This window comes from Lineus longissimus, chromosome 14, assembly GCF_910592395.1.
Source record: "Lineus longissimus chromosome 14, tnLinLong1.2, whole genome shotgun sequence".
Lineage (NCBI taxonomy): Eukaryota > Metazoa > Nemertea > Pilidiophora > Heteronemertea > Lineidae > Lineus > Lineus longissimus.
Genome location: NC_088321.1, coordinates 5,806,034 through 5,864,521, shown reverse-complemented (window position 1 = coordinate 5,864,521; position 58,488 = coordinate 5,806,034). Strand labels below are relative to the sequence as shown.

The 58,488-nt window shown below is 40.1% G+C and overlaps 1 protein-coding gene and 2 long non-coding RNA genes across 3 annotated transcripts; all 3 read left to right on the top strand.

Moving 5' to 3' along the window:
- Positions 1 to 4,110: 4,110 nt before the first annotated feature.
- Positions 4,111 to 15,644, top strand: LOC135498757 (uncharacterized). Its single transcript, XR_010449129.1, has 3 exons — positions 4,111 to 4,192; positions 4,543 to 4,814; positions 15,584 to 15,644. It is a non-coding gene; the product is annotated as an uncharacterized LOC135498757 (long non-coding RNA).
- Positions 15,643 to 58,007, top strand: LOC135498756 (uncharacterized). The gene is made up of 8 exons (XM_064789160.1): positions 15,643 to 15,747; positions 16,217 to 16,347; positions 17,444 to 17,601; positions 20,877 to 21,017; positions 21,260 to 21,386; positions 25,007 to 25,202; positions 36,837 to 37,051; positions 47,961 to 58,007. Exons 2-8 carry the CDS (start codon positions 16,257 to 16,259, stop codon positions 48,005 to 48,007), a joined length of 975 nt encoding a protein of 324 aa, XP_064645230.1. The 5' UTR covers positions 15,643 to 15,747; positions 16,217 to 16,256; the 3' UTR covers positions 48,008 to 58,007.
- Positions 44,022 to 45,490, top strand: LOC135499145 (uncharacterized). Its single transcript, XR_010449263.1, has 3 exons — positions 44,022 to 44,124; positions 44,794 to 44,948; positions 45,209 to 45,490. It is a non-coding gene; the product is annotated as an uncharacterized LOC135499145 (long non-coding RNA).
- Positions 58,008 to 58,488: the final 481 nt, after the last annotated feature.

The window sequence follows — 58,488 nt, the reverse complement described above, 5'->3', positions numbered from 1 at the left end:
AGATATATCGATGCATTGCCTGAAATTATGCGTTCCGACAAGGAGCGCCTGTCGGCAAACTTGCCAAATACTTATAAAATGTTTTTTTACAAGTTATAAATGCGGCGCGTGTCACCGCAGAGGTTAAGAGACATACATGTGTAAGCTTTATTTTCGGCGCCCGTATTTTCCTTCAGATCATACACGGCTCCGGTAAAATCCACTCCAGTGGTTATGAATGGAAGCGCTTTTAGTAACTTGTTGGCTTGAAGTGGCGCTGGGGTCGGAGCGTCAAACAGTTTACCACTGACTAACCCTCTTGCTTTTGACGCATTTATGTAAATCAGACTTGCCAGTTTGGCAAAGTTTTGGTATCCGGAAACGCTTGCGAATGTCGGTAATCGTTGATCGAATGAAGACCGGCATGAGCTAGCCAGGCCTAAGCGTCAATCATAAGAAGAACAGTGAAAGTATCCTGCGTCAGGCAAGAGTCAGCATCCAATCAACCACATGAAACCTTCCTGTACCTCTTCAAATCAAATCGAGTATAGACTAAACTTAAACTATCAAAATCAGCACTACTTGCCTTGGTCGGACCAATGTTATGTTATCCACTAATTAATACAAACATTTTGTAAATGATCACAACAAGTCTCAGTAATGCATTTGATATGAACATTACCCGTCATCAAGAGAGGTTGTGAGCTTGTCGTCGTCGTCGTCGTCCGTTAGCAAGGCACGCGTTGTAGCTACTGGATTTATCAACTTGAAACTTCGTGCATATGTTCCACTATAAAATGACACCTTGCAGACTAAATTTCGGTCCGATTCGATGCCCGAAAAGACAAAAATTACCATGTCCCTAAGGGCCAGATCATCTCCAAATTGTTATCATAGGTTCATATAATGACGGTACATGGCATTTTATTACACATGTTCACTTTTCAAATTCACAGGGGTTGACTAGCGTTCATTGGCCGATGGTGGCACGTTCCGTAACTACTGGAGCTATTGACATGGAAGTTGGTTATATATTATACATATATATATATGTAGCCCTAGCTATTATTAAACCTCGCAGGCTGAATTTCGGTCTGGTTGCCAGGTAGCTAAAATTGTGTAATCGGTATTTTCTATCATATCTAATAAATCGCCTGTGAGGGAGGTGAGCACAGTGGCCTTGGTCATTTCATCTAAACGCAACCCCAGTGCATTGAGTCGCAATAAATATATCGTCCGATATATAAATTGGTGCAATCAGTAACACCAGTTCAGTTGAGATTGATAAACAAATACCAACAAGTGCCAAACCAAGTCTTATTTCATAAAACATAAAAGATCGGTAGAGTAGCAAAGTCGTAAAAGGATGAATCTCTCGGGATCAGTAACAGCAAACTATAAAATGTATACATAGGTCCTTTGAAGGACCTCCACGTGTACAGATTTTAAACCCACAATAAACACACCAACTCCCACCCTCCAGAGGGCTTAGTGAGATCTCGGGAAGTTGCCAATACAAAAGCAGGTAATCAGTGATCAAGTTCCCGTTTTGCGAGTTGTCACCAATTCGCATCGGGAGTGGTCGCCAATTCAGGCGAAAACCCCCTCGGAACTCAACGATTCGACTATGTCATGGAGATGCCACGGCGTCCGACACTCAGTACAGCTTTTTATGAATTAAAAAATGTGCGATATCATGCTAGGTCTTTATACCGATTGTTAAGGTGTTTGGCTATATAGGTTTCCTTTAAGGATCTCGTAAAAAAATTGACATTTAGCGACTAGTCACTCTTGCTGCCTAAAGCCGAAGGCGGGTATGAGCTTCCAATTATAACTTTTAGCACTTTTGAGTTCCCCTCAGGTAGTTGATTAGAATCTAGGTAAAAAAGCAATGGAAAAAAAGCCCGTTGCCTATATTACTTGTTGCCTTTTTTAACGGGCTTTTTTTCCTTGTCATTTTTCCGTTGCTTTTTTTACCGTATACCAGTTGATTATGTAGCCAATGAGCTGCATAAGAAGTAATCACCAATTTAGCTATTTTTTACCACATTCAGCTAGTCTTAATAAAGACTTCTGTCACGACTGGATCTCTTTAATCCCCAAAAGCGACCGAACAGGTTTTTTCTTACACATAAGAAGGCGGACGAGCTTTTTGTACCACCTTATCGTTAGATCCTTATTGACGTACATACATGTACATGTTGAGGCGTTTCCCCTGAGCTTCTTGCTCTTAATTAAAGAACATCACTCTGGTAGTACAATTGCTGAACTAAACGATGAGCTGCTGCTTCCATTTTGAACCAACCGGATGAGCACGCAAATTGCAATATTTTTCACTGTACGACTGGCAACACTTTTTTCCATGATTAATAAAAAAAAATGGAACAATCAGTTTGTGCCAACTTTCCCGAAGTCACCTGCTCATCATTTTCTGGAACGATTCCAATCTCTAGCACTGCAGCTTAAACTCACGATGTCAGGAACATTTTCATTCTCAAGTACTGCTATTTAACTCACATACACCCGTACATATAGACGTTGTTATGACGCGATCAATAGAGAGTGAAAGTATTTTTGATCAACCGATAAGACAGTGGATAAGATGGTAGGAGCACTAATCCCCCCGGCCAGCCCGCCTCTGAACGACTCGATCAAACCACTCTTGACTCCAAGTTTTTCTTGCCTGGTTATGTGCATGGCCATTCATGACCAGAAATATCAGAGGGTTGTAATGCTTTTTCAACAGAATTATACTATATATTTGTAAAAGTGACGGCAAATTATAATCGACTGCACACCTTTGTCGATCACCATAGTATTCAAATTAAATGTGCGAAATGAGTCGGAAAATAATAAAGCCGATTTTTGTGAATGCTGTTAATGATGGAAAACTAGTAAGCTTGTAACTGTCTTTGTCGGATCGCAACAAGTTTTTTTAAGTCGACCTGGAAGAAAATGTTCAGGTTTTTGAGTGTTTGTATCGAAGAACAAGAAATGTGCCGTCCATGAAAACCAATGAGAACGAGTTAAAGTGTTCGATTCACTTAATCACTGCCCGATCTTCTGAAGAATAAAGCAGTGAAAATGAAAACTTTTAGAAAGGCCTATCCTACATATCCTAAGTGTAATAGACCTATACAAGTAAGCTTGTAACTGTCTTTGTCGGATCGCAACAAGTTTTTTTAAGTCGACCTGGAAGAAAATGTTCTGTCAATTTCAAAGACTTGGTTCAGCTCTCAGAAATGAAAAGCCATCTGTCTTTCCAGAATTTTTATTTAATCGTGGGTTTTCAAGTTCTCGTGCAGCATGTGGTGAAAATGAGCCATATAATAATTAAACAGAGTCTTCACGCATGCAATATCAGGAAATGGATTGTTCGTTTACAGCGTCGTCATTGACCTCCATTGGTTTGCGCTAATTTCAGTTGTTCATTCTCAAATTAGTGGATAACTGTAAGATTCGAAAATCATCTTCAGAAATAGCAGAAGTCCACGACCATAACGACTTGTAGTAGGCGAAGTAAGATATGCGATCGATCAGATGTGCCCCACACTTTTAGTGAGTTAAGTTAGGGATAATAAAACGAGTTAGGAAGGGGCAGTCGGTGAATCGCGAGTCAAAGGGAGGGATACAACCAAGTTGATATGGAAGTACTTGTCATTCATATCACTGCAATATTGCAGATTGCTGATGACGTCTAAACAATTAAATTGAATGGTATAATGAAGATATAGTTATAACGCCAAAGACAGTCTACATGTTCGTTCGGTTTATAGTGCACCAACGCGTCTGTCGAAACGTTGAAGCCGTGCCCTGGATATGCCAGCAAAGAATAGCAAACCACTTTGATCCAATCACGATATTAATATCAGCTAAACAATAACAGTAAAAACAAAACAAGTCAATTTATTTGAACTGACATTGTCATCATAAGTACTTTATGTAATCAAATGTGCTTGACTGATAAACATTCGGTTGCCAACAGACTTTGTTTGCTGTTGCTGAAATAGGAATATTAATAATGGGTTATATTATCGGACCGCACCTGAATTTTTAATCATATTCACATCCTTATTCTGAATAGTTGCCGTTATCATCACTAACTTCAATTTCAATTTCAATCAACCAATATAAACATGTTAAATATACTGCGTGTCGAATATCTGTTTTCAGAACAGTCCTGATGGCATCCGACGGGAGCGATTGCGGACAGGTAAGAACATGAGTGGGTGGGGATGACACCGCCGAATATGATACTACGTGGCAATTACAAAATGCCTACGTTTGCTTCTTGGTATGGGCCCTCGATCGGCTCGTGTGGATTAAATACGGTTGTTCAGCATGAAATATTTCTTGTTTCCATCTACTGAAGGTACCAAGCACACATGATGTATACCCAGTAACAAAATATGGGTTATCCAGCACGCCACCTAACTAACCCCCCCCCCTCACATGCAGCGACAATTTGGCCCTGCTCTCAGAAAAATCCCCAATAATAAATGGCCAAAACCACAACACATAATCGAAGAATGGAGAAATAGAGAAATAATATTTTTATTTCAGTCCGTAAAGAAAAAATATCCAACGATGAAACAAAGTTAGAGTGTCTTAAAGAGCAGCAATCGAAGGAAAACGTCATTAAGAAAAAGCTTGAGGAAGCTAATGAGCTTTCTACTCGCTTTCGAGCGCTTAAAGCAAAAGGGCAGCAAACCCCAAAAGACGATGAAGTAGAACAAAACCGTATCGACCAGAAAGAACTTTCAGATGAGCTAAAAAAACAGTCCGATGTCGTTGCTAAGAAATTGGATGACAAGAACAGAATAGAGAAGCGTTTGGTGAGTGTACAACGTATGTTTCAGGAGGGGAAGCCATTTCCAAGATTGCCGAAAATCTTACCAGGCCTTCCAAATAACCTGGCAGCTTGTGCTCGATAGTGCTGCTTGGACTGAGAGAATAACTGTCTCACAAAAAAAACACCAAAATGTGCAATCAATTTTTTGAAATTAACTGTGTCCATCTGGTAGCATCGACAGTATGACAATTTCGAGGTACTTGTGCCATCCTGCCTAGAAATGAATGAATGAATGAATGAATGAATGAATGAATGAATGAATGAATGAATTTTATTACTCAGACCATAATAAAAGGTACAAGAGTACCAAAACATAACTATAATAACATATATACAAGTGAGAAATAAAGGAGGAAAGCACCTATCCTCTATTAACATTATAATTTCTAAAAATTTTCAAAATCTTGCTGCAAAGTATAGCTAATTTCTTAAGTTTTTGTTCTGATGTTTGGTTTAAAGTATGATTCTGATGTTTGGTTTAATGTACTAAATTTGAGCATATTTGGATGGTGGCAAAAATACTGACCAAGGTACCTGTATCTGTCCATTTCAAAATGTGGACAATCAAGTAGGTAATGGAATTCATCTCCAACATCATTTTTATCACAAAGTTGACAAGTATTATTTAACTCTTGGTTATTGCCATTGTAGTTTCGACTTCTAACACCTGGAAGCTTGTTGTTTCCTAGTCGGAATGAAATTTGTGCTTTTACCATAAAATCAGGAAGATCAATCAAGTATTTCTGGATTTCAAACTTGTAGTCCTCATTACACAACAACCTGTACACAGAGCACTTGGGGTGATCAAATATATCTTATACAACGTTGCTTAGATTGATCTGTGAGAAATTGATTAATTTTACATTTTAACCATGAAGGATTGACTGGGTTTCTTTCAACCCATAAATAACCAATTCCACAATTGTTCAAACTGGATTTGTCAAAGGCGCACCATTTGGAGGTCAAGTATCCATGATCATGTTGATCTTTTACAATGTTATACAACAAACTACACCACTTGTCTTTGCTTTTTGGAGATTCCAGTTTTGCCCAATAATTAACCATTCTCTCAATAATTGATACACTGATTGGGTGGCGTCCAAGTTCGTGATAAATCATACAGCTTGGTGTGTATTTGGATACATTTAGAATATACTTACAAAATCTCAAATGGACTCTTTCAAGTACACTGATGTCCTCAAAACCCCAAATTTCGCATCCATATAGAAGTATTGGCAATATGGTTCGATCAAAAAGTTCAAGAGATACATCAATCGGAAGATCTAACTTTTTACAATGCCTTAAAAGGCCGAACATAGCTCTTGAAGCTTGGTCAAACCGTCTTTTTCTGGCTTTGAGATAAGAACCATTATAACTGAAAATAACTCCCAAATAGGTATAATCATCAACGATTTCTAAAACAGTACCCTTGTATACAAATACATGTTTGGCTTTACGCCCTTTGCCTCTGGCAAAAATAACAACCTTAGTTTTAGAACCATTTACTGACAATTTCCATTCATCAATATACTTTCCCAGCAAATTTAAACCCTGCTGTAAATCATTTGCCGTATCAGCTAGGAGAATAGTGTCATCAGCGTACAAAAGAACATATAGTTTAATCCTGTAACCTAGATTTCTGACAAACTCACATGTGCTATAATGATGCAAATGTCTCATGCCTTCAGCTCCATTTTCTTCAAATGAAATGGCCAGGGCCATTGTGCTCACCTCTAACGTGCCGTCATTGTAAAATGGCGGTGCCATAGGAAAACTTTGACCTCTGTGACCTTGAGAAGTAGGTCAAATCAAAAACCCACATTTATGAAATGTATCCTTGCTAGGAGTACCTACCATAAAAATGTTATGAAAATCAGACCACTATTAAACGAGCAATCAAACATTTTAACTTTGGACATTAAATTTGGCCCCCGGGTGGCCAAACTAAGAATTTTTCAAGATGCCCGCCTGGCACCCATATTGGCTATCACATTTGATAAAAAATCAAGGATTTAGTAGAGAGTACATAGATATACATCCAGATCAAATTTGGTTGCAATCCGATCATAAGTTTCGGAGTAATAGTACTGTGTTTATTTTTCAAGATGGCTGCCTGGCGGCCATATTTGATGTCCGAACGGCCGAAATTTTAGGGGTGGAATAGAGAATCCCCAGATACATGTCCACACTGGTTTAAAACCTTCTAGCTAAAATAGATAGGAAACATGCTACTGTTCAGTGAATCAGCAAACTTTGACCTCTGTGACCTTGAAAAGGAGGTCAAATCAAAAACCCGGAGGATATATGATGCACCTTTGCTAGAAGTACCTACCATATTTTTTTCAAAATTCCCCGACTACTATTAAGGAAGATATTGCATATGTTGACTTTTAACGTTTGGCCCCCTGGTGGCCAAACCATGAAACGAATCGGACCGAAACTTGGTCTCCAAGGTGTCATTACATAAAGGTACATGTGTACTAAGTTTCAACTCAATAGCTCTAACAGTTACGAAACGTGCCCTGCTAACGGACGACGGACGACGACGACGTCGACGACGACGACGACGACGACGACGGACGACGGACGCCACGGTATGGGATAAGCTCACCTCTGCTAAGAGGTGAGCTAAAAAGGAAGACAGGTCATTGAGGTAGATAGCAAATAGAAAAGGTGATAAATTTTCACCTTGACGAACACCAATATTACAATCAAAGTTTTCAGTCAAGCCAGTTGGACCTTTGACACATGATTTTGCATTTTCATATAGCTTCATTATTACTCTGATAATTCGACCCTTAATATCGGAACTCAACACTTTCTCCCATAGGCCAGCTCTCCAAACTTAGTCAAATGCTTTAGCATAGTCGACAAAACCACAGTAAATCTTCATACCTTTTGACAGATAGATGTCTAGCAGACAATTTAGAGCAAACATATGATCAATTGTAGAATAACCTGGTCTAAAACCTGCTTTCTCTTTATTTATGAGGTCAATTGATTCGGCAAATTCACCAAGACGGTTGTTGATTACAGCAGTAAACAACTTTCCCAGACAACTTAAAATAGTAATACCCCTATAGTTGCCAGGGTCCTGTTTGTCACCTTTGTTTTTATATAGCCCTTGTACAACACCAACAGTCCAAGCTGAGGGAATAACACCAGTTTTTAGGACCAGGTTGAAAAGTCTACAAAAAATTCCAATCATATTACCCTCCGAGGCTTTGATGTGCTCGTTTGAAATGTAATCAAGGCCCTGAGCTTTACCATTTTTAAGCTTCTTAATAGCTTTTCTGATTTCCTCAATAGTAAATGGCTTGTTCAAGATTTCATTTTCATTCCCGAGTTCTATGTTGATGTTTCCATCGACTGCATGATCTGGCGGAGCCTGATTTAGATTTTTGAAATGGTCATGCAATACTTCTACGGATATCTAGAAAAACGCCGTGACTCCGTGGTGCCCTCTGTCGGACGTCGGGGACTTTAGCGAGTCACGGTGCATGTAAAAATTCGTTTTTCTATTTTAAATCTCGAGAGTGCAATAAACGCAAAGATTATTGATTCAACAATCCTAATTTGATATGTCAAGCCACACACGCGCAAATTCCAAGGACAACTTTTTCCTTTCAGTGTGATGCAAGTCATCCTTGAAAATAAATCTTATTACCAGATGAACACAACACTATTTCGCTGGAGGAATCCAACAACACAATTCTCCTGCCTTACTAAATAACGTTATCTTAGCTCATCAAGCGGGAATTGAAGGCCTGCCAGATTCTTGGCAATCATGGAATTGATTCTCCAGCGGGGTGATGATTCTCGATTTGTTGTATTTGTAATGCTATCTATCAGGTTTAGCTTTTTAGTTCAGTCTGTATGTATTTGACACGGTTCTAGTGTGCCAGTTTTTTTTATAAGTATGTACAATGTACATGCTTGCTTTACCTAGCGTGGATCTAGCTAGCGGGAGGTTTTTTTCTACAGGATGGTTGCTACAATGACGTCACAAATCTCAGGACTTGCATTTTCTAGCAGAAAATATACAAAGTAGAAAGAACAGCTTTAAAAAAAATATGTCGCCCAGGGTGGGATTCGAGCCAGTGATCTACGGCGTGGTAGGCAAACGCTTTACCCATCACTAGGTTAGCTCCCTTAATCGATTTTCTTTGTCTAATAGATACACATATGCTGTTAATATATACACAGTGCTAACCCTACCCCCAGTCCTAACCCTTACCCTAACCTTCCCGGGAGGGGGACACACATCTTTTGCTATGATAATTACTAGTTATAGGCCTACTGTGTTTTAACTCTACTTCACGGGGACAAAAACTGTGAGTCTGAGTGAAGGACCTGGGAGAATGACCAGTCAGGTGCCATTTGATATTCAAAATTTGAAATATTATGTTATTTGCTCCAAACTTGAATATGTTTTTGCATAACTTCAGCCTTGTACGAAACTTATCAAGAGGAAAATAACGACTAAGTACAAGTATCCCCGACCTTTGACTTGTCTTTTAATATTTCCATTTAAATAAAAAAGAAATGAACATATCAAACACTGACGTTAAAACCTTCCTAATCAGGCCAACTCATTGTGTAGTCAGTGTGGGGATTCGGACAGTGTCAGCAAATCACTGTCCGCTACAGTTACCGAAGCGGCTAGCAGACGACACCAAATAAATTGGAAGCAGATGCGGATTCAACCGCAATTAATTTGGCATAGAGCTACAAAAACACCGGTTTTCTTCTTATTCTGGACAGCTTCATCAATAAAAACCTATTGGCAGGTGTGTTTAATCTGTCATCTAGAAATACCAATCAGCAAATCTTGTCGAGTGCCATAGGACAGGAAATATTTGCAGTTGAATCTGCATGTGCTTTGAATTTATTTTGTGTCGTCTGCTGGCCGCTTCGGTAACCATAGGGACAGTGATTTGGTGATACTGTCCGAATCCCTACACTGGTCAAGAGCATGTGCATGGATATTTAAACCGCACATTGCTCATGCATAATGCATAATGCACCAGGCCTATAATAGGCCAATTCACAAACAAGAACTCTTCATGGCTTAATAGATATGGCATTGGCCTGTTAAACATATTGCCCAGGTTCGATTCCCACAACACAACTTTTAAATATGTCGTTTCTACTGTTTTTGGCGATTAAATGTATTTCTGTCAATACTAAAAAAATGCCTTTACTTGAAAATAACTTCAATACCATTCATCTTTCTTTATCCCGAAGAGATATTCTTAAGATTTCTCTCCCATATATTATTAGTCTCGTCACACACACGTGCAATGTGTGGTGATAAAAACCTGAAAAGACGAATGGGTTAAATTTTGGCATGCCGCGTCTGCGCTACCCGGGCTGCTATATAACAATAGTAATAATAACTGTTTGCTGTGGCTGCAGTAGTTATAGTGACAACCTGCAGCTACAATTAGTCCTTCACTTGAGTCTCGGCCAGTTGGCCTCGTTATGGGCACGTTGCCGTAGGCAATGGAGTTGTCTCGCAGTGCGCCGTTGGCCCAGTCCGGCTTGTTTCAGGTCTGTGCGTGTGGTACGCAGTAGGTTTGTGCAATGTGGTCCTTGGCAGAGTTTATAGGTCTTTGAACCTGTGACAGCAAAGTCAAGTGCCCTTTGGGCAGGTGTGTCGGGATCCATGGGAAGAACATGGCACAGCATCGACCATCTTTGTTTTGCAACCTTGGCAGAGAGAGATTCAGTTCGTACAGTGCCTTGGTGCTGATGATGCTTTTCGGCCAGCAGTGACATGTGTCTGCGGTGGCAAGCATCCAGCGTATCTAGCATGGCTTTAGGTATTTATACGGCCCCAGCTATTGCATTTGTAGAGTATGATGGATACGCAATTGGCTTTGTAGAGGTGGAGTCTTGTCTTCAGTGGGATCTTAGTTCGTCTGTTCCACAGTTTCCGCAGGGTATGGAATGCAGTGAAGCCATGTATGCAGCGGGATGTGGTTTTTGCTGTGCCACACAGTAAGGAGCCCAGGGTCTTGTTCCTGCGCCAGCTCTCATTGTCGCGGAGAATCTTCCCGTGTGGATCTTGTTCAGTGGGTTCTGCAAGGTATACATGGCTGAACTCCGTCTTTGTCTCGATCATGAACAAGTTGTTGTAGTTCAGTCTCTCTGCTGCTACTGACTTGAGTTGGTGCAGGGGTTCCTTTTCTTTGTCCAGGAAGTCAACATCATCTGCAATCTCCATTTCGAGTGGCATACCCAGAATGGAGACCGGAGGGTTAGGTCTGGTGAAATTTTCTCGGATGAGAGAGCAGCAGCAGCAAGGTAGCAGGTGAAAAGGACAGATGATAGGCTGACGCCTTGAGGGGAGCCAATTGTGGTCTCGAATGAGTCAAACAGCACGGTACCCGTACCCTGAGCTTTGTCCCTGCTAGTAGTGATCACGCAAGTCCCAGTTCGTCATCGTTGCAGCCTGTTAGTACCAGGACATCTAGGACGCGTTTTCGTCTGATGGTGTCGATAGATCGTGACATGTCGATGCCCATCTCATGGAAGTCCCGTGTCCTTGTCATCACCACTGATGTCAGTATGCGTTGGGCCCATACGATGTCTACGCAGCTCCTGCCTCTTTTGAAACCACTCTAGTAGGGTCCGGTGATTAAGCAGTCGACCTTGTCTCTGATGCGACGCAGCGTCTGTGATGATGGACATGATCTTACGTATGCTGTTTAATAGGGCAATTGGCTGGTCAGCTGGTGGTCCGGGGGGGGGGGCTTTTTTGGCTTGGGCAGTGAGATAAGTGTACCTTCTCCTAGTGTCGCGATTGAAATGTGGTGTTCAAAGAATGAATTGATGGTCTTGGCCAGTGGGTGGGAGACGATGTTCTTCGAGTGTTTGGATAGCTCGCTGTTAATACCGCCTGGGCCGGCAGCACGATTGTTTTGAAGAGCAATGATTGCAGCCTTGACTTCCTCTTAGATAGAATAGAATAGAAAACTAGCGTCCATTATATTCTTGTTAATTTCTTACCAATTAATTTCTTACCAATATTAATCATTGTAAGATCTTGTGAGATTTTTAAAAGTAATTACTTTCTTGGCAATTTTTTTCTTATAATTTCTTGCTAAGAAAAATATTAATCGCTGTTTTTTTTGGACCTGGTAAAGGTACTAAATAACTAAACTACTTTACCTGCTCCAACTCGACTTGACGGTTCTTGAAGTTTCTGCTGCTAGAAAACTCCATAAAACGGTAGCTGGAAACCTCCTCATATAATTAATTTCGTCGTTATCAAAAATGCGTGGTCTCTGTGGTCACGTAGGCTGATCATGTCCTTGATGACATTGGCTGTGTCAGTCAGATTGACATTTGCGTGTCTAAGAAAATCATGTTTGTTTAAATATATGTTCATGATATCATATTAAGGGGTGCCTGCCTTTGCACACACGGCATTGATGTTATTGGCCACATGTGAGTTGCTTCCGCTAAAGGCAAGCTTACCGCTCATTCTTAGCAAAGGATTAGTGCTCCTTGCTATAACAACAAGAGGTCCAAGGGCCTGGCGCTCAGCTGAGTTAATATCATTAATATCTTCCCGGTGTTTAGTTCATTATGCATGAAAATGGCATGCTCCATGGTATTTGATATCCTTTTGCGTTCACTACGGTACCAATGTTTTTGGTTGACATAATTATGCCACTGTTCATTCCTCAATCCTGATCATAATTCGGGTGAAATCATCGTATGAAAATATTTACCGTAACATGAAGTTAATGCCCTGAATGAGCATACTCATTGTCATAGCCTCGTTTACAAGTACGAAGTATTTTCCCGCAAATATTCAAAACTGCTTGGCTCCTTGCCAGTTAAATAACATGTGACTGTACACAAAATAGAAAACTTTGATGGAAATTGTAAATCATTTTTTTATCTATCAGGGGAAAACAAGCTGATGATGATCAAGTAAATCATTCATGAGAAATCGTTTTGTTGCTGAAGCTTGCATGACGAAGTTAATGCTAAACCTTTTCTTGCGCTCTACTGCGCCACCGTAGTTTTCTATTTAGACCAGCGATGACGTCATTTCTGGTAATTCCCTACGTTGTCCAATGAGCGCTTTTTAAAATGTGCCATTTGGTATTGTACAGTATGCAATGTATTTTTTTCAGCGCTGCCAGTTGCCGAACAGAATGCCGTACTCCCTCAATTTCCAATCAATTTTTATGGGAGTGACATTATTGTATTGCTTAGAATGTCTACTTTTTACTCATGAAAGAATTGTAGAACTGTTGGACCTCTGGTTCTCTAGTAAACGAGCGGAATGCGAAAATCTAAGATGGCGGCTGGCGGCCATATTGGATTTTGGAACGCGCCAAAAAACAATAGGGACCCTTTGACACACTAGGCCTACACCCCCTAAAAATTTCAAGTCCGCCAAGCAAGGGGTTCTTGAGTTATAGTCTGGAATTCAGTGCGGCAGATGCGGCGGACGCGGCGGACGCGGCGGCGGCCGGAAACCACCTAAGAACATAATGCCCCCACTTTAGCGGGGGCATAATTATGCGATCGCCTGGAATCAGTCATAGAATATCTTGTACTCAGGAAGTTAAAGACTAGTCACTGCCGGGAAGCTAGTGCAATCTGCTAGAATCAGTCACAGAATATCCATTGCTTACATGCTAATGAATAACAACTGTCAGGCTATTTATCTCATCTCCTGATGTCTGTCACAGAATATCCAATGCTCGGATATCAATGAATAGCAACTGCGTGGCTATTTATCTCATCTCTTATCTTATCTCATCTCAGCAAAAATCTAAGATGGCGGCTGGAGGCCATTTTGGATTCTGGAATGCGCCCAAAATCGATAGAGAAACTCCCCTACTGAAGAACATTACACCACAAAAGTTTGAAGTGTGTCAAACCTCTAGTTCTTCAGTTAACAATCGGAATACCAAAATCTATTAAGTTGGCTGCTGGCAGCCATATTGGATTTTGGAACACGCCCAAAATCGATAGAGAGCATCCCCTGAATGATCATTGCACCACAAAAGTTTGAAGTGTGTCAAACCTCTAGTTCTTCAGTTAACAATCGGAATACCAAAATCTAAGTTGGCTGCTGGCAGCCATATTGAATTTTGGGTCAGGCCCAAAATCGACAGGGAACCTCCCCTACACAACCTCATCACACCACATAAGTTTCAGGTCTGTCACTCACTTGGTTCTTGAGTTACAGGTCGGAATGCGAAAAACCAAGTCGGGCCTGGCAGCCATCTTGGATTTCAGATCGGGCCCAAAATGGATAGGGAACCTCCCCTATGTGGTAATAACACCACATAAGTTTTAGGTCTGTCACTCACTCAGTTCTTAATTTACGGGGCGGAATACAAATCACCAAGTCGGGGACCTGGTGGCCATCTTTGATTTCGGGTCGAGCCCAAAATCGATAGGGAACCTCCCCTACCATAGACCATTACGCCACAAAATTTGAAGACTGTTGGACCTCCGGTTCTCCAGTAAACGAGCGGAATGCGAAAATCTAAGATGGTGGCTGGCGGCCATCTTTGATTTCGGATCGGGCCCAAAATCGCTAGGGAACCTCCCCTACCATAGACCATTACGCCACAAAAGTTTGAAGACTGTTGGATCTCCGGTTCTCCAGTTAACGAGCGGAATGCGAAAATCTAAGATGGTGGCTGGCGGCCATCTTTGATTTCGGGTCGGGCCCAAAATCGATAGGGAACCTCCCCTACCATAGACCATCACACCACAAAAGTTTTAAGACTGTTGGACCTCGGGTTTTTAGTAAACGAGCGGAATGCGAAAATCTAAGATGGCGGCTGGCGGCCATATTGGATTTTGGAACGCGCCAAAAAACAATAGGGACCCTTTGACACACTAGGCCTACACCCCCTAAAAATTTCAAGTCAGCCGAGCAAGGGGTTCTTGAGTTATAGTCTGGAATTCAGTGCAGCGGACGCGGACGCGGCGGCGGCGGCCGGAAACCACCTAAGAACATAATGCCCCCACTTTAGCGGGGGCATAATAAGGTGCGGTTGGTTAGGGTGAAAAATAATCTGTGCTTCCCCGGCCGGCAAGCTGTACAAACAGAGTGAAAACTATGCTACTGACCCGGAACTGAATTCTCCGGCAGACCACTCCAACTTCATCGGTTGGAATGCACAAAGTCTAAGTGGAACAGGTTCGCCAGTGCAGTGCACGGACCGGCGTGCATTCACTGCAGCCATGCAACACAACCGCGTGGCTAACTTGGGAGGGGCTCAATTCTGAACTTCTCTGGCTTGTCAAAAGATATTTCCACTTCTCAAACTGCTTCAACGGTTTACTAAAATCTTCACTCCAACTAGTTTCTTCACCTCGATCACGTTACGTTCTTGTACTTTTCGTCCGTATTTGCGTCATAGAATACTCATAAACCCGGAGCTCTAAAATTGTATGACCGCCATCCTTGAGCCTCGTTTTCGCCTCCAACCTTGAGCCTCAATTTCGCCACGACACCAACTTTTTCCGTATAACAGGGACTTATTCAACCGGCACCTATATATCATGTACATACTTAGTCTTACATGAACGTAAAAGGGAGAAAAGGCAACCAAATTGAATCCACTTGGCATCCACCCTAGCCAGGTGTGGGGCCCCATTCCCTCCCTGTCTACTGCGCTGGATGCTTGTCTCTTGCATGGATTATTTTGATAAACCTTATACCCAGGCCAATTTTTTAGTTTCGCCTCTCTACTACATGTATAGGATGAAGAGACAAAGAAGGACGAAGCCCTTTGTATCTACCTTAGTACTTCCATTGATGACGACCAATATCAAAAGCTAGGTTTTGATAAGGCGCTCACTAGCGTGATTGGGCCGGAGACAAAAACTACCAGAACAATCACTGACCTTTGGAATATCTTAAAGAGGTAGGCTAAAAGCACGAGACAAATGTAAGAAAATAGCTATTTAAGTTTTCTTGGACATCGTATGGTTTGACAAAAGTTGAACCAGGGACATGCAGTCAAAGTCATCATTTCAATAGTCATCATGTTATAGTCATTTTTACACTGGAGAGGCGAGGTCAACATTTCCCCCATTTGATCTTGCATGTTGTCAAAAAACGCATCAATTAATCCTGGCAATTATCGCGCAAAATATGAATTACAAATACCTTCAATTTTTTTAAACTCCAAAGTTGGAGTGATGACTCATCCAGGTACCCTCTGCTCCTGCATAGTTCCATAATTCCTGGCAGTGTACACTATATGAACCTATTCTTGTTGTGTCCAAGAGCAAATAATAAGGTGACCTGCGCATGCATGGTTTTAATAGCGGTGACATCTGACAATACCTGCATCTGTTTTCACATTACAAGTACTTTTATTTCCTTTTCAGAAGTGGTACAATAGAGATCGCCGATTACGATTGCCTAAGTATGTGGCTGATATACTTTAGTGATATATTTGATGAGAGCCACATGATAGATGAAATAAACGAAACAGCAGATGCCATTTTGGACGCATACGGTAGGTGAATCCCAAAAAGAGACAAACTCCTCCTACGGGCAGTAGGTTTGTTTTCATTCACTTGTTTATAATTAAGGAGTGTCGATCTCATCAACACAAACAGCAATAGTGAAGAAGTTTAGTTTTATCGTTTTTTCGAACTTGTTTTTACAATTTTTTTGGAGGGTTACTGTAGCAGGGATAAAACGTCGGCTGGTTTGACGTGTTAACTACAGTAGAACCTCCCGTAGTGGCCACCTCTCTATTAAGGACACCCTCTCTATTAAGGACACTACTTTTGGTCCCAAATTGTGTGTTTCCATTCAATTTGACCTCTCTAATCAGGACACCTCTATATTAAGGACAGCACTTGTTAGTCCCGAGGGTGTCTTTAATAGAGAGGTTCTACTGTATAATGTATTGCAGGCAATACCCAGTGCTGTGCCCCGGTCGCGCTTTTTTTTCCAAACGACATATCCATTGCAATTGTTATCACTATATTCGTAGTTCCTCTGGCTCTTCTACTATAAAGAGGGTGCCGCGCGTATAATCGTTTCGTAAATTGACTTAGAATAAGGATCTGTGTACTGCTATAGTATGGACAAATTTTCGACAGTTGGTAGCTGTCGCAGTGGCTACATGGGTGGAGCAGTTTGTTTAGCATCCCGAAGATCACTGGATCGAATTTCGCCTTACGCACTTTTTTCATACAGTCTCTCTACATTCTTTGTTAACTTTTTGGTAGAAATCGTTATTAGTCCAAATGGAAATTATGCTTGGATCAAGGATGTGTCGTTTGGGGAAAAAAATGTCGCGCCTCTGTCGTTGAAGAGTAGATTGCTTACATGACGTAATCAGTCCAGCATGCATCGATTTTGAAACCCTTTGATGGCATTACCATGGAGGTCCATTTCCGTGTCACATAGACTTAACTTGATACACATGAAATGAATTTTAAATGATTTGCATTTTTTTATTTGGAAATTTTGTTTTGATTGACCAATTGAGTAATGAATTCCGTTCATGAATATTTGATGTATAATATGGCGAAATTTTAAAATATGCTGCTACTTTGATTTTTTTTTTACTTCACATGACTTTTATGATATTTTTACAGACACAAAGGAGGAGCGAAGCTTTTCGGATTATCAACAGATAAATAACGGTGTCCTCGGTGGAGGTGGTTTCGGCATAGTTCACTTGTACCAACATAACAATACCGATGAACAGATCGCGGTCAAGGAACTAAAATCCCACCCAAATGAAACAACCAAGGTTAGTTCAACGTCAGATAATCACTTTGAGCCTTAGTGCGATTAGGATTAAGTGTAAAGGGAGTGCAAGTGTATTCTGTCGTTGAAAAGAGAAACATACATTCGTATTTCGAATTGACCTCTACATTTTACTTTGTATTGACCTACTTTGAGTAAAGTCACTTGTAGCTTTCTTCCACTTCATGAACATCCTGGAAGCGGCTTCTTTAATGCGCGACTGAATCATTGCAATGTTTTTGATAACGAATTTACAAAACAGTTTTTGTGAGGCAAGCTAGACCCTTTTAGTTGAACTTTGGAGGTTTGCACACATAACTCGTCTGCCATCACGGCCATTGTTTCTCCAAATAGAAAAGCTAGGTAGTTTAAAACTAAATACGATTCAGAAAAGGCTCGCGTTATGGCTCAGACATTTTATTAAGGGTATCTTTTCACTGATCAATGCGATGCATGGACCGACGACCATGACCATGAGTTCACCTTGCTTCCCTGTAACTTTGGCAGAATTGTAACTGAAATAAAAATACACTGACAATGTTAGTTATAACAAGCCGAGTCGAGAGAACAGCGAGCCATGGGCAAGATCGAAACTTAGAAAAAAAAGACGATTGAGAAATGTTAGCCATGTTCTGCCGAAACGGCCAAGGAAGTACTGGCTGCATCCAATTCAACATGTACAATGGAACAAACCGAGGAGATTTAAGATCTTAAAGACATTGTGATTAGTTCAAGGCTTATTTTAGACTGACATGACAAAAATACTATGTCGTTTTGCAGATTTCATTAATGCCGGTGTTACCTCTAAAATGGTCATTCCTAAAAAAAGAATATCAATATGGTGTAATTTGCAGAGAAAAAAAACACCTGTTGGTCCTGTGGATAGAGCGAACAGATTGAAAAATGTGCTTTGATTTTATGCGTGCATCACCGAGTATCTCGCCGAATTATTTACTTCAAAATAAATTGCATATTATGTCTTATTGTCCATGCTACCAGTTCGACGCAGGCTGGTGAATTGTTTTAGTAAATTTACTAAGGAGCGAACTTGTTGGCTGTTTTCTCTTTCATATTTGATATAGCCATTCTCGCAGGGCTTGAATACCCATCATTTGGGCTAAACTCCTCTCTGGAGGACTGCGAATTAACCAACCAGAACCAGAACTAAATATCAAGATAAGATTCTGCTAACAGGCTGGCCTTGTTTCATCTATTACTTGTAGTTACAAACATTAAACATGCAAACATTTTCGAGGCGATTTTAGCATGATAGGAAAATTAACGGGTGACCGAATTTTTACCTTGCTGAGACCGAGCGTTTGTAGCATAATGCTATTATGACAGATTGATAGATAACCTGCTAAAACTGTAACTGTTACTTTGATTTGGTAAGGTAGGCTGATGGTGGTTTTTAAACCCTAGATTGTTTACTTGGGCCATGTAGTCAGCTTCATTCGAGTATGGTGGCACGTGACGAAGATTTCTCACTATTTTCGAGATTTGAAAAGAAGTGGTGATAGATCTGTATCAGTTATATTTTCACCCTGCAATATTTTTTAGTCAATAATGATGATAACTCCATATTGTATCCTTATAGAGAAAAAAAGCAAATCTCAATCTGAAAATAATAAATACACAGAACTATCCGCGGAACCAACTTTCATGACACTTATTTATTTTTCCGATTAATTATACAAGAAAGGGTAAAATAAAACCTCTTAGGGGTTAAGCTGACAACCAGAAGTATGGGAAAAGTCCTTGGATGGAATCTTTGGGGTATCCTCGGGGACAACCTTAGTAGGTCCTGTAAAGGGTAGACTGTGCAAGGAACCTGCCTTCTACAAGTTGCTGTTTTAACCGTTGGGTGACTTTCAATTAATTTCATTTAAAAATTGAGGGCTTAAAATTTTTTTTTTGGCGGGGGGGTTGGAGATCATGATAGATTAAAATATCATTTTTTTATGATTAATCGCGGCTTTGCAGTGTCAGTCATAAACAAATAAAACACGCTAAGAGGCATCTACATGTCTCATAACGAATTATTTAGCAGCTCGCATTACCGTTAAAATAACAGTTATATTATAGCCTGCTCCGTATTGTCCCATACTGTCCTGTAACCCCGTAGGAACTTATCGCTCCACTAAAGCCTTTATTTCCCCACACCTGACAGAGATATCTAGGTATCGGAGAAACACTGTCCCAATTTCTTATGCAAATGCATCAAACAAATAATCATCTGTTGTGTTAAGCACGTTTTGCACTCCGTTGAATTTTTTTCCTGTTAGGTGTCCCGTAGTCTATCCATGTACCATACAATAGGGACCATCGTAGTCCAACAGAGGGAGCTAAATGTATTTTGATTGCGACAACAACTGACCTTAGTTTTCACTACATTGGCCCTATTTTTCGGTTCGATCCCAATGTTTCAACAATAGATTTGAATTTTTCATATTTAGTTTACAAACCAGAAAAGCAGAAATACATGTATATTGAATTAGACATTTACATAATTTTACAAAATCAACAAAGTTCATGCGACGAAATGAGCTTTCCCAGCCTGGTAAAACTACGCGCCTCCCTGCGAGGTCTCGCGATATTTGGGTGGTCGACCATCGCTCCGGTCAAAAGTAGCTACAATCCAACCCTGCGTCAGGAATTGGCGGAGGCACAATGTCTTTGGGCGAGGCTGGAGCTTTTACTCATGTAAACGATAATGGCAGAAACACAGGCGAGCCTTGCGCCATCGTTCATATCAGAATTGAACGAAGCCTTTGCATCACGATGTCACATTGACCACGTTTGAACAACATCGCGCGATATGTCGTGAGTTGAACATTTTACTGGAGTGCTGACTACACACCACTGTCGTATTTATAGAGTTGATAATTTAAAATTGGAAAAGGATTTAGCGAACTGTATGTCTATTATGAAATTGTTTACATTTGCAACCTTATGGGTTTCAAAAAGAAGCCACTATATAACGCTCAATCGAACTTGACCAGTAGGAAGTTTCTATGTGGCGACTCAGCCGGGAATCAAACCCACAACCTCTTGATCATAACACCGACGCTCTGCCACCTGCGCCTGTAAGGGTATTACTAGGGTCTATGGTGCAACAAATTTTAATCGCTAATCAAGTAGTTCCCGGATGGAGAGGTTGACCTATGATGGCAACCGAGAGCTCACGAAAGTTAACTTTGCCACATGTGGTCATGGTCGCATGTTTCTGTGACAGAAATCGTTAGTTAATAATTGTTATAAACAAATTTCATTTTGCAGGAAGATAAAGCCTTTGAGGTTGAGGTGAGAATAATGCGCGAGCTCAGTCGATTCGACCATCCCAATATCGTTCGATATTTCTTTGAGCATACTGATGTGGGATCCGGCAAGTTTTACATTGGAATGGAATATATGACCGGGGTAAGATCCAATTACTACAAACAATGGAATTAGTTGTGTGCCCGATATATAGTCTCTGGTCCGTTTTGAACAGTGCCACATTCCCGAACCCACATACGAGTCTGGGTAGCTCATTAATTTGAAGGCAATGGTCAGCCTGGTGTGATGTTCTTTACTAAATAATGATCTTCAAAATGTCAAAACACGTTGCGGATGAATTTAGCAACTACCATATACTTAACGATTGATTGATTGTTCGATAGGGATCTTTGGCAGGGAAGATTAAAAAAACACCTCTTCCTGAAGATGACCTAAGGCACTACACGCATCAGATCCTCTGTGGCGTTAAGTTCCTCCATGAGAAGCACATAGCCCATCGGGATATCAAACGTAAGTAGGCCAAAACATGATCAGGTTGATAATATAAAAATCAGATCGGTCAATATCGTTAACATCTCTTTAAATGTCTTAATCCGTGAACATGACATATGGAGTTCCAAGGTTTTACAAGTGCGAATGTTTAAATGCGTGCCCCTGCAGTTAATCTTGTAAATGATTTGAACATAATCAAATTCATGGATTGCAGCTACTACCACTATATTCGCCAGAAAAAGGCATCGAGCATTGAAAAAAAAATTTAATGAAAAGTTAATGAAAATGATTTATTCAATCTGTTTGTGCCGATGTCTACTCGCAACTTTGAGTCGATTCTCTACAAGAATCAATTCTCTACAAGAATCGGCTTTAACTGCAGTGCAAATCCGCCATTGCTGACGTCATTGGCGCCAAAACTATTTCTTTTAACTCTTTCAGCCCGTATCCCTTTTTGCAAGCGTTAATCTGAAAACTCTAGCGTTTTTACTGAAAGAGACAGTTTTAAGAAAGAAAAAAAGCATTCAGCCTATATCAGCAAACTTGGTGTCACTGTGTAGCTCCTTCCTTCTTCTTTTCATAAACATATCCATAAAGTCAATCACACACAAATTTTAGTAACCCACAATAAATATCAGTCTTTTTGTCCTTCAGAATTTTCCGAAGAATTGGCAAGAATATATGTACACAAACAAAATTTGATGAAAGTTCCAAAATCCACTAAGATGCATAACTGATACACCAGAACTGTCTGTAAGGGCATATATAGACACACAAATAAAATGTAGCAGAGACATGTATTTATCCACAGGCGGAAGTGTGGCACTGACAGTCATAGTCCGTACTGAACTGTGAAGCTGTGGTAAATACATGACTGTGATGGGTGAAAGTGGATTTATTCTTCAATCTTTCGTGGATTCTTAATCTACAGAGCCAGGCCATAACAGGGATATACTTTTTGATAATTAATTTAAGGAAATATTGTCTCACTAGCCAGTTTAGAACTTGTGTATTCTAATAGGCCCATATCAGTCCGCGAGTGACGATTTGATGGCAATGCTGTACACAAATCAATTTTTCTCAGGCAATCGGTATCGGAATGTTTTGAATTTTTACTATTATTTCGATAAAAGCCTCTTCATAACACATATAAAATTTGGTGGGAATTAAAACACCCTTGGTGTACTTTTTTCATCAACCTATATTCATTAAAATGTACACAGAATGTACATGCTGGCTAATAGAGGTCTCTAGCTTTTACCTACAGCAGTGATGTGATTTGATTTGATTTGATTTTACCCCATTCTTGCAAAATCGGAGTTCTCAGCGCAGACGATAGATCACAGCTCAGAGTGCCATCTACGATCAACTGACGAATCTACAAATGATTGGACTCGGAGCGAAAGCAATCTGGCAGTTCTTTCCCGAAGCCCCGATAGCTAGCCCGCTGGTGACGCAAAAATTACAGCGAGAGTTTTAAACTGCGAACGTGTATACGGTCCACGGCTTTGAGATCAAGCATGCCCTACCGTATACGGTCTGCGAGCTGAAAGAGTTAAGCTTGATTCGAAACACTTTTTCAAAAAGGCTAGTTAAACATTAAAATCAGCTACTAATATTCTTTATCAACTTGATGAGCTAAATAAATACGATAAAAAAAGAAAACAACGCATGACTATAATGAAATGTAACATCATATCAAGAAAAACTTTTTTGCAGAGGCCCGACCTCGTTGCAATCACCGTGTGAGTTTTCAATATGTCGACGTCATATTTTTTAGAGTGAATACGTCGCCAAACCTTGTCCCGAGTTGCCCCTCTACCGAATTGGATGCTTGATGTCGTGCTAAAGTAATAAACTGATGATAATGACACAGGCTTTTAATACTTGCGGTAACAAAATCTACCATGACACGCCGGGAAATGACGATGGGCCTACTCGTAGAGTTGCAGGCATTATTGATGTTTAGCGACAATGTTGCAAGTGCAATATAGGACGATAGGCGATCAATTTGCTGGTTGTAAGTCAGAGAGTTGATAGAAAGCAGCTGTCTTGTGATCGATCAGCCGACGTCGACTCATAATGATCATCGGAGCCTCGAAAAGTAGTCAACTCCTGCCGTGGAAAGCGATGTATTGTTATGGCACCCCGGCGAGCTTCGGTTGATTGTTTTATTGCAGATTTAGCTAGTAACGTGATCCATATATCTAAGCGACGTTTGACTTATGATTCACAAGTAAATACTTTAAAAGGCATTTTGCACCTTAGCGCGTTAGCCTACTTCTTTACATTTTCACAGCCTGAGAAAATGTACCTTCTCCATATCCTTCCCCATTTCCTGTTTAAAAGTGTCGCGCAGATCAGTTTGCTATGGGTTCAGCCAAATGAAAATGTCGACAAGCAAGGGCCTTCAACAGGGTTCCAATCAGAAACCCGCGTAAAATTTGCTGATGCATTTGTTGGGCAGGAAGGCCATTGTATTACTCGTAAAAAATTCACTACGACAACAGAAAACAGTACATTTTTCTATAGTTATTTTATTTTATGTATTTTTGATAATTGTAATAGTAAACCAGATAGCATAGAATGATGGCCATGCGTTTCGTACAGTATACTTTGACCGTAACCACTTTAAGTACTAAACAACGTTACTTATGGATATTTGGGAGCGATGAGGATAATTGATGCGTCATTAGAACGATATTCTAAAACACCTGGATTTAGAATGAACCACACTTTATAGTGTAAATGCACTAGGCGCCAACGAAGCCTCGTCGGTCTTGGTCTACAGTTTAGCTCTACCCTTGCGGTTTTGGTGAGACACCTAATGCCTCCAGTTCGGTATCAATTCCTAAAAGCACTCCGAGGTTAGCAATAATATGAGGTTGGTTATAAACGCGTAGTATGTCACCTATAACGTCTCATTAGTCAAAACTGTGCAGTGAACAAGTGATTGAAATCGCATGCCGGCTCATGACGATGTTTTTGATACGGATATTTTCGGCACGTCCTATAGGTGTACTTAATTTATGTGTAATCAGAACGATATTCCAAAACACCTGGGTTTAGAATGAACCGCACTTTACAGTGTAAATGCACTATGCACCAACGAAGCCGCGTTGGTTTTGATGAGACAATCAATGCCTCAAGTTCAGTATCAATTCCTTAAACCAATCCGAAGTTAGCAGTAATAATGGGGTCGGTTATAAACGATCAAGTGATTGAAATTGCATGCCGGCTCATGGAGACGGTTTTTTTTTATACATACATTTTTGGCACGTCCTACTTGATTGAGGGCTTTGTAAAACATACCATAGTCACCGTGCTAGATGTTTATTAATTAATCCTATATCAGGCATCTTAGATACTTTCAGCGCTTCCATCTCTTACATAAACAACTTTAGATGACAGGCAGTTATCTTTTTTTTCTGAATAATCAGATATTTTTGTGTTATCGTCAAAAATACTAATTTTATATTTCTGTGATCTCATTCTAATCACAGTCATGATGGGTAACAGCCAGTCTTACAACATTGACGAGCTGGGTTTAATAATAATTGTCTTCTATCCTAAATCATTTCTGCACTTACATGTACACCTGTTTGCAGCAACGCAATAACAATTATCATTTTACTCAGCTGCCAACGTCCTTTTGAGCCTCGACGACCCCATTATCAAACTGGCGGACTTCGGAATCTCGAGGAAGCTCGAAGCCAGTCTTCTGACCCATGGAGCAACAACAGCTGGTAAAGGAACAGTTCAGTACATGTCACCGGAGGCAACAAGGGGTGAGGACGACGAGAAAAAGGGATATGGCTTAAAGACAGATATCTGGTAAGACTAAAATAATGCACTGCGTTTATTTGCTTTTCCTAATTAGTTGCAATTTTATTGCATCCCCACTGTTCTCTGTGTATGCACTTCGCATGGGTACATTAAACTTGATGGGAACATGTCACTGGCCATTGTTTTACCTTTAACTTAATCCTTGTTGGTGACTGGGCATCACTATAATTGTGCTGAAATGAATATTAGCAAAAGTAATTTTTTGCATTGTTTTCCTAGTATTTCTTCAAACAAGGAATAGTAGTAAAAGATGGTCGTTTTACATTCGAGTAAAATTATGATATGATATCATGTTTATCAAATTAGAGGCCTTTATTTTTAGTGTTGAAACCTATACCAAACCGTTAGCAAATAGAAATTAACGATGGGATTTTTTTCTAACGCGAGTACGGTGTTGACACGATGCGAACTACTGGTATTTGTGAGTTTTTTGTCACTTCGACCACTTGTGCACTACAGTCACCAGTGCCACTTTGGACAACGTACACGATTCATTCCCTGCTTAGCAATGTTCTATCACCTTCCGAATAAAATCTAGTGTACGCTGGGATTGCAATATCGCACACTTTATGTAAATTCCTCGTTCTTTAAGGACATTTTGATTACATATTTTCCAGTCTATATTGGAGAGCGAATATCAGTGAACACACCACGTGAGACCATTCTTCACAAATGAACCGAATTCACGTCTTTAACGTAGAAAATTCGTAGATTTGTAGACTTACTTTTCACAAATGTTCGAAATATGAATTGTTTTCATTGACTTACAGCCTCTATGATTTACACTGTGCATCCTAAGTATGTGCGCATGCCGCACTGTAACACTAATTGTCGATCAAGCCTCCAGTCTATGATGTATCAGCTCCAGAATCTGAACTAAGGAAAGCGTAGGCAGGTCTACCTATATTGGTGCACGGTGATCTATTGGTAAAGCACAAAAGTGAACGCATGCATGAGGATCATCTACCTCTTTCAAAACTGATCGAGTCCAATTTATCTAGCAATATTCTACCAAATATATATATATGTTTATTCGTACTATAAGTACAGAAAGATTGTGAATGTGCATGAACATTTTGTGCGGGTGCCAACAAAAGAACAACCAATTTCTCGTCATAACTTTCTACACAATGACCTCTCCTAGTATTACAAGTCTTATAGCAAAATCAATCAAAGTATTCACACTTACATTGTACACAAAAAGTCTAGAAGTATTTTTATTTTAGTAGACGACAAAAAGTTGCTCCCCTAATCCCTTATTTCTAAAAGCTCCCTAATTTGACATCCCACCCTCGTTTGACCTGGCAATTTATAAACCTCATCTAACATATATCCTAAAAGTGCCAAATTGTACCTATTCCAATTATATTTATGAATAATGTAGGTAAACGTTTTCCCTAGTGGTGAACTGCTGCCTGAAACTATCAACTGGATACATTTCCGAGTGTACTTGTTTTTTACAACAAACAAGCCACTTACGAATTTCACCATTCTCTTTTCCAATTGTTTTTGAATACAGCAATCTTGAATGATATCTGATAATAGCTCATTATGTGTACGGTAAGAGGTCTTCCATATACGGTTTTGACATGTCTAATAGTTGCTATCCATATAGGGACATACAGAAGGTTTTAAATAGTCTATATCTTGTGCTGTAGTTGGCAAATCTAAACTGAGACATTAACATTTTTGTGCGTTTATAAAGATCATTTATACATAGTTGTATCCGCCTACGTCGTACGTCATGACCCAGAAGTTTCCCTAAATTAATTTTCTCTTGGGATACTCTGATTGCATTACCTTGAAAAACCACCTCGGGTGGAGGATCATTACACCCAAATACAAGAAATTTGCTTTTCAACGCAGTGAAAGAAATCATATACTCAAGCGAGAACTCACTTGCAACCTTCAACATTTTCCTAAGCCCGATTAATGACGGCGCTAAAATGATGACATCATCTGCATAGAAAAAGGCGCCAAAGAATATGCTGCCAATGTGGCAGCCAACCCCTGATTTACCCAATTTATCTAAAAGTTCGTCAAGATATATACCGAACAATACTGGCGATAATACACCCCCTTGTTTTACACCATTCCTAACTGAGAATTCCATCGATAAAACATCACCCCACTTTACTTGCATGATCTGATTTGTATATAAATTGGCCAGAAGTCGTGCAATTAAAGGGCACAGGCCTTTCTTCATCAATACCCTAAATAATTTAATGAAATGAACACAATCGAAGGCCCGACTTGCATCAAGCATAACACAGTAGACTGCAGTTTTGCAGCTATTGTAATATTCTATAACCTCATTCACAACAGTGCTGCATGTAGCCGTTGACATCCCAGCCTTAAAACCAAACTGGGAGTCAGATGTAGATAAAATAGAATTGTACTTCTTTAATAGGATGTTATCGAGAATCTTGCCAATAATGCTGCTCAGAGAAATACCTCTATAATTCTCTGATGAACATAAAGACTTCCTATTATTTTTAGGTATCGGTATTACCTTAGACCTTGTAAAATTGGTAGGACAGTAACCATGTGAGATCATCGAACTAAGCAGAAACGATATATACGTATAAAGTTTAGGACTACCATTTATAAAATGATCAGATCTAATGTCTGAAATACTGACTTTCTTTCCCGCTTGAAGCTGTTTCACCCCCTGAATGACTTCCTGCACATTAACTCGATGATCATTTTGGCATTGACCAACACAGCAATTTTGTAAAATACTATCATTTAGACTCATTTTCAACTCATGCCTTCATCAACTTCATACGGAACGGAGTTGTATAACCTACTGAATTTATTTGCAAAAACTTGACATATCGCCTCACTCCCCTCAACACCGTCCATAGTATAAGGTGTCACACGACCTGTACCTTTTATTTTCTTTACATCTGTCCAGAATTCCTTACCACTCTTACCCCTAGTTGAGTTTGCCAATTTTTCTGCAGCTACCTTATCTTGATTCTTTTTTACCCGTTTTACTGCTAAATGATATTGTGCCCTGGTGTGGCGACGTATGTCTGCGACGTAACCATTTCTTGGTCTCCCATTTTCCTTCCATAACTCATGCCAAAACTGAGCCCGTCTCTTTTGCTCACTGATTTCTTCGTCCCAACCTGCTCTACCGCGAAAGGTACTCTTATTACTAAAAGGTATGGTTTCATCACCTGCCCTAACGCATGCCGATACTATATCATCGTGGAATTTTTCTATATCCCCAGTGTGGTTCGTACGCGAGTACTTATTACACCTAAGTGCATGAAAGGGAGCATTTATTTCGCCTAATTTGGCTGTTAATACTTCCTGATACCTCACAATGTCGTCTTGAGCGACACTGTCCCATAACTGGGTTTTTACCGCCTTTCTATCATTGATATCGGACTTTTTATCAGTTTGATTATTTACTTCACCAACCAGTTGTAAACTGGAGTGGTAAGAGAGGTTGTCTGCTTTGTGCAGGGCACTGTATTTTTTGATTCTATTAAAAACCCACTCCGATACCAGAAAATGATCGATAAGTGATCTGTAACCAGTTATGTTGCTCTCATATGTGTAATCTACGTCACAAGCAGTATGTGTCTTTCCACAAAGTAAACTCTCCTCTTCCATAAATTTTAAGAGAGCTCGGGTATGTGCTGAATCAGCTCTACTAAAATCTGTGTTCCAGTCACCACCAATTATAATATCCGGGGTATTTGCAGCTGCAAGTATTGCAGAGATTTCTTGCAGAACGCCATTAAATTCTATAAGGTTCTGGTGGCCTCCCGAATCGGTCGGCATGTACACATTTAACAATATATAACTTTGTTTTCTAATTTCAAACTTTTAACCTCAATAGCACATACACGTTTCGAAACCCATTGTACAGGTGTAACAACCGCGTCCATTCTTTTGTCCCAGGCAATCGCCACGCCTCCGTGCGGCCGGCCAACCAGCAATTGCTCAACGTTCATACCAGTAACACCATGAATGTTCATATTGATACCCAATTCACCTGTAAGTTTTTGTAATTGTTCTTCAACTGCCAATGTTCTTGCAGTTATAAAGAGTCAGTGCATGCGTTCAGTTCACACATGTGTTCAACTCGCCCTGATCCGAGTCCATTGCTATTGTACGACGTAAAGTTCAGCAAGCCCATAATCACACAACTAACAAGAAAGAGTTGGGTACTGGTGATTGTTCTATCACTACTCTTTGGAAACAAATATATCATGATTTGTCCTCGGTGTTTTCATCCTCCTTTTTGGGAGGGACATTGTACTTTCTTACACGTACGCCTTCAGGCCATAATGCGTCGTCAAATAATCTGCTGAATTCGAACTTCGCTACAGTTGGTCGGAACGATCTAAACTTAGCATTGGCATGCGACACTAGCTGTAATCCCCTGATTTCAATCTTGTTATCAGCGAGATGTTTCATAAGGTCCTCTTTCTCGGCCGAAGGGTCAAGCCGAAAAATAAACAAGTCCCTGTTGGGTTCAGAAGCACCTTTGAAACCACAATTCGCAGCTGATATGCCTGTGATCACCTTCTGTCGTGATTTCTCTCTCCTTTTCAACTTTTTCTGTTCATAACTGGATGCTCGATATTCCTCATCAGAATCATCCGCACTCGTTTCACTCAGGTACCGGCAACTTCCCCTCAATCTTAATACGTTTTGGGGCATAGGCGGATTAGTGCGCCCGTGGCCACGCGCACCTCTAGAACCCCGCCCCCTACTCATAGATCCTGATTTCGAACTATATAATACTGTTGAAAGTCATCTGGCCAGTGACTCCGCTTTCGATATTACGTATAGTCTGGGTATCGCCCAATATCGATTCACACCGAGCCGGCTCAACAGTCGGCCCAGTCGGCCTACGCATCGCACCACTCTCCTCATCGTCAGTGTCAGTACCTTTATGCTTCAATGTTTCGGCATATGATTTGTGTGGTTTGTTATCGGCATTTGCTTTTAATTCTCTCGTGTCATGTGAACACTTTTCTACCATCTCTTGTATCTGAATCATTTTGTGTTCTAAACTATATAATCTATCAGCCAACGATATATTGTTCAGTTCCTCAGTTGGGGATCGTGGAATCTCCGCAAGCCTAGTTGCCGAAATCACGATTCTCGGCATTTTATTCACTTTGTCAAGCTTTCTCAGTGCGGCAATGATATCACTAGTATTCGCCTCCTCCTCCGGCCTCGCAGAAGATGACTTGCGCACTTGCAAGTCACCTATTATATCACACAGATTAGGTTTCGCTCCCCATAACTTATTTTTCGCAACACGAATCTGACTAGCGGAGTAATAACCAACCACTGCTTTCCGTACATTATCATTCGTACCCGTTTGCTGTCCAAATACAATGTATGCCAATACAGGATCATCGATAATTGGTAGGCCAGTATCTCCCTCCTGTGGGGCGGTATCTAGTTGTTTCCCAGAAGACCCAGCATCATTCTCGGCGCGTTCTGGTTCCCCCGATTCGACGTGCTTGTCAACATGATCTCCCTCTCTTCGTGTCATTTTCAGGTCAGGGCTTGCTAATCCCTCCTTTGGGGAAAGCTGTTTTCCTTTACACTTTTCAAAAGATTATCTCGGTGTTTCTGTGGTCCCGGAAAAGTGATCGGTTATTGTTTTCGAAGCCGTTAGAGCGGAACGGAATTTCGGCTATGGTGACTACTGTTGTTCTTTTCGTGTCACATGCGCACACGCATATGTAGTATATACAATGTACATGTATGTAAGTCCTGTTCACACTCAGGGAAAAAACTTCCCTCGCTATTTCTCCAAAGAAGTAGGAATGGAACCTCCTTCAAAAGAACAACACCTAGACCTCAATTTTCTATAATGTACGACGTATGTCTCCTCATCATCCAGTCAATAGGAGACAAGGTGTTTCCAAGATAAACAGCTTTTTATCATAGCAGGCTAATCGAAACAACCGCCGTGGCAGCCATCTTGTATATAATGATATTTCAAATGCAAATATCATTTTAAATGATGTAATCTATAACCTTCTGCAGGGTGTCAGTGACGAGTTACTGAAATAATAGATTTTCGGTCAAGTGTCTTCATCAATTAACTGTTGGCATGGTTGGATGGAAAAGAAACTAGGGGACGTCGAAATATTGTCTGGGAAGTATAGTAGCGAATTCTAAGATACCCGGATTTAGAACTAACCGCACTTTACAGTGTAAATGCACTATGCGCAAACGAAGTCTCGTTTTGAATTCAGCGGTACCGCTTGGGTTGGTGCAAAATATGAAAGCTCTCAAAAACCATCCAAAACCACGCTGTTATCTAAAACCGTTGTTGAATTTGATATATTTTAGAATAGAAATTGATACCTCACTGTTGGCGTTGATTGTCTCACCAAAAATTGCGATGGCGGAGCTGAAATTTTTGGCCAAAACCTCGGCTCTGCCTCTGCCTCTGGTCAACATTTTAGCTCCAATAATATAAATCATCCTGGTATGACCAGTGGTTTTCATTACATTCTGCCTCTTGATGACGTAAGGTAACCAAAAGGGTGTGATTAAATGGCAGCATGCTTAATACCACATAGCAATTGACTCAAGTAGAGAAGCCTCGCTGCTGCACCCGGGTCATCACCAAGATTAAAGGGAGGGTCCCTTGAAGGCGGAAATACGTTTCGAGAACCCCAAAACACTTGTAAGGTTCAAGGAATACTGGCTGATTTAAACGACACTATACGGTACTGCAAAAGATAGACCTTTTAGTAGACTGATAAACCATGAAAAACGACTTTCTACAAATCGCATATACCGTCGTCTAAAACGGGAAACCAACGTTTGAAGTGTGCCCTATAACGATATTTCACGTGTTTTAGTATTGTTAATCCGTACACCCGAAAGGTCGTGCATCCGTATGTTTGTCGGTGTTCATCCGGATACGTCTTGATGTGATGTACCAGTTTGATATTCCAATATCATCCTATTAAATGATAGGAAATGAAATACCTATTTGCAACACACAGCGTAGCAGACAAATATAGCGTGGTCCTTCGAATAGTCCACAGTCAGATATTATCGAACTTCGATTGCAGGGATGATTTCTAGTGGACAGTTACATGTTTCACCAAGGGAATCGCGGCTATGAGGTAATAATTCGCCTATTTCGAATTACGCAAGAACGTTGTGTGGGTGGAACACTTAATGAAACGGCCAGGGGCCATTGTGCTCACCGTATAGATATTTGGTGCTTTGTAATTCATCCAGATTAAGAAACATTGTACATGTATAGTATATAGGTCAAACCAAAGTCGGTATGACATGTGATGTATCGTTGCTTGGAGTAAGTACCATAAGAATATCATCAAAAACAAGTCAATAATAAACGAGATATTGCACTTTTTACCTATTTTAGTTTTGGCCTCCTGGTGGCCGAGTTGAGTACCAGATCAGATCGAAATTCGGTGTCCGAGGTTACATGACGTAGGGAGTCATGTGTATCAAATTTCAAGTTCAAAGCTTTAGTGGTTAAGAAACGTGCCATAGTTACAATCAAACGACAAATTTACGCCATTTGACCTCTGTGACCTTGAAAAGCAGGTCAGATCAAAAACTCGTATGATATGTGATGTATCCTTGCTAGGAGAACCTACCATAAAAATGTGTTATTGAAAACGAATCACTAAAAATAAGCAAGATATTGCACTTCTTACTTTTTCCATTATGGCCCCCTGGTGGCCAAATAAAGAATCAGATCGAGCCAAAATTTGGCATCAGAGGTTATCTGATGTAGGGGGTTATATGCACCAAGTTTCAAGTTCATAGCTTTACTGGTTAAGAAACGTGCCATAGTTTACACTCTAACGGCCAATTTACGCCATTTGACCTCTGCGACCTTGAAAAGTAGATCAAATTAAAAACCCGTAAGATATGTGATGTATTCTTCCTAAGGGTACCTACCATAAAATTTTATCGAAAACAAGTCACTTATAAGCGAGATATCACACTTTTTAGATTTCCACTTTTGGCCCCCTGGTGGCAAAGTTGAGAATCAGATCAAACTGAAATTCAGCACCAGAGGCTATGTGATATAGGGGGTTATATGTACCAAGTTTCAAGTTCATAGCTTTAGTGGTTAAGAAACGTGCCATAGTTTACACTCTAACGGCCAATTTACGCCATATGACCTCTGTGACCTTGAAAAGTAGGTCAAATTAAAAACCCGTATGATATAAGATGTATATTTGCTATGAGTACCTACAACAAAAGTTTCATCGAAAACAAGTCACTAATAAGCGAGATATCACACTTTTTAGATATCCACATTTGGCCCCCTGGTGGCCAAGTAGAGAATCAGATCGGAGAGAAATTTAGTGTCACGGGTCATCTGACCTAGGGGGTCATGTGTACAAAGTTTTAAGTTCATAGGCCTAGCGGTTAAGAAACGTGCCACTGTTTTTGAACTAGGATACGACGGACGACGACGACGACGACGGCGACGACGACGACGACGACGACGGACGACGACGGACGACGGACACTGCGGTATTGTATAGACTCCCCTACGGTGAGCCAAAAATGGACTTATCTCACAATGACGGTAGTTTCTAAGGCGCGAAACGGAGTGGATTGTGCAGAGTTTGTACCAAATTTTCGTCTGCTCGGGAAAAGTGATAGATCATTGCTTCGCACTGAATTAATCGTGTACGTTGACCACCGTGGGTGTGGGGATTCGGACAGTGTCAGTAAGGACCTGTCACTATGGTTACCAAAGCGCTTAGAAGACGACAGAAAAAAAATTGAAAGCCCAGGCAGATTCAACAGCGAACATTTCCTTTTCTATGGTACTCGATGTGGGTTTGCTCATTGTTATTTCTAGATGATAGCAACACTTCTGTTGATATGTTTGTATTGATGTAGCTCTATGAATAAGTGGATGAGGTTTTGTAGCCCTACGCCTAATTTAGGCTACCAATTACGCTTATTTCTACTGTAGCGTAAAACCGGGTCGAGCGGTAAAGCTTCACCATTAAAGAAACAAAGACAATAAATGTCACAACCCTGGGCATCCAAATATTGACGAAATTAACTAGTTCGTCAAGTACGATGTCACCACTGATCTGACACCAATCTTATTCTAATGGACCAAGGAACTAAGAAACAGAGGGCTAAGACTTCATATCTAATTAATAAGTTTTAATGATAGACTGAGCTCATAACTATTTACAGTACTTACACATTTCTACAGCATCATAATTCAAAGCAAAACACTTACGCTCACTGATATCTCCCACATAATCACCACATAATTTATCCTTTCTGAATTGAAGCACACTCGCAAACAAAGTGCAAAACAGTATTGGCCCAACAGGCTGACTCGTGAGGCCTATAGTTACAAGAGCCGCCATCAGATAGCCACTGATGCATTGCCAGGGAAGGGTTAGACTACCTTCATGCTAAGTTGTTCTAGCATTCTGCAAAGGAGCTTTCCCAAGAGGATATGGCCGGCCACCTCTCATACTGAGCTTTGCTAGCATTATTGTCCCTTAGACTAGAAATTTGAGGATTTGGCTACCTCCCATGCCAAGTCTTGCTGGCATTCTCCAGTGGGTTTGCTTTGAGAGTTGAGCTACCTCACATGCCAAGTCTTGCTGGCAACCATTCTGTTTGCTCCAGCCCGTTCCACAGATTTTATACCAATATCCTGGTATCCAGAAGGTAGCGGGAAGGGATGGGCGTTTGTTTGTTCTGAGTATGGGTGTGTGTGTGGGGGGGGGGGGGGGGGGGGGGGGGGGGGGGGGGGGTATGGGGTGTCTGTTGACTGAATCTAGGTAATAAAGGTACTGAAAAAAGTACCGGGAAATAAAAGTACAGGAAATAAAAGTACCGGAAGTAAAGGTACCGGAAAAAAGGTACTGGGAAAAAAGGTACACAAAATGGCATAAATAAGTAAAAAAGGTACACAATGTTTTTTTGGAATATTATTTGAATTCTCTCTTTTTCTATTCATAACTTTAACTTTATTTGTTATGTAGGCATTGCATAGGCCTTAGAAATAGGTATATCAAATTTCCAGTATACAGTTATGGTTTTCAATAGACAAAACACGGCTGTCAAGATCATGATGAATGTAAAGATTATAGGACAATTCCCTCTGCAAAAGGGTTAATTGATAAATTTACCAATGTTCAAGTTAATAGAGTCCCAGTGTTTACGAAATGTGCCCCGACAACAGACACTTCGCCATAGCAAAAGCTCACCCACCCCCTTGTTCAAACGAAATTTTGCTATTCTTAGCTCACCTCTCAGAGAGGTGAGCTAATACCACAAGCCCCGCTATGGTTATACATGTGGGCACTGTCATGACTGTCCGCTGGTTCACATTCATGATTCAAGCTCTACTCTGTTGGAGTATCACAGGTCCGAGCTGCAGCTTTACAGCGCTCAGGACTAACATTCATAGTTTGCCATCTCTGCAAGCTAGGTACCCATTTACTCTAGGGTGGCGAGAAGCAAGTAGGTTAAAATGCCTTGCTCATGGACACAAAGACGAAACAGCGGTGACCCTTCCGAGAATCGACCCCACGACCAACCTCTACATCTGGGGTCTAATTGATTAGCATTCAAAAGGGTTTCACCGTATTCCCTGGAAACACCTATACGACACATGTCGCGTTATCGCCAGAATCTGTGGGTGACGTAGCATGTCTAACCTCTGATCTGATCTATTCGGGCCCTACCTGTCAGCACTGTTTCATCATGACTAAAACTGTTTGCAGCCGGCCAAATAATTGTAAAATTGAGCAATTATCTCAAGGTGAATACAGATAAAGAAGCCTTATACTTAGATATGAAAATAAATGATCAAAAGGGATTTCGAAATAATATTTTCACAGTGCTCGCCCGATTTGGCATTTGTGACACGTGCACCTTCTTCGGTACTTTTTGCTTGGAGTTCCCGCATGGCCCGACTAAATGACGCAATTTTTTTGTAGAGGAAATTGATTTTTTATATCAGCATTAGCTCATATTATCCGTGCCCATGAAGTTCTATTATGCCGTCATATGATTTGTGATCGCATTAGGGTAAATGGTTATGTAGACTGATAAGTTGCCCTTTTCAACGATTCAATATGCCATGAATATGCCAAGTGTCAAATCATTATTTACATCTTATTTGCATGTCAAACGTTATTCTTTGACCAATCAAATATGTTTTAACTCAACATGATACCAGGTGCAGTGCAAGTGACTATACACCTTTCCAGAAATGGGGCGCTGAGTGTCCGAAATAGTGATGTCATAAGGGGAAACTAGGCCTTATGGTGGAGGGACAAAGGAGATAGACATGGTTGACCAACACACTTGAATGCCTTTAATGACGGACAAGGGGGAAAAAGTTAGTTCCAATGCAAGCCACCAATTTTGGGAAGCATGTATAGGAGCACGAAATGACCTCGGGTAAACAAGGTTGACCCACGATCTCCTGATTATGAGCCCGGTGCTCTAACCACTACGCCACTGATCTTCCTCATAGACAAAACTCTGCCATAGCCACACGGCAGCAACATGATCGCCTTTTAAATTTTATGTATGGTGTTATAATTCACCCGATGCTGAATCAAGTGTGTATCCTATCCACAGGAGCGTTGGCTGTGTTGTGTTGGAAATGGCCAAGGGAACTCGTCCATGGAGTGAGTCTAGAAATGCACGAAATCTGACGTTTAGGATTGGAAATGGTGAGGCTCCTCCCGTTGCTGAAAATGTTCCTGGTGATGTGAAAGATTTCCTCAAGAAGACCTTCATTTTGGTCCCTAAAGATCGACCATCTGCCGATGACCTTCTCGAAGATAAGTTGCGTAAGTTACACTCTCATGTTGAAACTTATTCGGTCGTCTCACACGGTAAGAGTTACAAGTACAATCCGAATGACATAGACAAAGCGACTGAAGTCAGGAAAACTCTAAAACGGGTATAAGCAGGGATCACTGCTGCGGTTCTATCATGGTGTGCTGAAGTATTTTGAGTGGAGGAAGGATAATGTTTTGTAGAGAGGCAGAGATTGATTTTTCCTGAACCAGTATGCGTGCAATATTTTGTAACAATTGAAGTAATATTATCCCCCCCCCACTTGAAAAATCAGTCGCAGTCACTATTGGCCCATGGTGTAAAATTAGGTCAGATGACTTTCGATGATGCACAAACCTTGCCGATTACATTCTTATAAGACACTAGCCCAACTTTCCATACAAGTGATAATCTTTTGGTTGCCGGCAATTCTCCAGATAGCGAAATATTGGTACATCCACTGACAACGCGGCCATGTTGAAATAATCGGAAGAGGAATGAGAGGATGGATAGAAAAAAGAGGACTGGGGCTCAGTCTGCAGCCTATTTCTATGACATCATCATAAATAAATATTATGTGAAATCCTCGAACAAGCAACCTCTTTCTCTGGGCAGGTCGTTCACACCAGAACCGCGCCGCGGGCCGCGACGGCGAAAAAAAACGGCGCGAGTTCATTCACTGAGTTCTAAATCGTCTCAGTTTCCCTGATTTCGTCTCAGATTCCCTGTTGATCACACCAGGTCCTGGTTTGACGTCCCACTTTACACATACATTTTTGGGTGTTATCCATTCAGCGGACGAATAGACCGCTTTGCGCCGTTTTGACCCTGGATTTTTTTTTCTAAAATTTAAAAGTACATTAATTGTCTATAATAGCTTATATGTGCCTGGGAATCTTTCCCTCGGAGTATATTGGGCGCAAACTTTGCAAAACACTTGAATATTTTTGCCTGATTTTTGACCATTTGCTGAATCTAGATGGTATCAAATGTGAAGCAGCCTACTGGTATCGAAACTAATAAGAAAGCTCTCTTAGGACTCTGCCTCGATACAAATTGGAAGGTTTGTGTATCTGGTTGCAGTAGTTTGGTCTCAGCATGCATCTGGGGGTGATGCCTTGTGTGTCACACTTGGCACTGGCATCTGATGGATTAAGTGAGAGCTTAGTTTAACGAAAAAGAAGTGGAATCCAGCTGATTACCTCTTCCTGCAGTGGTTGTACTTGTACTTCGCCAAGTTCGCGCCCCTTATACTCGGAGGGAATTTTTTTCTGGCACATAAGCTTACTGCCATGAGATTTAATGTAATTTTCAATTTTGGAAAAAAACAGGGTCATAACGGCGCAAAGCAGTCGATTTGTCCCTTTTGTCCCTTGAGTGTACACACCCAAAAATACACGTGTGAAGCGGACGTCAAACCTGCGCCTGGAACGAACTTTACAATGCCTATGATCTGGGGTACAACTTTAAGTTAAGGGTTCACATACTGCAAGCTCTTCTGATAAGTGGCAGTCCTCTGAAATAATGCTTAATTAACGCCATTTACAGGGGTTGGGGGTTAGGACCGAACATTCCGCGAAAAACGAGGCTTATTCAGTCAAAGCGAGGCATTTTTCTGTCGTCTGCTAACGGAAAGAAAATAAATTTGAAGTTTTATCCCCTTCGAACAGCAAAGAGCTCGAGGAATGGGATCGCACATCCCAGAATGGGACGAAACATCCCGGAATCCGCGGATTCAACATCCAAGTATTGGCGGACGAAAATCATTTTGATAAGGTTTTTTGCTGCGCAATTGTGCTTCATATAGTCGTCTTAGAGAACGTTATTCGCAGAACTGGCTCCATCAAGCAGAGCATTTCTTATTGAGCTATATGATAATGCCAATTATGTTACGTATATACATCCTGGACATCGGGAATTTCAATTTTCGGTCTCAAAAATTTATGTCGAGGGTATTCAAGTGTGACGAACAGCGAAAATAAGTAATTTAATGCTGCTTAATGACGACCTGTGATTCCTTTCTGACTTAGTTACTCGTTTGCCTAGGCGGTCACACTGCCAACAGTGATTCTTTCACCCGATGTCGAAAGGTTCCAAAGTCATGGGTTCGAGTTTATCCTGGCCGTGCTCTATTTTCATTTTTAGATAAATCGAATGTAATGTGACGGCCCCCCCCCCAAAAAAAACACCAGCCTTTTAGTTAATAGGCTCCTTAATGCTCTGGTTTCAAACTTCATCCATGTCTATTCTTATCATTTTCGGGGGCTATTAGCAGAATTCTACTACTTTTTTAGAACAGTTTTGTCATCATAACTTTAGAAACTGTCCGAAAAGATCTCTTTAATTTCATGAATAGATGAATCAACAAATTCATTGGTAAAACCATCTGCTCTCTGCGCCTGTGTTGCCAATGGATTTCTTATTATCTATATCGCTGGACTGGACTCCCCCTGGGTTTAAGGGGACAATAGGCAGGAGAGGGAGGTTAAATTAGCCATCTTTTCTTGTCGAAGGGGATAAACTTCAAATTTCTTTTGTTTCCGTTAGTGGACGACAGAAAATGCCTCGCTATGAATGAAAATGCCTCTCGTTTTCGCGGGATGTTCGGTTCCATGCTCTCAACCCCTGACTTACATGCAGATTAAATTCATTTCGTCGCGCAGGTGTGCTCTTTTAAAAAATTTATTTCAATGCCGTTTTTGGCTATCATGGTCGGTCAATCATAGATAGGCCCATTGCCCTGGTTGCAATTGACCACAAGTACCGAACGGAAGTGACCACAGAATATATCCGAACAGCTGTGGGCACTGGCGGGAATGACGTGAATTACAAATACAAAGCAATAACTGGTGGTCGGCATGCAATATTTTCAGATTTTTTTACCTTTTCTCTTGATGGTGGATATATTCAAAAAAAATATTTTTGTACAATATAGCCATCTGTGCATTCCAGATCCCCCACATATTGCATATAGGGCTCAGACCGATCAAACAGGCCTCAGTCCCACTCCATTTGGCCTAAACCCCCATTTGGTCATTGTGCTCATGCACAATCCATCAGGCGCAAAAACACTTCTTCCTATCGGTGGACATTCAAATAAACCTGGGCCTTCTCTTGATGACATGAAAGTCTCTGTTCTGAAGGGATCACTTTATAATACTGACACTACACAAAAGAGAATTACTGAACAAAAGTTGATGCAACAATTTAACTGAACCGTTACCTTGGTTTCATGTCGCACTATAAGTCATAATCATCATACTACTTTTTACACCTACGCTTGGACACTATCTATTACCCCCTTGTCTCCTTTGGCCTATACATGCCTCTTGCCCCCCCCCCCCGCCTGACTACGATGCATATTGGCTGGTACCTTTTCCCTTTAAATCGGTCAATGAGTTGTAAGTGTTCGGAATTATTCTATCCCGTGGTATATTTTGGACTCCTTGGTGTGAATTCTTCTTGTTTTTGTTATTCCTGAGCAACCCGAGCATAATATACTTACAGTCTGGACGCAGTGGACCGCCCTCGTCCCTCACCCTATCAACCACTGCGACCAGTGGAGAGCTTTCTGGAGGTTTTGTATGGATCATGCGCTGGGCTAATGAATCATTATATTTCATTTTGTACTCTATAGTAACTCATTGAATTGAGATTCACAATAGATGAGCCAGTGACAGTTAGATATTTACTACACACTTTACACATACAACATAGCATACACGTTAGGTTGCTTCGAATTTCATCCAAATTTTACAAAACAAAAGTTCTCCAAAGCTTAAAATGAGTCGTTTTGGATACCCGAGACCGCTAGGCGACGCCGATCGAAACAGTGGAAAAGGAGAAAAGAACCAGAATAATCATGTCAAGAAGTTCTATTTTGCGTATTTTGATACGCTAATTATACCTATTTTAATAAAATACGCTAAATATAACTTCTTGACATAATTCGAATTCTTTCCTTTCCTTCTTTCAGATAAGCTGTTATGTGCTGTTTTTACATTTTCTAAATTAGATTTTTCTTGAGTAAATAAATGGTCTGCACTGACTGTATTGTCGTGAATTCCCAAATCTCCAAGCCTGGACATGTTCACTGTCGCTAATGAATCGACTTTCACTCACTGATGAGAGTACCAGACATAACATCTCACGCTTGGCCATTTTGCATTTGATGAAAGGCTTACTGGACTTTGCGCAAAGAAAGCAACGCAACGCAACAAGCGCAATAGGGGAGCGACCATTATATTTGACCGCTTCAGGTTCTGTTCCTAGTGAATTAAACCAGGGGCTAACACGGCCACAGAATACCTCCAGTGGACAGTGTAGTGCTTCGGTCATGGTTTATCTTGAGATGTCCTCTTTGGTGTGGTCCATCTGCCTCGCTGGCGCCACCTATCCATCCCCATGTCGCAAGATAATAGTCCCAGTGATTTGCACTTTAGCCCCTCTATTCATTATCATAGCGGCAAATGTATGCTTAGTTAGATGCTGGCGCCTCCTATCGATCCCCATAAACCAGGCGAAATTGAAATTCCAAACTACCCTTATGTCAAAGGCTAGTTATGTCAAAGGCTAGTCCCTTTAACTGCCAGTGATTTGCATTGGTAGCGCCCTCTATGGCCAAGGCAAATATATGCTCGGTTAGATGCCGGCGTCACCTATCCATCCCCATGAACTTGGCTAAATTCATATTCCAAACTGTACCTAATGTGACAAAATATTAGGCCCTTTAACTGGCAGTGAATCACCTGCAACTAAAAATGTATGCCTTCGCTAATTCGACTGCCAATCCATTTTATAAAACCTAATGTGTTCTGTGTCATGGCTTGTATGTGCTCGACTTATGTGTGCTGCTTGACTCAAGCTTGTGTTTGGCCTTCTTTTGCAATGATAACTTCCCATGTAACCACGACCCTAGGATGACCAGGATGTGTATTGTCTAAGGAAAATAACAATACCTAGGGACCGTTACGTTGGTTGCTTTCTTTGCGCAAAGTCCAGTAGGCCACTATGGATAGCCTTCATATTTCACCATACTTAGGTAAACGTTGTATATTTCGCACTCGACGCGGATTTTGCAGCACTGACGAAGGGTGGTAACCTTTAAATATAACTGCCCTGAGATGGTGGGGATTTCCCATATTTATTATGTTACCGATATCGGCTGCTGACTCTGTATACTCTGTTTTGACGTGGCCCTGAAGCCATTGTTAACAAATATTAAAGTATTTTCTTTTCAATTGTCCATCAAATGTAGACTTTCAGCATCCTTTACACAGTTGCCTCAACATTACAACATTCACGCTGAAATCTCCGTCCCCAAATTGGAAATTATTTCGTTATCAAATTAATATCTAATTCCATTATACGGGTTATCCTCTTGATTTTGTTAAGTATTTATGAGTGAATCGTGCTTCTCCATTCTTTAAAACCACTAGCATATACCAATGGAGCGGGCAAAGTTGAAATGTAATATACATTAGTTAAATGGGCACGATGATTGAGCTACATTAAATTTCTAACGTTACTGAAGTTTTATTTAAGGTTAAACACGAAATTAACTGCATTTAGGGACTTATTGCTGCTATCTACATGCAACCCCCAATAGATTGATTGGAGTACGCTATTTTGCACAATGCATTGAGACCAGTGACAGCAGGTCCTGTTCCAAATAAGGCCCTCACATATTAGGCATATCACCTACCCACTCCCGTACCCAATGCCACTGTCGGACCAAAGCCAGGTGCATGGAGAGATGCAGAACGCAATTCAAACTGACAACATCAGTCAGTAAAGAATAAAACAAAGAGCAAGCGCTGGCCACTGTACATATTTTGTCCATCCTGGCATAACTGTTTATTGATACCCTGACTGCATGTTCCGGTAGGCCACCCTGCAGAATTTGCCTTATCACTCCGGTCAGTGTTTCTCGAATAGAACTAAAATAGAATAGGCTAATCATTAATCTCCCTGCTAATACCCTGCACCATGGACCAGGTTGTACAGCACTACATACGTGCTGGAAGCTAATACTGATGTGGCAGGGAGAATATGCGTGAAGTTTGTGTATGCTTTTGAGAATGAGCGGAGCTCTCCAGTCGACGTGCTCTCTGAAAAGTTGTTATTATTCACAATGTGATCTTATTTCTGTTCCTGAAAAGTTGTTTTCAGTGTATTTTCTCCTTGAAATCGATCACTTCAGGTACTATTACTGTGCATACCTAGCTAAATTAGTGTCTAGTTTCGTCTCTGATGACATTTATTTCGTAAAAATCGCTGTTTTTTTCTAAAAAGGTGTTTTTGTGGTCATTTTGGCTGTTTATTTCGAGGGTACGGTAGGAGGTCATCGTTCACTCGATAACTCTTTTTAAAATGAAATAAAAGCGTTTTAAGATACATGATATGAATTGATATTAATATTCGTTAAGCGGGATTGTCGGTGGACGTTCATTGGTGAACAGTCGTGCTGGAATTACGAAAATATATCGATATCGTTGAGAGTTCATTCATTAGGGGCCTACTCTCAATTTTCCTTACAACGCCTCTAGCACTGGGCAATTGCCACCATCTTGAAAAGCAGTGCCGCGGATGGCTATCGCATCGCCACTACGCATGAGAACACGATGGCTGCCCTGCGCTGCATTGATAGTTCGTAATAAATTCACATAAAAACACACCAGAAGATCTCCGATTTTATTTACAAAGATCATATTTTGTTATTTATTGATAAAACAAGCCATTTTACCACAGCAGGTGACACATATTAGGCCTGAATAAGACTTTAGAATTTGAAGTGGTGGTGACGATGCCGATATCCAAGATGGCGGAATTATACCAGTGGTCAAATCTCATCTATTTTGGGTAATTGCATCATTATTTCTTTTTGTGATTGGTGATTTGTAAAATTGAGAATGATTGAAAAATCAGTATTTTTTCACCCAAAGGCATGAGTGAACATTTGATAAGTTTATTGTAATTTAATTGGTAATTTGGTCGACATTTTGACAATTATATTTAGCAATATTTCGATAAATGCGGACCTGCTTCTTCCTCTTTTCGCAGTGACGGTGTTTCGATAACTCAGGTCAGTTTCACGGCAAAAATAAGTGGTAGTTTTGAAATTCGAATGTGCATTTATTGATGTAACGATAAAGTACATTTCCGAGAATAATTAGTGAAAGTTTCAGTAGGTGTCGATTTTTGTAAAGTAGTGTATAGGCGATGGATTGGCTCAGCCATGTGCTCGTCGTGTCAGCGGGGCGCAAGCCGTCATGGGATGGGGGATGTACACTACTACAATGCACGTGATTGATGGTTGAACATTCATTCTCGTTGACAGTGTATTATTGAAATATTTGATTGTGATGATGGTGTATTGTACTAGGCCTTGCATGCTCCCAACGTGTGGCATATTTCACATTGATACTACCAGTATCAATTACAAAAAAATAGATTGTGAGTAACAATAGGCCTACAAACAATGCTACATGTCATGAGGGTGGGAACGGGGAAGGGGGGGGGGGTAACTGTCTCGACGTCCCGTTAGGAAAAAAGGCTTATCCCGTTTCCCAATACGCAATTTTAGCCGAATCGTGACGCAAAACACGGCTTGTCTCGAATCCCGCTAAAATAAGGGTGTCTATCCCGAATCCCGACAGTTATTTTCGGCCCATCCCAGTGTCCCGAAAATACCCGTTCTCCCCCTCATACATAGTAGACCATATTGTCACATTGATGTTTTCTTTCATTACAGTTAGACTTCGAGATCTACATTTTCGACAAAGGCCTGGTGTAATATTATTACGTACTTGATGAAGGTAATATTAATTTCTTCAAATTTGAAGCATGACGTTAATGGAGTACCAGCACAACTTCATTGACTGCTACGTGGCGCTGGTGGAAACTAAGGTATTGCATCGCTCATATCAATTGAAAAAAACATTTACCCTAGTTACGACCAAAGCTGCTTAGCAGAGGGCGATACCTCATCAGGAGCGCCACAATCATATCATTGGTGTGAAAGCATTTGTATGAAGTTTTTCAGTTCTCAATGTGTTCGAAACCTTAATTGTGAATTTGTGCACTTCGAATTCAAATTTACGTCACTACGTTAGTTTGACATCCATTGATGTCACGGTAATTTCACTGTTATGCTGTGCTGCTTTCAGGTTTAATGACACGAATGAGTACAAGTACATTACATTTTTCGACGAAGGCCTTCTGTAATTTCATACGCTTCTTACGGTTAGTATTGATTCATAATTTCTAGTAAAAAAGTTAATTTTGAAAGTGAAAAATATGTTACAATACAATAGACCTGCAAATACCATATACGCAAGTTTTGAACAAATATCACACATATTCCCCAGTTGACTTGTGATGATATTGATAATGGTGGTGGTGGTGTTATCATGTACATGGCTTCTAACGTAGTAAGTGTTTTCTTTTCAGCAACATTCGATAGATTTATTTACTGTATTATCATTTCGACCAAGGCGAATTCGACACTTCAATTACACAAGGTTAGTAACTTTTGTTCACAAAATCCAAATGGAGGCAAATACAGAACAATCAAACTTAGTCATTCCAGTCAGTTACTGAAGCACAGTGAAAACTGTCGGGAGCAGTGCAACTGATGGCATGTCAAACTTCCAGTGACTGTCCCTGTCCATATATTTCAAGACAGTACAAATCTTGTAATCATTTTGTTTATGCAATGTACGTTATTATGTATCATTTCAGCACAATCAAACTTAGTCATTCCAGTCAGTTACTGAAGCACAGCGAAAACTGTCTGAATTAGTGCTGCTGATGGCATGTAATTACTCTACTACCACTACCAGTGACAGTCAATGTCCAAATATTTTCAAGTGTGCGAAATTAGTACTCGTCTACTTCTTAGTGTTATTTGAATGCAATGTATGTTATAAAAATATTTTTTCAACACTATATCAACATTCTCATTCCTGTCAGTTTCTGAAAATCAGCTAAAGCAATCGCTACCAATGCAGCGGATAACAGCAATTCTTTTTGTTCCCAATGCCCATCCATGACAATATATTTCACGCATGTGACAATCATGTAATCATCGTGTTTTTTGTGTTCTATTCATGCAATAAATAAATTCAGTATTTTCAAATCATTGGTGCTACAAAACTATTCTCATTATAGATTATTCATATTTTATAAAATGCTGTCATGTCAAATTTTGTGTCCTATAAATCATAATGAAGTCGGCATTTTATATACAACTTTTGTACTCCTCCTAAATAAACATACAAATCTTGTTTTATGTAAACTTTGTATATGTGACCCGTCACAGCAAAACCAGGCGCATGTCGCTCTGAGCTTGGCAGGTTGAGACGGACTGTTCTAATCTTTCATTAGCGACACCATTTTTTACCAGAGTGCCTCCTTCATTCATACATCTTGTACTTTAACTCAAGATACCCATCTTTGAATATTTTTAGTATACCAAGTACTACAATGTCAATGTATTGAAGTCATGTTCTTGTAGTGTTATTTGCTTTCTATTATCTTGTCAAAATACCACTTGGTTCTCGCAAAATCTCAATAAAAACAAATGCTATTGCATGTATTGCATATTCTAACAGCTATCCACTGTATCGATTTATCCATCATCTGTACTATTTGTCACAAAAATGTTATATTATGTAAATCATATTTCATTACATAATGCACACTGCCAATTACTGCTGAACCATTCATATGTCATTTAAATAAATAATTTTCAACTTTTTAAAACCGTCTTATAGTACTGTTCTTGTCACTTAGCTGAACCAATTGCTCTATAGCATGAAATTTCCAGAAATGCCCCAGGGACTGAAAAGTGCTGTTTTAACAGAGAGGTGTCCTAAACTGAGAAGTCGAGTTGAATGGAAACAACCAATTTGGAACCAAAAACTACTGTCCTTATTAAAGAGGTTGTCCTCAATAGAAAGGTGTCCACAAAAAGTAGGTCCACTGTATTTGAAAGTACAAACCCTGGTACATGTAGTGACATCATCTACTCCTCGATGTGGACACCTGCAAATGCAGCGACAATGTCACATCAGTTATTTAATTCATCGTCCTTTGTGCAGATGGCACCACCCATCAAACATGTTGGTGACGAATAGTGTCGCAGCATTTCGTCACGGAGCTTTCACGAAAATGCACTGTCATTCATTCAGCCATAAGTGTAAGACTGTAGGGTTGTTTCCAACCAAAACATGTTCGAAATGTGTCAAGCATTCGGAACACCCAAAGACTGATTAGAGAAGTCAAAATTGAATGGAAACAACCAATTTGGAACCAAAACTAGTGTCCTTATTGGAAAGGTTGTCTTTAATAGAGAGGTGTCTACTAACGGAGGTTCCACTGTATATAATGTAGGAACCCTGGTTGTGACATTGTCCACTCCTCCAGCTGCACACCACCAAATCCACAACAATGTCACACCAGTTATTTAGTTCATCATGCTTATGGTCATTGTACTTTCATCTTATGTAAAATGTAACTTTTTACACGGTTTCAATAAACGATTTGTAATTTGTAATTTGTAAATTATAAATTTCACTAATAATTTGACGCCGCCAATTCCACTGGTCTTCGAAATACGTAAGCTACACTGTTGACGACTATGACACTCCTCACAAACCACATTGTGAATCAGACGCCGATAGGCTTGTTTATTCTAAAACCACGAAGATATTCGACGTATGACACCCTCAGTGACACTCTTACTTATGATCCACACCTACGAAGCCAAAAGTTGCAAGAATTCGACGCATTTCCGAGGCCCAATTTTGAAACAAAAATCGCCTCCTTTTTAGCGGCCACAACGCGCATTATAGTATAGATTCTTTAAAACCATAGACAATACAAACTGGTGTGATGTTTACTTGCTTTGCGTTTCAGTCGCTGGTATCACTTCAGACGACAGTGGAAATGTCCGTCTCTCTTAGGCCGACAGTGGAAAAGCAGGTACCTCGTCAGCCGCCAGTGAAAAAACAGGTACCCCTTCAGCCTACAGTGGAAATGAAGGTATCTCTTCAGTCGCCAGCGGAAAAGCTGGTTCCTCTATAAGCCGACAGTGAAACTTAAGTTATCTCTTCAGCCGACAGTGGAAATGCTGGTCTTTCTTTAGCCGACAGTTAAAATGCAAGCATCTCTTTAGCCGACAGTGGAAGTACTGATAACTGCTGCCGACAGTGGAATTGCAGGTATCTCTTCAGCCGACAGTGGAAATACAGGTATCGCTTCAGCCGACAGTGGAAATACAGGTATCTCTTCAGCCGACAGTGGAAATACAGGTATCTCTTCTGCCGACAGTGGAAATACAGGTATATCTTCTGCCGACAGTGCATAACGAGACAAACAAAGAAGGTAATTTGTTCCATAATATGTTTCAAACATGCTAATGGATGATACAAGATTAGGGCTCATAATTCGGATACATCAAACGCTATATAAGTCGGCTAGTTTCCCCACAAGAGAGCTCCGCCTCGAGAGGTGCGCGCAGATCAGAAAGAGGCGAATTGTAATGTAATAACTGTAGCATATAGACGCACTGGGTCTCAGGTTTTAACGCAGATTGTAAACCTGTACATGTGCTTGCCTCTATATTTTTGCGATCCACGAAATGAAAAACTAAGAACTTGTTTTTCGGGGACTTTTTGGCAGAAGAGGAGACGATTTTCTTTCAGTTTTTTCGATAAAAATAAATGTTTGCAATTTTTAGTTTCACTAATTAAACGAGATTACATCCGAATTCGCAAAAATAAAGAGCCAGGCCATATTGTACAGCTACAGTATCATTATTTGTCAAAGCTGAATTTGATTTCTTTTTGTATCCAAGAAACTTATGTTATATTGAATTTCTATTCATACTCCAGTGTAATACTATTAAACATTATGAGACGTGCTCTGGCAAGTGTAGGCGACTGGAGAATGTGGAGAAAAGGGAGAAAGGGCTACGATTTTAAAGATATTTTTCCTCGAAATTATTTTTGTGTACAAGTCACAAGGACTTCCTTTTAAATAAAGTTCGTAGTGTATTTTAAAGTTGAAAACATCAGATAGGGTGATGTGATGGTTTTCATGAGTTTTGTGCAGCCTATTCCAGCGGTAACTCAATATCCCAAAATGATAACGACATGTTAAATGTTTCCAAGTTTTTCAAGATTACACTATGCGTATTTTCAACTGTGTTTGTTTTATTGAAGCCAAAGAATTGTTCCATTTTACGAACTTTGGCAAAATGGTTGTTTCCGTGGTGCAGTGGTCATTGCGAGCTTCTATGTTCCATCCCAGGTCAGGAATCAGCGCCAGATCAACGTCAAATTGACGCCGAAATTTTAGAATTGACGTCGATTCCTCGAGAACATTTCTACCGACTATTTCTAGGCATCAAATCGTCGATAACGCAGACCGATTGAAACTATACGTGTTTCGATTTCTGTCGATCGTATCTATGGCATTTCGATGTTCTGGCGACCAACGAAATGTTGTGAAATGACCCTCCAAAATATTGCCCGACTCTGCCAGAGACATTTCAAGGTCCGATTTTAGCATTGCTTCGCAAACGAAAAAATGAGTATCATATCGCTGTATATTTCAGCATGATTACTATTGGTCCCTCCGAATTGTTTAAGTTATCAATATTGACGTCGCGCACTGGTGGTAGTGATTCACATGGGTAATCTAGCAACGAACCCTGCCATCGCGGGATTAGAGAACAGAGGATTTTGTTGCGAACAGTATGTTATCCTGGGTCATTATAATGTCGAATCCTAACAAACAAAATCATGTTTAGATGTTAACCAAGTGTCGGGTGAGGAGTGTGCATTGACTGCTGCACCACACGAAACAGATAGTTGAAACCTGCCCTAACCCATTCATATTGTATCAGCAGTGTTGTATGTATTGTACTGCATCATATTTCATATACTCTAGAAGCATGTTGTACTTTAGGCATACGGTATTAGCAATGAGCAAACTGTATATCTTATATAAGCCTGATATTTTAGATATTAGTATAGACAATGACGGAACTGTATTTCTTATATGTATGCTCGAGAGGCTTGATGTTTAAGGCACAAGGTCATGAAGGTATGGGCCACGAGAGAACTGTATTTCTTATGATCGTGAATGGACGTCAAGCTTGATGTTTTAGGCATACGGTATTAACAATGATAGAACTGTATTTCTTATGATCGTGAATGGACGCTAAGCTTGATATTTTAGGCATACGGTATCAACAATGATAGAACTGTATTTCTTATGATCGTGAATAGTCGTCAAGCTTGATATTTTAGGCATACGGTATTAACAATGATAGAACTGTATTTCTTATGATCGTGAATTGACGTTAAGCTTGATATTTTAGGCATACGGTATCAACAATGATAGAACTGTATTTCTTATGATCGTGAATAGTCGTCAAGCTTGATATTTTAGGCATACGGTATTAACAATGATAGAACTGTATTTCTTATGATCGTGAATGGGCGTCAAGCTTGATATTTTAGGCATACGGTATTAACAATGATAGAACTGTATTTCTTATGATCGTGAATGGTCGTCAAGCTTGATGTTTTAGGCATACGGTATTAACAATGATAGAACTGTATTTCTTATACGCTCGTGAAGCTTGATATTTTAGGCCTAATCAGTGCGTGCTTTATTTTTGAACTCGACAAACTTGTGACCCAGACAGTAAAACGAGTCAAAGCGAATAGAAAACAAATTTTTGGTTGCAGTTTCTTTTTGAAAACTCCATTTCGTGAGATTCAGAGTGACGTGAAGACGTCTTTGCTTGAAAATTGATAATTTTTGGGGAGAATAATTCATGCTGAGTAATGCAGTTCCCATTTTCAAGTGCATTTGTATCCAAAAATTCACCTGGTAATCGACATGCAATGTTTTACTGGCTGCGTCACATATTCTGATGCGTATTGTATCATAGAAACGTAATGTTTTGCTTGCATTGTGTGAATTGTATTTCTATTTGTACTCTAGAGAAACTTATTATTATCTTGATGCATTAGGGCCGTTGTATGAATGGTATTCCATTTCTGTGCTCTCGAAGCTTGCACCTATACATTGTTCGGCGCGGCTTATTCTAGCGGAGAGCAAAGTTTTACACAGATAAGATCACTTGTAAAACGTTCCTCTGAAGTCAACAGTAATAGTGAGTTTTTGCTATCCCATTCCAAGAACCGATCGACCGAGATTGAGCGACTGATGCGAATGACTTCATCAATTTCTGAGCTGGTTTTCTTGATCTCAAAACCGGATTTTGTCAACCAGGCCTTGGTACCCAGTTGCCGAACCGTGATTCAGAATAGCATCCAGAAATTTGTGCGGTATACATTCTTTTACGCGATAAACTGGCGAGAAACAACACAAAGGTTGGTTTGTTAACCAAGAGGGCTGATGATAAAACAGGCCGAAATCTTGGTTGTGAATGCCTGCATGCATTTCTATACGGGGAATAGGAAACCGTTTTTGATATTTCCGATAATGAGAACGGGAACGAGGACTGTTTTCGGTGTAACGGGATAGCGAAACCTCACTCATAAGACTATTCAGATGTCGGTAACATATCCTTCTTTCCTCTAGAAACTTTTTATATAAGTGTTTATACGGTTTGATTTTAAAATCTTCTTATGTTTAGAGGAACGTTTCACAAAAGGAACACTTTAATGAAATGTTGCTTTGAACCAGAAGCAAAAGTCCGCAAACCATAAGACTATTGGTGGAAAATGGAATTCTACGATGAGTACAATTCAATGCATATGGGCCATTGTGTTAATTATATTCTAGAATCTTAGGATTTTTATGCTTGAACTATGTGGACAGTATGTCTTTTTGTACTCTAGAACATGTAACTAATACATGACGCAGGACAGCATAACAACACATTGACCAGGAAAGGCGATTTTGAGTTAAAAGTTATTTTCATAAATCTCCGTTGTAGTTCACGAGCAAGATGGTAGTGCAAAGATCTCACCAGCTCAACATTTGACAGTTTGATGGGAAACGAATTGATGCTAATCAGTTACGTAAATGTATTTCCAATTGCATCCTGCTAAACAAGATACTTGTGACATAATGTTAATTTCGCTGTATACTGCGTCACGTATTTTGATACATATTGGGCCACTGTGTTAATTGTATACTCTTTAGAAGCGTGTAATATTGTTATACAAATAGGGATTGTGAGAATGATTTCTCGTGCTCTAGAGAGAAGCATGTACTTTTTGATGTTTAAGGCATACAGAATGGACAATGGGAGAGATGTATTTCTTATATATGCTTGTGAAGCTTGATATGTTAGGCATGTGGAATGGACAACGGTCGAGATGTATTTCTTATATATGCTTGTGAAGCTTGATATTTTAGGCATACAGAATGGACAATGGGAGAGATGTATTTCTTATATATGCTTGTGAAGCTTGATATGTTAGGCATACAGAATGGACAATGGGAGAGATGTATTTCTTATATATGCTTGTGAAGCTTGATATTTAGGCTTAATCAGTGTATGCTTTATTTTTGAACTCGACAAACTTGTGACCCAGACAGTAAAACGAGTCAAAGTGAATAGAAAACAAGTTGAGTTGTAGTTTATTTTTGAAAACTCCATTTCGTGAGATTCAGTGTCACGTGAAGACGTCTTTGTTTGAAAATTGATAATTTTATGGGAGAATAATTCATGCTGAGTAATGCAGTTCCCATTTTCAAGTGCATTTGTATCCAAAAATTCACCTGGTAATCGACATGCAATGTTTTACTGGCTGCGTCACATATTCTGATGCGTATTGTATCATAGAAACGTAATGTTTTGCTTGCATTGTGTGAATTGTATTTCTATTTGTACTCTAGAGAAACTTATTATTATCTTGATGCATTAGGGCCGTTGTATGAATGGTATTCCATTTCTGTGCTCTCGAAGCTTGCACCTATACATTGTTCGGCGCGGCTTATTCTAGCGGAGAGCAAAGTTTTACACAGATAAGATCACTTGTAAAACGTTCCTCTGAAGTCAACAGTATAGTGAGTTTTTGCTATCTCGTTCCATGAACCGATCAACCGAGATTGATCGACTGATGCGAATAACTTCATCAATTTCTGAGCTGGTTTTCTCGATCTCAAAACCGGATTTTGTCCACCAGGCCTTGGTACCCAGTTGCCGAAACGTGATTCAGAATAACATCCAGAAATTTGTGCGGTATACATTCTTTTACACGATAAACTGGCGAGAAGCAACACAAAGGTTGGATCTTGTAACCGGATTTTGTCCACCAGGCCTTGGTACCCGGTTACCGAACCGTGATTCAGAATAACATCCAGAAATTCGTGCGGTATACATTCTTTTACGCGAGAAACTGGCGAGAAACAACACAAAGGTTGGATCTTGTAACCGGATTTTGTCCACCAGGCCTTGGTACACGGTTGCCGAACCGTGATTCAGAATAACATCCAGAAAGGTTGGTTTGTAAACCAAGAGGGCTGATGATAAAACAGGCTGAAATCTTGGTTGTGAATGCCTGCATCCATTTCTATACGGGGAATACGAAACCGTTTTTGATATTTCCGATAATGAGAACGGGAACGAGGACCGTTTTCGGTGTAACGGGATAGCGAAACCTCACTCATAAGACTATTCAGATGTCGGTAACATATCCTTCTTTCCTCTAGAAACTTTTTATAAGAATTTATACGGTTTGATTTTAAAATCTTCTTGTGTTTAGAGGAACGTTTCACAAAAGGAACACTTTAATGAAATGTTGCTCTGAACCAGAAGCAAAAGTCCGCAAACCATAAGACTATTGGTGGAAAATGGAATTCTACGATGAGTACAATTCAATGCATATGGGCCATTGTGTTAATTATATTCTAGAATCTTAGGATTTTTATGCTTGAACTATGTGGACAGTATGTCTTTTTGTACTCTAGAACATGTAACAAATACATGACACAGGACAGCATAACAACACATTGACCAGGAAAGGCGATTTTGAGTTAAAAGTTATTTTCATAAATCTCTGTTGTAGTTCACAGCAAGATGGTAGTGCAAAGATCTCACCAACATTTGACAATTTGATGGGAAAAGAATTGATGCTAATCAGTTACGTACTTGTATTTCCAATTGCATCCTGCTAAACAAGATACTTGTGACATTATGTTAATTTCGCTGTATACTGCGTCACGTATTTTGATACATATTGGGCCAATGTGTGAATTGTTTACTCTTTAGAAGCGTGTAATATTGTTATATAGGGATTGTGAGAATGATTTCTCGTGCTCTAGAGAGAAGCATGTACTTTTTCAATGGATATATAAATCAATTTCTGCTAAATGTAACCTTATAGACGTTGAGTGCGTAAAAGCAATGAGGACGTTATTGCCAAAGCGTGGCTGCAATAGTTACCGATACAATATGTCTGTATCGTTGCTCATAATTAATATGAAATTAAATTGAATCAAATCAAATCAAATTAACTAACTTTTGTGGATGAAGTTGACATGGGCTGGAGATTTTTGGTGTATTTGACCAGTAAATGATGCCGCCTTTTGGCAATAAATTATCTCAGCGGCAGTGTGAGGATTCTCTTGTCAGAATTGCTTTCGCTACTGATTGTCTAATTGTCAATCTGTCAGTAAACGGTCTTGGTAAAACACGGATTAGTTGGTAGACGAATTCTGGCAAGTGACCACCCGCACAGCCCTTTTTGGCTCACCGTCAGGGGAGTCTATACGATAGCCCTGTGCCCGTCGTCCGTATCCTGTGTGGCACGTTTCTTAACCGCTTGTGCTATGAACTTGAAACTTTGTACACATTATGACCTAGGTCACATGACCTCTGGCAGCGAATTTTGGTCCGGTCTGATTCTTCACCTGGCCACCAGGGGGCTAAAACCAAAAACTTAAAAAGTGCGATAAATCGTTTATTACTTATTTGTTTTTGCTAAAATTTGCATGGTGGGTACCACTAGCAAGGATACATCACATATCATACGGGTTTTTGATTTGACCTACTTTTCAAGGTCACAGAGGTCAAACTCTAAAATTTAACCGATAGTGGCACGCGTTGTCTTTATTTGTCCTATAGTCTTTAAATTTGGTATGTAGACACCTGTTACGTAGCTCTACATGTTGACAAAAAATCATGTCGATGTGGCGTACTTTTCAAGGTCACAGTCACAGAGGTCAAATGGTGTGAATTGGCCGTTTGTGTGTAAATATGGCACGTTTCTTAACCACTAAAGCTATGAACTTTAAACTTGGTACACATGACCTCCTAGGTCAGATGACCTGTGACACTGATTTTCGGTCCGGTCTGATTCTTAACTTGGCCACCAGGGGGCCAAAACCAAAAATTTGGATAGTGCCATATCTCGCTTATTACTGATTAGTTTTTGGTAAAAATTTTATGGTAGATACTCTTAGCAAGGATGCATCACATATGATACGGGTTTTTGATTTGACGTACTTGTCAAGGTCACAGAGGTCAAATCGTGTAAATTGGCCATTTGAGCGTAACTGTGGAACGTTTGTTAACCCAAAAGGCCATGAACTTGAGGCTTTGTACAAAGTACCCCCTCGGTCAGCTGACCTCTGACCCTGAATTTCAGTCTGGTCTGATTCTTGACTTGGCCACCAGGGGGCCAAAAGTGAAAACCTAGAAAGTGTGATATCTCGCTTATTAGTGATTCGTTTTCAATAACATTTTTATGGTAGGTTCTCCTAGTAAGCATACATCGCATATCATATGAGTTTTTAATCTGACCTGCTTTTCAAGGTCACAGAAGTCAAATGGCGTAAATTGGTCGTTTGATTGTAACTATGGCACGTTTCTTAACCACTAAAGCTATGAACTTGAAATTTGGTACACATGACTCCCTACGTCATGTAACCTCGGACATCGAATTTCGAATCTGATCTGGTACTCAACTTGGCCACCAGGAGGCAAAAACTAAAATAGGTAAAAAGTGCAATATCTCGTTTATTAGTGACTTGTTTTTGATGATATTCTCATGGTACTTACTCCAAGCAACGATACATCACGTCATACTGACTTTGGTTTGACTTGTATACTAAACATGTACAATCATTCTTAACCTGGATGAATTCCAAAGCACCAAATATCTATACGGTGAGCACAATGGCCCCTGGCCGTTTCATTTTTTTAGGTATAACTACAATCATCAACTTTTGTAATACGGACATTTTCTTCTCTACTTGTATGTCACATGGACCAAGGTATTATTCAATGTATTACGAGGGCGGATCAAGAAGTTTTTAAAAAACTTGATATAACTTTTTGCCGCCGAGGCGAAACCAGGGCCTGCATCATGCTGAAATCGCTGCAAATTGTGGCCACTTTCACATAAATGTTGATGTTTTATCGCTATGTGTTGACCCTTGAGTGGCAATTGAATTCTGACTAAAAACAGGTGGTGCATTTTTGACAAACTTGTTATGAAAATTTTCAGTATAAAAGTCACCACCATATTTTCCTTTAGGCATTACTAATCAACATACCAGAGCACTTTCTACTCATGGCTCTTCGTCCCTAGCACAATTCATACAAGGGGGCTTGTATAAACTACCTGTTTGTGACCGAGTTTTTTTAGCAGAATTTCACCAAATTTAACACTTAAATGAAACATTAGATATTAAAAATAACTGGGAATCAAAAGCCACTTGTTACAACTATAAAGTGAATCTGGATGCTTTTACTTAATGCTTAACACGCATTCGACCAGCATGATTGAGGCTGATCAAATGTAATTAAAGACTGATGATTGACGTATTTGAAAAATTCGACCAGAATTCACGACATTGCAAACGTGTCATCAATATTATTTATATTGAATAACAATGGTACATCTGGTTAGCCCACGTGACCGATATTTACACATTTTATAAATGCTTGTTTCTACTCACTGGTGCAAATATTGGCTTTTGAAAAAAAACGGAATATATTTTAATATATTTTATGAGGGTTTTTCAAACTTTTCGATTTTCAGAATTCAAAGGCTGCACCCAACCTCTGCTAAATAAGCTGCAGTTCCAGTTATTGTAGGAGTATGGGGATAATTTTAGATGCGCTTAAGAGAGTTGCATCATTGGAGCAAATATTTTTTCCAAAGTCTGTGATAACCCCTTTTGAAATGAATGCCCCATTGTTAAAACTTATTGAACCGTCCTCGTATATAGCCAGAAGGCCACCTTGCTCTATCAAATTGGCTGGCTTGGTATAGAATTTCTGTCCTTCACTCCTTGGTTGCCCAAATGGTGAGATTATTCAGACTGTCATCCCAATACTGTCTACTCCTTTTAGTGTAGAATGCCGTGGCCAAAATGGACAATGTATTTTTTACTCTGCTGAGCGCAACAGAGCGATGACGCTGTAAGCTGGCTGCAGCTTCATCCACTGTTCCTCCCGTGCTTCCAGAAAAGAGCTACATTGTATATTATGAAGCGCCAAACAATGTAAGAACATCAGTAGGCCTACTTGTGATTTTTACTCGCAAGTAATAATGAAGGAAGTAATCTTTATATCACCTCAACGATTGTTGTATGCTGGTGGTGTAAAATAAAGTGAAACATGCCATATTGGCCGCGGCAATCAATTGTAAAAAAGTAGCAGTTGAAAATATCACAAAGAAGCAAAATGACACATACGGTGATTCTCTGTACACGCTTTTGATTGGACGAAATAGGTCGTTTGCTGCATATTATTATATTTAGAACATGGTATTATATTGAATGAATGCTACAATGTCGGTGGTGCATATCTATAACAAAAAGTAGAATACGAAGGTGGTGGTAAATCATAAATAGAAAAAAAGAATAAAGTATATTATTCGCATTTCAGTGTTGTAGTGAGTCATTTGCGTGAGAGAGTTGCAGCAACCAGCACACTGTCAACAGACAAATGTTCGTGCTTCTTATCAGCCAAAATTGCTGAAGCAAATATCCACGACTTTTATTTTTTTGTTGATTTTGAAATTTCGATCAGTTTTTCGAATCTAAAACTTTTTTCGCGATTTTTATTTTCGCGAATACAGGCTGTTTGCAAATTCTGCGAAAAAAAACCCTGTGTAAATTAAGGGGTTTACAGTACGGATGGATCACATGAGTATAACGGCGATCTGATGTGATCGCTACGACTGGTACTTGTATGTTTCTATTTCCCTGATCGTTCTTGTCGGCTGAAGTGCATCAAAACTTCTTCCCGAACCCCCCCCCCACGATGACGTGCCCCAGTACAACGCAATTTGCGAACAGCTAAAAAACGGTCACCCAGGTCACTGAAGTTCATGGCATTTTTTGTCTGGTCATCAGAAGGGCTGGACTTGCGTGCAGGAGGAGGGGGTTATGACGAGAGCGGAGAAATTACAATGTCCGGAAATAGATCATCCGACAATCG

Coding starts and splice junctions, on each gene's coding strand:
- LOC135498756 (XM_064789160.1), top strand. CDS start 16,257: ATGTGGCTGATATACTTTAGTGATATATTTGATGAGAGCCACATGATA. Junction 16,348..17,443: donor TGCCATTTTGGACGCATACG/GTAGGTGAATCC, acceptor ATATTTTTACAG/ACACAAAGGAGGAGCGAAGC. Junction 21,387..25,006: donor AGCCCATCGGGATATCAAAC/GTAAGTAGGCCA, acceptor CATTTTACTCAG/CTGCCAACGTCCTTTTGAGC.